Below are 72,089 nucleotides of genomic sequence, written 5' to 3' on the forward strand. Positions count from 1 at the left end.
GTAGGAGTGAGCCTTGCCGGACATCAAAAAAAAATCATCACTAGTATTCAAGAGATGAGAGTCCATATGAACAACACCAACTCTGCTGTAAACATCTGATGGATATGTACAGGCATGCACACACACGCAAATGCACACATATGAACATACACACAATATATGGACCTAGTATTTGACGAAGAGACTTGCTGTTGGACCTAGAGCGGCTTAGCACTTTCTAAGGACAAAGAAGCCCAGTGTATATGGATCTGAACTGGACGATCCACACTTTTGTGGTTCTTGTGTGTGGAGTTTGCTTTTGGTGTCATTGGGGATTTTTTTGTTGACATTGCAGCACTAAAACCAAACTGAACTGAGCTGAGTGGTGCTACATGAAGGAAAGATGATGGCGAGCTAAACTGAACCCAAGTGAAGAGTTTTCATTCTAGTTATTCCATTTGTGTGAATCTTGCGGATTGTGATATCTCTGTGCACTGTTTGGATTCTTTCAGATCAAATGTGAAACACAAGACCACAGATCTGGCTCTGAGAGCAGCCAGCATTTTTTGGCTGTATCACAAATACATGGGATTTCACACAGCGGGCTAAAAATGTAACTTTTTCAGACCGTCTCAGGTGATCTGAACCCGATTGGATCTGAACAGTTTCTATGGCAATTTTCTCTCGAAGTACAGTTCCATCGCGAGTCATTGAACTGAACACCATTCTCAGGCGGGGAAAAAAGTGATAATGGACCAAGAGCAACATGTTTATCAGTTTCAGTCTTTGCTTTGCCATGCTGATGTGCTTTGGATTTTGTTTTCCTGTCGCAGGCACGTCTTCATGCAACAAGACTGCAGTTTTAATCCAGCTGTACAAAACTAATGAAAGGTCCAGACTCATATTCAGCATTATGTACTTCTTTGTCTTCCAAAGCGATGCAAGACAAGACTACATAATGCAACCTTCATCGTTTAAAGAGGCTGAAGTTTAAAATACTACAAAGAAACAAGGAAATTGTCTGGGTCTGGCTTCTTCCAGATGAGTTTGGGTCTTATTGAACCTACAAAAGAAAAGTGTGAAAAGATACAAGGCTTGAAGCATTATGGTACCCTATAACTGCTCTTCTGGCTGAATGTATAAAACTACACAAATCACAACACTTGGTTGCCCCGTCATTCTATTTTGTTTGATATGAAAACGCTGTCAAACAGGGAGAGAATGTGATCAATATGGTCCTTAAATCCAGTTTCTGAATGAAGCAGCAGATCGTAAGCTGGCTATCTGTCATCTTTGCCCTGAAAATCTGTCGGAATCTCCAAACTCAGAACTCATTCAGCAATCAACTTTAGCTTCAGATAACTGGATACTTCACGCATGTTTTAGTGGAACGTTCACTCAGATGCCGGGCAACCTTCGTGTAGGTCCACACAGCTTCACTCAGAGTCTAGAAAAACTGTTTCCTGAGATTCTACTGGAACCTGTGCTGAGACACTAATGGATACTTCACCCAGATTCTGATGAACCTTCACATGCAGGCTTTACGTCGGACTTTGAAATGGAACAGTCACACAGGTTCTAATGGAAATGCCACATGTTCAAAGGCACTTCCGGTAAGATTCAGCTGGAACATTCAATCCAACAGTAATTTAATTTCATGGGAATGCATGGAAAGTTGATCCTGATGGAACATTTGCTCATGTGATAATGGAACCGCCAGTGAGATTCCAGTGGGACCGTTTACTGATATTATAATGGAACCTTTACTCAGATTCTAATGGAATCTCTTCTAGGATTCCAATGCAGCCTTCACTCAAGAGTGCACTCAGTTTTTCATGGAGCCTTCACTTAGAACCAACAACCTTCAGGTACCGCAGAAAACCCTCAACAATTTATTCAGTTCACCATGCCGTAGAGTCTCTCTCCACCACATGTCTGCTACACCACAATAAACCTCACTAACAGGACTGCTGAAAATAAGGAGGCAATATTGATCAACTTGATAATCATATATTTATTTATACTTGTTTTAAAAAAAAAAAAAAAAAAATGATGTAGACAGTTTGTTTCATCATAATACTCTCTATTGGACTACTGAGCAGCTCTGCCTACATGTCTTTCATGTATATAATGTATAATATATTTAAAGCAGGGAGCATTGTTCTTCTGTCTACCATTATGTGGACAAGTTGGTATTGATCAAGCATCTCAGAGTAGTACGCATTAGTAAATTGTGACCGATATTCTAAATCAGCATTCCTGCTACTTAGACCTGGGCCACTGTCTGGTGGGGGCAACCAGCACATCTGTCCCCATATAAGGGTGCCCCAAAGGGTATGCAGAATTATCAGATATTCATGTTATGTTGTTGGTGATTGTATTTCCTTTCAAGTTTTGGTACAAGACCTAGAAATATTTCCAGCGGCCCTAAATGAGACCGTAATAATTACTCTGTTTCTAAAAGCCCGAGGAGTGCGTGCACAGGGATTGGTATCTGAACTTCTGGTATGGTTTAAATGTATTCAATGATGTCAATGATCAAGCCCTTGTTTTACTTCTCTTTGGTCTGATATATTATACATTGCTACTCGGTGCTTTATTGCTTAAACTTGACCCTTTTCACCATTGTGTTCACCTAAGCAGGAACTGAGTTCTGACAGTAAATCTATATATATATTCATCCTCTTTGCAGATGACATGCTAATATTTTCTTGGTTATACACAGTGCGGTGCAGATGCTGTGGCTTAAGAGTCGAAACGAAATGAGATTGTAAAGCTAGTTTTATAAGTAGTTGTATCATTTGACTGTATGAAAAGCATAGAAAAGCACACAAGAAGAATGTATGGTTTTAAAGGGGTATTTCACTTTTTTAGAGGATATGTTTCGCTTTTTAAAACTCAAACCTGACTTCCGGAGGAGTCAAAGAAAAAGGCTTAATGGCCAACTCACTTGTGGCTTATGAAATTTTCCACCTCCTAATCAAGATTATGCTTCTTGACTGGTTTCATAAAAGAATGTGAGTAATTTGAATCATTATTCTATATGGGTATGTGTTTTTAAAAGTCGAAATGTTTTAACAGAGTGAAAGTTAGCTTGAAAGATAAACATCTGCATAGTCTCTTTAGTCTACATATATCATTTTGGAGGTTTGGCTCCTGTTTGTACGTTAATATTAGATATGATACGATATGAACAGGAGCCATTCTGCAACATTAGATCTTTGGTTTTTATACCTTTTTAAATCACAGTGTAATTTTTTTTATTCAAGCAGGTCTTAGTCTTGTCTTCAAAAGTGCGTCCAACTTTTTGGCAGTAAAACATATGTACTGTAAGTAGACTATTGTGGCTATGCAGATCTTTAGGGGGAATGCATCAATAATATGGTGCACCGTTTATATTTGACAATATAAGGCATGTACAGTGGAAGTAATTGTGCTGGGTGGTCTCCTCGGTCATGTGAATACCACAGCATCTGATGACGTTTCACAGTGTTTTGATCCCACCCAAATTTCATGGTATTGGCTTTTTACAACCACCCTTTTCAACTTAATTTTCAACTTAAAACCTATGCCTGGGCCGTGAACAATTGGTGAATAGAACACCCATATAAGTGCCTCTCATCTTTCGAGCACCATTTTTTTTCCTCCCCTGCCAAAATGCTTTTGTGCCCCAACTTTCTATGTATTTACTTTTTGCCAACAATATCTTCAGGCAATAAGAAGAATGTCAGACAATGTGTATGTTGGAACTAATTTAATTTGCACTTTATGATAAATCTTGTGCCCTTTTTGTTTGACTAAAAATGTCTATAGGTGACTGACTTTAATTGTTCTTATTGATTTACTATACAATTACTATGATTACTGAGTTCCCTTATGCTGAGTATATCACTTCATATTGCTTCCCATAGTGTAACATTTGACAGTTCAGCACAAGGCATTGGTAATATTTTTAAAAATATATATATATATATATATATATAAAAACTAAAGCATCATTGATGTAGAGCACCACATTGTGTACGGCACAACGATACACCTTCAGAACGTAAGCACATGGTTTCAGAGAAAGTGAGCGGATGATATGACTTTGTGCAAACGTCAATAGCACTAGCCCTTGATGTCAACAAACTTCAGCCAGACATTTTGTCTTAGTGTTTGTGACATTATAGCATTACCACTGCTAAGTGTTGCAGATATTGATTTGTTGTCTTTGCAAACAACAATACATACACAGTTTAGTTGATGGGTGTTGCTGCGCAAAACACCTTCATTAATTCAAATGATTTATTCACAGCAGTTTTGAAATGGCATGATTTTATCCTTGCCGTCTCTTGTTAAGCAATTTTCATTTAGCAGGAAGAAACTAAGCACAGCAAACCAGCAGAGACTTGTAGAGATTTATTGATGTGTTACTCTACAATGACTGTCAGCTGGAGCTCCATCCACCATGCAGTGAAGTGTTACGCAGGAGCCACATTTCTAACTGTCAAATTCCATTAAGTTACATGTTTGAGTTAGCATCTGAATAAACAACCTTGTTGTTTGAAATTGATTTTCAGAAGAGGGTAATCTAGTTTCAATCAATAGACACATACGTTTCCAGAAGAAGTTCTTGCATTTGTACTCATTAAACTGAATTCTAGCAAATGTAGAAAAGCAATACCTGATATTAATAGCAAAAACAATATATTTGCATAGAACATTACATGGGGATAAAACAACCATAAAAGCTTTCACCTGATATTTGACTGGTTTCAAGACATTTTCTAATTATGAAAAACGTAGTGTTGGTGTCTTTGAAAAAACAAAAAGCAGAGAAGTGGGTGAGGTTAAATAAAAATACTTATTTTACCAGTGGCCCCACCCACTTCACAGCTGTATAGTTAACTTCTCAGGAAGTGAAAAATGGGTACATTTGTTGGGACATAGATATCTTGTCATGTGCAGCTTTCACTCGGAGTACCAACATACAAAAGGAAGTATGCGGTTATTTAGGTTTTCCCCAGGTCAGTGACAACGATCATCTTATCAGTTTCCACACATAAGGTTTTAAAGATCTGAATAACTGTTTTGTGAATCTTTGAAAAGCACAGTAACGATACAATTGATGTGCTATTGGTTTGTCTTTGAGACTGTCATGTATTATGTTTGTGTTGATGTTTTTGTAGTGTGTTATCAAATTCTATATTTTTGCAATAAAACCTTTAAAAAAAAAATCAACTCTTGAGGTAGGTGTCATTACAATGCCTTACTTAATCTAGTGCCACCATCTGGTCAAAATGTCAATTTGTCTTTGGTTTAAGACCAAAAACCCTTAAAACAAACATTCTTTTCAAATGTAGCTGTACTTAATGTGGTGTTAATTAGCAAATGCAAGCACCGCTATGCCTATGTACAGTCTCACAGAGCCTCGAGCATTTCTGTTGATTTGTAGTCCTGTTTGCTGATGTCCTCAGTGACAACCCATGCATGTTTTAAGTTCACCTCATAGAAAGTGGACAATGTCGGAAACAAAGGCGTATCTGTCCATTTGTAGCCTGGATTTCGATTCATACTTATTTAGAACATATTTCAAGTAGCAATGACATGTTTTATGGATGCAGCGATGTGCATTGTAGCTTTTTACAGTCAATGCTGTTCATCTTCACCAGCTAATAGAGCAAACTACAGGCTGTGAACTTTATTGTAATGTACTTTGTTGTTAGGCTTTGTGTTTTGTCTGCATTTATATCCCCTGTTGGTTTATATGTAATGAGCTATTTCAGCCCAACAATGTAATTGCGGAAAGATGTTTCCAGGCTGTGCAATTAGACACGGTTTATTGGTTGAAATACCGATTGTCAGGGTAACAAGGGAGCTAGTTAGCAGTTTTTCTCTTTGTCAAGGTGGAGACTGAGAGGGAATGATACATGAGCCAGATGGATTAATGGACACGGAGGCTGTTTCTGACTGCAATTAAATGAAATACTGCCCGAGTAAAGAAATTCACCCTAAATAGCATGGCCCCCCATTCATGTGCTGAGGTATTTGGTGAAAGTTACTGTCAATGGTGCATCATGGCTACGACAACACAATCCAGTAGACTGCAGTTCATGGCTGGGTTATAGTGCTATGAGCTGTGAGGCTCTGCAAAATGCACAATGTTTTAAAACCTGATGATGCAAGACCAGGCAATGATGTGTCTGTCAGATGCATTAGCTGCTGATGTCAGCGACTCACGTTATTGTGTGTTCGCTCTGGGGTGAGAGCCTTGCTAACAATTAGGGTACTATATGCAAGAATCATACACAGAATGGGGTGAATGGTGATTAGGTATTGACTTTAAATCAATATGACGTTTAAAAAAAAAAAATCGAATTCAAACATCTTTTCATTATTTTTTTTGTTAACCTTGAATCATGTGTGAAGGTGATGCAGTTCTTACATTGCTAAAGTAGTTTATATGTAAATATCGGCACCAAATGGTTGTGTGTGTGTGTGTGTGCATGTGTGTGTGTGTTGTGATATAAAATCAAGGCTAGCTGATCTCTGGGGGAATCCACCGCCTGCGCGGCTCAAGGTGATTATTACACTCGCACACATATAAAGTGTATGAAGGTGAAATTAGCCATCACCATCAGTGTGGCTATTACCAAAACCTCTGTATCAGCGGCTTGAAGAAAAGAGCTGCAGGATATGTCTGTGTGTGTGTGTGTGTGTGTGTGTGTGTGTGTGTGTGTGTGTGTGTGTGTGTGTGTGTGTGTGTGTGTGTGCGCACGCACACGCCTGTGTGCGTTGGGATTGCACTGGGGCCATATTCCCACTGGTGCTGACTGGGATTGTTCTTGGATGGGTGGACTGGTGTCTGGCTTTGGACAAGCCCGGCTGTCCCTCTGCACGTCTTCACATACCCGCCCCTCCTGCTCGTCTGCCTCTCTCCGTTTTGACCGTCACCGTCTGCCCGACTGCTGCACGCCTGTACGTCTTCATATCTGCATGACATTCAGTTTGTGACTCTATTAGGTCTTCATGTCTGGCTTTCTGCTTGCCTTTAAATCTCTGCCCCCAGTCGACTGCTCTTTACGGTATCCCTCTCTATTACACTGTCACTGTGTCAGACTGAAGTCGGTTATCCCAGGGCACGATAAAGTAATTTTCTATTGAAGAAGTGTCAGTGGTCGAGGCGTCCCGAGGGTCATTTGAAAATCATTGCAGAGATGCCTCTTTTAATCATTATGAATGACCTTCAGCAGAACCTTAGCTGTCAGTGTAGGCGTAATGGTCTGGGTGTCTGCGAATCCAGCGTTTTTTTGTGTGAGTGTGTCGAAATGTAAGCGTGTGTGTGTGTGTGTGTGTGTGTGTGTGTGTGTGTGTGTGTGTGTGTGTGTTTGTGCTCATGTGCATCTACATGTGTGCCTGTTTCTGCATCTAATTGATGGATGTGGGTGGGCTTGCTTGTCTAAAGAAAAGGTTTGTTGTCAGAGTCCTGCAAAAACAAAAGGGTTGCAGGAAGTACTTTGAAGTTCAAAGTTGGTGCCGTAGCAGATTTTATAGTGGACCGGGTGTTAAAAAATGGCAGTGCTGTTTTTTAGCAGACTTAATCTGTTTGATTTTCTTCCAGGAAAAAACATCCTCCCCTGAGTTGAAATAGTAACTGCTTGTTTTTGTGTGCATCTATTGCTTGCTTTTTCTGTAGATAGGCCCATACAGCATTTCCCTCTTCTTTTTTTTTTTATAATCTCAATTACAAAAAAATGTCTATGCAATGCAAAGTTTTGTTTTTGTTTTGTTTTTTGTTTTTTTTTTACTTTCAAATCATCAACAGTCCATTTAAAAAGCAATAGAAAGCGTTCTAGTTTGGGCAGGTTTTGGGATCCGTTATTGTCATTGAAAAATAAATAATAATTTCCTCTTATACAATTCTATAGTAAAAACATGATCCTCGTATTCTCCTGGCATCATGCTTTTCTTATGTCCAGGTCCTGACCCCTTAGCCGTCAAAATGCATTGTTTGAAATCACTTCTCATGCAGACGGGAGCTCAAGGTGCATATGGCCAGATATAGCCGCTCGCTTTTTTTTTTTCCTCCGTGTAGCAGCCACCCTCAACACCCATTAAACTGTTACAGGAGGTATGACCCAGACCAAATAAGCTGCTGGTAAATAGCCTTATCCATTCTGCTACTGATCCGAGGAGCCTGCCATGAGGGGTCTGTGTGATGTCAAGTGGCTGGCAAGGACACACGTTCACACACACACACACACACACACACACACACACACACACACACACACACGCTCACACAGAAACCTCAACAGCGGCAGCAGTCTGGCAGGTCTTTGTGTAGCACTGAAGATAACTCACACACACTCTCTCTCTTTCTCTCACTCTCTCTCTCTCTCTCTCTCTCTCTCTCTCTCTTTCTCTCACTCTCTCTCGCTCTCTCTCTCTCTTTCTCTCACTCTCTCTCGCTCTCTCTCTCTCTTTCTCTCACTCTCTCTCGCTCTCTCTCTCGCTCTCTCGCCCACAGTATCTGTCTCCTTCATACAACGGCAGCCAGAGGGACGTATTTGTCACTCGCCCAGATGTTTTTCCAAGGTCTTTTATTCGAAGCAGTCAATCATATGAGCAGAAATGTCCCTAATGTGAAGTCCCTTTGGCGCAAGGGCTCTTTGTGTGTGTCCAAGTCTGTGTATGTGCATCCATGCATGTGTGTGTAGAAGGTCCGTCAAGGTGAGATGAAAGTGCATTTGACCTGAGACACAGGGGGGTAATATATTTATAACAACTACAATAACTCGCACACAAGCATGCAGTTGCTGTTTTTCTGGGTCTAATGAGGTCTGTCACTCTGGCGCGCGCACACACACACACACACACACACACACACACACGTACACACACAGGGTTTTAAGTGACTCGGCACACAGTCTTTGTTCCTATTTCCTCCACGAAACCAAGCATCTTTATCCGGCACAATTTCATTTGTGATTGTCTCGAATGCTCACGAAACCCATTTCCAGGTTAAATCATCTGCAGTGACTTTATGAAAATGCATGTACCTGTGATGCAATTTAAAAAAAAAAAAAAAAAAGTAAAACAGTATCAATATGTAAACTATATGTATATACAGTGCATACAGTATCTTGGCATGCTATAGTCAGACCATAGTTGTGTATTTCATAATCCAAAAGGTGCAACAACAAAAAAAATGGAAAAAGCAGGAAAAGGATTTGAAGAGTTGTACTGTATGGTGTGCGCTGCCTTATCTGGAGGTTGTTAGCCCCCTCAACCTTGCTCCATAATGAAGAAGTGCTGCCTGCCCACTGAGCTGTCTCGTCTGATAATTATTTTGACATTACCCACTGAGGGCTGGGAGGGAATTGTCCTCCACAGCGTCTGCTTGCCATACATTCTCCATAATCAGCCTCACCATGCATGGGTAAATCTGTGCATGCACTGTGGGCGAGTACAAAGCCCGTGTGTATGTGGGGCAGCATTGGGGATAGCGTGCTACGAATGGACCTGCAGTCACTTCACTTTTTAGCGTCGTAAAGGTGCATGATTCAGCTCAATCGCGCAGCGGTTACAGATCAAATTGTGAGACTCAGCCAAACACAAATCTGCACGTTTTACTTGTTTATTAAAAATCTAAAGGAAAGCATTGTCTGTCACTCTTTGACTGCTATTTGCTAGCATCTAAAAGTTAGATTAGGACATGCAAACATAGCGTTAAGACATACAAATAACTGGCCTGGAGGGTTCATTAGAGATTCCTTGATATTTTGCATATCAGATTCACTACAACACTTGCTGCTTCCACATGCAAAGCTACATGACTTTGTTTATTAACCTTGTGATATCCCACACAGTGGTGCTTGCACAATGCACCTACTCATAATTCTGACGGGGTTCAGCATGTTGTGTACAGTAATGCAAAGCAACAGCAACCCCCTGTGAAAGCACCCTGAGGGAGAGCCGAGCCAGATGTTTCTCGCAGTCTGAACGTGTCACAACAATGTTTTATTTGTTTAGTTTCAGATATCTTTATTAATTAACTGTCTTTATTATTAACTATATTACATAGTTAATCTACTGATGTTCATCATTTGGGGGATTCAAATCTGCATAAGTATGTTCAATTAATTCAATTTATGTTAGTTTGGTAATTAGGTCGTATTCTGTTCATTAAAATTCAATCAGTTCCAATCTTTAAATAACAACTCCTTTGATCCCACAAGGTGTCGGTACAGAAGATGATTATAGGCTTGCATGTATTCAATACAATAGAGCACAAAAATGTGAAGCAGCAGTATAGTTTTTACATGAAAATGTGATTTCCTAGTCATATTACGTAAAGAAATGGACACCCACTTTCTATAGAACATGATATGAAAACGTGTGGTTTTTCCTCATGTATAAACTAGAGTTAATAGCTGTGAATGTCTGCGAGAAGCACCCCATTTATCTTAATATCTACTGCGCTCTGCATAGACAAACTAATGACTGCAATGCATCACCTGGATATTGTATTTCAGTGAAAAGTGTGCGTGTGTGTGTGTGTTTGTGTGCATTTGAGGGTGTGACTATGTTCTCTCTCTCAGTCAGTCTCCCTTTATGTCTGTTGCATATTTGCAAGTATCTTGCTCAGCACCGTATATTGTAATTCATCATATTATGTGTTATGAAGTGACCCTCAGTCCAACGCCTTCTCCTTGGAATTCCATGCAATACTGAATTTGAATTGTGACGTATGTTCACTGGCCAATGCACATTAATTATCAATGCACAGAATAGTGTGGTGCAATTACTGTCTACCGAAGAAATAATCGCATTCAAAATTGTTGTCTGTGGATCATCGCGAGAGACTTGCACACCGTCTCTGGTGGGTTTTTTTGTAATTGCAGTTTTTAAATTTGTCAATGCTTTGAGCAGAACAAATGAAACGCCGCTCCCCTCCGTTCTTTTGGGATGGCATGATTAGCTGGAAAGATGGATCATTCTGTAAAAGTATGTAACTAAAGATAAATGTGTGAACTGCTGCTGTAATGTGATCCAAAATGAAAGGGGGGAAGGGAGGGGGGGGGGGGGGGGATTATTTATTTGGCTGGACATCAGCACATTGCTCTCTTATAACATTGCCACTCACTCACAATGAACAGTTAAAAAAAACAAAAATAGATGCTGCAGATCTATAGATCATCTTTTTTTATTACACACATCCTTCTTCCTTGTCAAAGCCTGGCCCCTCTGTGCTCAGTGATACCTAACTTGTGTTGTTCATCCCCAAAAAATGCCGACTCAAGTGGCATTACTTCATAAGACTTTATGCAACTCCTGCTGGAGTCACAAAAGGCTTAATGCAGCTCTTCTTTTCTTTTTTTTTTCTTGTTTTACGCAGTAGAATCTGTAAATAGACTTCAGAAATAAATGGAGTTCCCTTTTATGCTTGGCTGTAACTTTTTCCAAAACTTTATCTAAGTGCTTAATCTCAATTTATCACAATAATTCCAGAGGCCTAAAAGATAATAATAAAAAAAAAAAAAAAAAAGAAAAACACCGTAACTGCCTTCATGCAGGCATTGCAATGAAGAAAACAGGACAATGTTAACAGTTTGCAGGTATCTTCAGTTTTGCTATATTGCTGCTTGGCAATATGTTGTTTAGCTATCACAAACAGTTGCATTGATATATACACTGAGAAATAGCTGCCCCGTCTGACATTTGCTTCAAAAGCAGTGCTCACTACAGTGTGTAATGAGTCATTATTAAGTCATGTTTCTAAAATTACTATTGATTTTTTTTTTTTTTTGCACCGCAGCGGACAACAAAATGCAAAGCTGGAGATACGAGTGAAGCATCTGTGACGACGATCCCAGCAGACGATCAGCTGTCACTCCACAGCTGACGATGAATCACTCTGCTGTGCTTTGATCACTCTGTGCTTTTTCCTCTTCGCGATATTATTCCCCTAGAGGTATTTTCTTCTTATTTTGTACGCACCCTGGCCGAAAAATCAATGAATGTTTGAATTCCTCTGAACGGATGAATTTTGTCTGAATGGATAAAGACTGAATGATTGATGGAGAAGGTTGAGGCGAGCACATTTCAGAGCAGACAATTCAAATGTCTCTCCGCTTTTAACATCTGTAGAGGAAGAAGGAAGTCTCGACTGCTTGACCTCATTTGGCACAGTGGCTTATTCCGTCTCATGTTGTTGCGTTTTACTGGAGTCAAATTTTAAATACGGTTATTAAATACAATCATCTATATGTGTGTGTGGGTGTGTGTGAACCCATTTAGCTCAGTGTCAGACCTACTGAAAGTGTATGCCGTAATACATTCAAGTCCATTAATGCCTGGGAATGAAACAGAATCTGAAAGAGGACACACACACACATATGCATGCCCAAACACACACACACACACACACACACACACACACACACACAGAGAGAGTGCTGTATGTCTCTGATAGCTTCTATTATCTAGGTCTCCCTCCTGGCTGCACATCAAACATGGATGAGCTCCAACCATAAAAGGCTCCATTTTCCTTTGATTTATACAAGGAATAAAAATCGGAAAGGTGAAAAGTCCAAACCATGCATATTTTATCGGCTCGCTGACACCAAAGGCAAGACGGAACAAATTTTAACATCGAGCAAAACTTAAAATAGACCATGATCGGACCAAATACAGGAACTGTAATACCGAACCTCCTGACCTCGGTGGCCAAAAAGCCTTCTGACCTCATCCTGTATCAACACAAACGTGTCTATAATGGCACAAATAAGTACATCTTAGAAAAATATAGTAAAACCCAAAAAGATTCCTTTATCTTGATTAATTATTCAAATAGTGAAACACCACTGCTTCTTTCAAATATAGAACATAGATGGTCTGTTGTGGGCTATTTAACAGGGGGATAAACACATGGAATTAAAGTCTAGACAGCAATGTAAACAGGATATTTCACATAGAGATAACGGGTTTTCTTGACGCCGCAGCGATTGAGTGAACAGATACTGCTTTAGCATCAAATAGCAGTCCTCAGGGCCCAGTTTGTCTTATTCCCTGTTAAAAGACAGTGGTGATTACAGATCAGTACTCTGGCAATGAGAGGCTTTATCTATGTGTCCCCATAGTGTCTCCACTAATAGATCCTATGGCGGTGGGGGTGGGGGCTGGGTGGTGTGTGTGTGTGTGTGTGTGCGTGTGTGTGTGTGTGTGGTCTTATTGTTCTTTTAAGACATTTTCCCCAAATGTGCTGGTGAATAAATGTAGTGACATAACGAGTTGCTACAGCAGCTACAACTTATTACAAAGAGAATCCGACAATGACACACAATTAGAGCAAATGTGTTTTGAAAATGTACTCTAACATCAGTTTATGTCATATCAATATTGCATGAAATACACAAATATTTGCACTGAACCCTTTGAATAGAAACAAAAATCCCATGGTGCACAATTTTTGTATCCAGTGAATAACTGGCTTGATTTTTTTTTTGTACAATAAAAAAAAAAAGATATGAACGAAAGTCTAAATTACACAAAGTAGATTAAGCTTCATGTCATGCTATCCCCTGTGTAATGCATATATTTTTAGGCATATGACCCTTTTTGCTCTACTTAATGCTTTTGAGTAAAGGCCTCCATATCATACAGATATCACCCAAATACATCACCCATTCAGACCCATCCTCCACCTCACCTTTCTCTTTGTTGGTTCCTCCCCAGCCCTCTCCACCTATTCTCCCTCCATTGCAAGCATCCATCTCTACTGTACATCACATCTGCCCTCCCTCCCTCCCTCCCTCGATCCACCGCTCTATTCCCATCCATAAATCGCTCCATACGTAGCCCCACTCACATCCCCTCGCTTTCCCTCCCTCATCTCGTCCTTCCTTCCTATCCCCTCTTGTTCCCACTCCCCGTTTTTTTTTTTCTTCTCCCCTTCCCCTTTTCTCCATCCATCCATCCTGTCTGAATAATGCAGTGGCCGCGCAGCTGCAGAGCCATTGTCCCTGCTTCAATGTTAATGTTGTGTCCTTGTCATAATTATTGGGTCACTATCATCCATCACAGCTAATCATTGTCTTACAGATACACGGACAAGCAAAACACATTGCGGAGAACAAAAGCCACACACGTGTAGAGAACAAAAGGCGCACATGGAGCAGAGAAACGTGTTTATGACGCTCGCGTTAAATTGAATGATGCACTTTGAAAAGGGAAAAACACAGCAGGGCGCTTTACTTTTGGCTCTGTAACAGATCTGTCTATAAATGTAAATACATATCTTTGTAAGACATATCCATAGCATGTACACGACTTTCTGCTAAAAGTCCCACGATGCAATTGCATCACATCCCGTCATAGGCGCAACTCTACACGTCGGTGATAGCGCAATGTGACAATGACGAGTAAGTGTCTGAAACCTCAAGTCTATATCACGTTGAAATGAATGAATGAGTGAACAAAGATGTGATTTTGGACACAACCCAAAACTACTTGCATTAGTAGAAACCCTTAAAAGTTGAAAGTTGAAAAAAAAAATATATATATATATTTTTGTAATTATAGTGGTTAATGTTACCTGATGTTCATTCCTCAGAAAACAACCAACACGATCTCACAGAAATGTGACCTCTTTTAACAGCGCTTTACTGTATAACAACAAAGCTAACATTATGCAACAAAACTACGTGGTTAGGTTTTGAAGGGTTTGGGTTAAAAGAACGTTGGTTTTGTAATTTCTTACAAACTGTAACTTCTGATGCAGCCCACATGATTTGGAATAAGTCAACGCGGGACTCAAACACCTGTCTCCTGGGTCTAAGTCCCGCGTTTGACGCACCCGTTTACCCCGACCTCCTCCATACCCCGAGTTTGATCCAAACATTCTGCCATTCATACCTTAGAATTTGTGTGTCCGCCACAACTAATTGACTTTTCATTGGCACTGTTTCCGGTACAGAACTTCAACACTGTTCGTAATGTGCCGTTGGGAGGTTGTGGTCATTTCTGTGAGATCAGGCTGAAATATGAATAAAGATGTCTCTTCTCAAACTTCTTTCTGAATAAAGGGAAGGGCTCAACATAGCCAGGTGCTATAGCTATATATAAATAATATATATAGCTTCCACCACCACCGTGATGACTGTCAGGTCTGCCACTGGTACTGTATATGTTCCTGGTTTGCTTCATGCAATGAGGAGCTTGGACTGCTCTCAAGTCGTTTCCTCAGAGCCACCGAGAAAAGTTTTTGAATTGCAAAATTCCGCATAGTATTGTCAGCAGCAGTCTTGTTATATGGAGTTGTTGTCGCGGTTTAATTTGCAGTGAACGTCTTGGTATTTTTTATTTTTTTAAGCTCCTCCCTTACAGTCCTGATCACCCCAGTGGTTTGGCTTTGCTTCGGATTCTCGCATCTAAAGACCAGAGAATGATTGTGGTGGCGGATGGGTCTTTTGTGGGATTATTGGTTTGATTTTTCATCAAACAAACACTTTTCAGTGATGGGCTCAGCGTATGGATCTGTACCGCTGCACTGTAGAATTTATGGTGGCGGAGTGGGGTGGGGGGGGATGAAGGATGGGGGCTAATGTGGATTAGGTTAAACAGACCCATTAAAACATGAAAGCTTGTTGATAGCTGATGTGGGAGTATCAGACATCTCCTCTTAGAGACCAGAGGCTTTAGGGTATTGAGCATGTGCGTGCTTGTGTGTGTGTGTGTGTGTGTGTGTGTGTGTGTGTGTGTGTGTGTGTGTGTGTGTGTGTGTGCGCTGCAAATGAATCGATAGTGATGAGAGCCGGCTGGTTTCTATTACCTATTTAATTATCCTCCATCAAACAAACATGATAGCACCTTGAGATCACTTAGACCACGGCCCATCGCAAACACACACGCACGCACGCACACACACACACACACACACGGCGAGTCCTCAATAGTAAGGGGGGGGGGTCACATTTACTTTAACTGTCATGTGAAATAAAGGAGAATCAAGGTCACTGCAGCCCAGAAGAACGCAAATGCTTTCACAAAAGAGCAAAGACAGCAGGTTCTTTAATTAACCCTGTTCTCTGACCTTTTAAGGAAGTCACACCAAAAAAGGTAACAAATGAGGCCAATTAGGGGGAGATGGTATCATTTGATTTATCTCATTAAATTCCATACTAATGGTCATTTTTAATGTCATTGGTAAAGGAACTGCGAGCTTGTGCTGCAGCTCAACAGCCAACAAAGCCTCGTTTCTGTCTGCTCCAAAGCCGCTGAGCTGTCACTGTCTACTGACGCCATCTGACGAGGCATAAAATGATAAAGCCTCTCTGGTTGAAATCAAAATATTTAAACAGATGATTTTTTGTCAGCGCCGAACCACAACAAGCCATTTGGATGCTGCAGCTGGGAAAGAGCAACATGGAGTCAGTGTCTGACTGACAGCTGTGAGGCATGTGTTACTGCCTGGTGTCTGATTAGGCAGAGCTGTCTGTCCTCTGTCTCACTCTCTCTGGCATGATTGCATAACAGGCGATCTGCACTGAAATCTCAGTGTGTGTGTGTGTGTGTGTGTGTGTGTGTGTGTGTACACACATGCATTTGAAAGCGAGTTTGTGCATCGTGTGACTCGGTGCGTACGCGTAACCCAGAAACGTCGAGCAGTCTCTCATGACTTCATTAGAGGATAAACCATAAGTTCAGAATCTATAACCTTTAAATTATCACCCTGCCGGCTTGCGTGTCTTTTTTCGTGTAGCTGCTTTGCTTCACTTTTTCTTATTTTTCTAATATATTATCGCACCGAGCTTCCCGCAGTTTTCTTCACGCTGTCCATAATTCGTTCCGCTATCTGTTTCTCTCCGTCACTCTCCCTGTTGGGGTTTGAGAAGTGTGAGGAGCTGTTGATTCTGAAGGTATCTTCTTTTTTTTTTCCCCCAAACCTCGATCGTTTACGAAACCTACACTGTACGCACGTAAATTGACACATGATGTTGAACGAATTAGGAAAACGCATGAAAAATGAGGAGTAACTGTCATACGAACCGTTGTATGAGGATACTTTGGTAGAAACCAACATTAGCGGTGGGTGGGAAACTGGAGACGGACAGTGGTCTCACGTGTCCATCCACCCTGACTTCCTCCCTTTGTAGACTTTGCGGCTCCAAAATAACACAGCACTACTTCCTCTTTTGCTCCTGACAGACAAGAGTCATCATGTCTCACTTGAACGTAAGCGTGTGTCATTTTTTTTGGGGGGGGGATTTTGCTGAATTTTACTGACTCTTGTCATTTTTCCTTGGGATGACAGTCTTGTCGTACGCCGCCAGTGTGTGTTGCCACTTGGGTCGTCATTACCGCGCAGAGGCAGCTACTCAGGGTTGGGAATCGGAGCGATAACGAATTCAAAATACTTCGTCGTCGCAATTGGAAAACAAAGCACTGCACCGCGGTTTGCCGAATTCATCCAAAAAATTTGAAGCGGAGCATTGGACCCGGCACCAAGTCACCTACTCCCAATGAGGTGCATTGGCAGGAGATTGACAGATCGGAAGTAAAGCGACACTTTATCGCGAGGGTTTGCGAGCGTTCGGCTTTGTTGCCATCATCGTCACGGACTCACTTGCGATGCTGACTCCGTTTTTTTGTACTGAAGATTCAACCAGGAGATGCCTTTCCATAAACTCTGGAGGTGCACCAGTGCCAGTCACCCAACACTGCAGGACAGGAACAGGCTGTTTACCTCTGGAACTCTCCACTAGACGCCTGAAATAACTCCTCCTCTCCTGCAACTCAATAATAGAGATAAGGAAGGCAGTACAGGAGAGTTATCAGTTCTGGGTCCTACACACACACAGAACCACTGCAGCATTTCACTACCTCTCTCTCACTCGCCCTTCACTTTTTTTTTTCCCCCCTCCGTTGCCGAGTCCCGCCTCATCACCTCCCATCCCACTCCTCTGGTGTTCTCTCATCTTTCTCCCCCCCCCCCCCCCCCCCCCCCCTGCTGCATCCTCTCACCCCCACCCACCCCTCTCTACCTCTCTTCCCCTCCTCCCCACATGTCTGTCTGTTCGAAAACTGGAGCAACGTCTTAATCGAGGCTCAGAGACGTGACGGGAATTTCTAAGCCACCCCGGCTCTGCAGTACAGACACAAACACGCACACACACACACACACACACACACACACACACACACACACACACACACACACACACACACATTCTGCTTGGCAGCCAATTAACAGCCTGGGATCCAGCGCCAAAGGAATAACTGCATGCTGATGAGCTGGCGGCTGTACGTGTGTGTGTGTGTGTGTGTGTGTGTGTGTGTGTGTGTGTGTGTGTGTGTGTGTGTGTGTGTGTGTGTGTGTATGTGTGTGTGTGTGTGTGTGTGTGTGTGTGTGTGTGTGTCAGAGAGAGTCTATGTGTGTGTTTGTGATGAGCTGGTGGCCGTCAGAACCACTTACACAGATAGAAGGATATCTCTTTTATGTGTTCGGGGGAGAGAGAGAGGGATTATGGCGCATTAAAAACCATCTTTGTGAGGGACAAACTAAGACAGGAACAAGGAAGTGCAAGTTTGTGCCCGAGATTCTTTGTGTGTGTGTGTGTGTGTGTGTGTGTGTGTGTGTGTGTGTGTGTGTGTGTGTGTGTGTGTGTGTGTGTGTGTGTGTGTGTGTGTGTGTGTGTGTGTGTGTGTTTTGATGCTGTCCCGGCGTCTTCTATATGTGTGTGTGTGTTTGTGCATACAAGCAGCATCAGGAGAACAATGCGGATGATTTACATGGCAGCCTTGCTTTCTCCTCCTAATCCTCCTCCTCCTCCTCATCCTTCCTCTATTTCCGTTATCTTTCATTCTCCTCCTCCTCCTCCTCCTCCTTCTCCTCCAATTCTAGCCTGCCTTCACTTTTGGGAGTTCATCCAAAGGTGAACGCCTGGAAAAAAAAAAAAAAAAAGTATCTCCCCCACCAACCTCAAAAAACTCATATATTCTCTTTTTGTGTCAAAAATACTGACACCAGCCTTGACACGATATCCCCGAGCTGCAAAGCGCTGTGTTTGCCAGTCCAGGTTTGATCCTCTTTTTTTTTTTTTTTTTGGAGATAAAAAATGTGTTGAAGAGAAGACTGTGGGTTGAAACCCTGTCTTCTGTGTTGTTGTTGCCCTACTTTATTGCGCAGTCCTCTGTATCAGTCTTCTCAGTACACCGGATAAATAAATGAAACACTGGCAGGTGAAAGGTGTGAGACTACTATTAGCAAGTGAGAAAAAAACTATATTCAGTTATATCACAATATCACGTTTAGCGAATAACTCATTTAGAACAACTCATCTGTACAGTGTTTTACTCACTTTTCTCATTTATATATTTCTTTAAAGACGAAACAGCTGCTATTTTATTCATGTCATATATAATAAAGTAAATATGTTTGTGTTTGATCAACACTGAAACCAGCATGTGTGGTAGAAATAATGAGGGGAAAGTACAAATTAACAGGTACAGTGTTAATTAGAAGCGGTGTATATTAGATGTACAGGGAAGCTTTTTTTCTCATGTGTTAGTAAATGAATGTGACCTTTTGTTAAACTAGGCTGACAACTAGTGGTGGATCGTGGCTGCGTGGGGTTTGGAGGATAGTGCTGCTGGTAAATGTGTATGTGAGGAAAGGCTGCTATCTAGTGGATACATGTGCAAATGAAAGGGGGAGGATCTGAGGTAATGATGTGCGGAACATGCAAAATAAGTTTGGACAGTCTCATGCTGAGACATGAAACAAACATTGTGACTCAAGAGACCAAAGTGAAGAGGCTGTCTCTCGTGGATTCTGGTATTCCCTCAGAAGTAGCTGTGAGGGTAATGTAGGAGTCGCCCTGTTTCTATTTAAATTAGTAGATGTATGATAGAAAAAATGTCTCTATTAAAAAGATTATTCGCTGATATCTTTGTGTGTTCCCGGAATTCCTTCAACTCTAAGGAACACAACCTTTCATTATCTTCCATCTTTTGACATTTTAAACCAATTTTGAAAGCATGTATTCTTTCTCTATTTTTGGAACGTAACCTTATTGCAAAGAAAACATACAGAGACACGCACACACATACACACACATTTAAAATGGCATAATGGAATGCTGATTTATGAAGATTAGAGAACGGCATTCATCGATTATCTTTATCATTTTACGATCATCTGAAGACACTCTGGAACCAAACAGCATAATGTTATCACAAGTGTAACATTCAGATATTTCATATTTTCTTAACTTGATTCTGTATTGCCGGTCAAATCTTAATTTGTACTAATAACATTGGCACAAGATTATTTCAAACAGCAGCATTCCTGATCGATCTGGAATGATCCAGTGATTTCCACAACTCAGAGAAACAGCTCCCCCAGTGGAGAGCTGTGGTAGTGACAGAAAGTTCCTGAAGACTCTGGACCTCCTCCAGTTAGAATATAAAAGCTGGGGCAGTCCCACTGCTGAGACAGAAAGCAACACAGAAGAAAAGACATTTTAACAAGAGGACTCAAGACCAAAGACACACTGAAGATGCTGTGCTCTCATGGATTCCAGTCTGCCCTCAGTCCATTCATGGACTTCTACTGGCCTGTACGCAGTCTGTGGCCAGAGGTCAAACCTCTGCTCCACCAGCAGGATCGACTGCAGAGAAACCTACAGGAGCTCCACAGCAGTCTGGAGCTGATGGACAAACTTCAACACGAGATCCTGGAGGAGACGGAGCCTTTCCAAACCAGTGTGGCCCTGCAGCCGGTCTCCTGCCAGCCGGAGGGAGAGGGAGGACACTTTGGCCTGACCCTCGACACTCGAGGATTTTCCCCAGAGGAGCTGTCTGTCAGGCAGGTGGGCCGCAAGCTGAGAGTCAGCGGGAAGACAGAGAAGAAGCAGGAGGACGGGGAAGGCTCCTTCTCTTACAGACGCCAGGAGTTCAGACAGGAGTTTGATCTGCCTGAAGGGCCGAACCCTGAGGCCCTCACCTGCTACCTGGATCCAGACGGGAAGCTCCACATCCAGGCAGACAAAGCTCCATGTGAGGAGGAGGCTGAGAGAGAGCTGACTGTGGAGAGGAGCTTGGAGGAGAAGCCGCAGCAGAGTGTGTGTTCACAGACACAAGGCAGCAGCACACAGGACAAACCTGAGCACATGGAGTCATCTGCATGTTGCTGAAGCAATGTATAGTAAATGTGTTGAATGTTGATTATGTTTTCCTATTTGTATGATCAATAAATGTATTGAAACTTAAACCTTGTAATTAGTTTTTTTTGTAGTACAAAATATTGATTTATTTCCACATTTCAGTCTTCATAGGAAAATAATGATGAGGATTTGAATCTCAATGTATTATGATGATTCAAATTAATTCATACATTTTTGGTCTCATGACAAGTATTCTATATCTCTGATCTACTACTACTAATAATAATAATAATACATTCATATCAATATGACATTGACTAGAACATGTTACTCTATATTTCCTGTTTTGCTTTATGTACTTGAGACCATGGGTCATGTCTTCAATTCTGAACCTTTTGCTTTCTCTATTCAAGTTCAATAATAAACAATAATTCAATTTGTCTTCTTGATATCTCATCCACTTTAGAATTTACCGCCTTAATGTGGTTTTAATATTAGTTCAAATGTGTTCACATCATTTTATTGCCTCAGTCAGATAAAGATTATATTTGATTAAATAATTTTCTACCAATGAAACCAATGATGTATAATTTATAAAGAATTAACAAACAATAATTGCAATATATATTTTGATAAGTTACAGGACATGGTTCATCTGACAGTAAAGTACTTAAGTCAGCTTTGTGAATTTTCCCTCCTGCATTCTCTGACTGACTGCTAATACTGGTAATAGATGTTGGAATTATAAAGTTATCAATAATGCCCATTTCCTCTCATTTAAATAAGCATACAAATAAATATAAGTATGCTATAATATATCTAGAGATGAGGTATATGTAGAATCATTATTTTTCCCTAGCAAAATATAAGTGATAATATGCAAAGAAATAACACAATTTATTAAGACAAAAAAATGTAATTTGATTTTATTTATTCATCATACAACAGTTAACACTTCAGCAACATGCAGATGACTCCATGTGCTCAGGTTTGTCCTGTGTGCTGCTGCCTTGTGTCTGTGAACACACACTCTGCTGCTTCTTCTCCTCCAAGCTCCTCTCCACAGTCAGCTCTCTCTCAGCCTCCTCCTCACATGGAGCTTTGTCTGCCTGGATGTGGAGCTTCCCGTCTGGATCCAGGTAGCAGGTGAGGGCCTCAGGGTTCGGCCCTTCAGGCAGATCAAACTCCTGTCTGAACTCCTGGCGTCTGTAAGAGAAGGAGCCTTCCCCGTCCTCCTGCTTCTTCTCTGTCTTCCCGCTGACTCTCAGCTTGCGGCCCACCTGCCTGACAGACAGCTCCTCTGGGGAAAATCCTCGAGTGTCGAGGGTCAGGCCAAAGTGTCCTCCCTCTCCCTCCGGCTGGCAGGAGACCGGCTGCAGGGCCACACTGGTTTGGAAAGGCTCCGTCTCCTCCAGGATCTCGTGTTGAAGTTTGTCCATCAGCTCCAGACTGCTGTGGAGCTCCTGTAGGTTTCTCTGCAGTCGATCCTGCTGGTGGAGCAGAGGTTTGACCTCTGGCCACAGACTGCGTACAGGCCAGTAGAAGTCCATGAATGGACTGAGGGCAGACTGGAATCCATGAGAGCACAGCATCTTCAGTGTGTCTTTGGTCTTGAGTCCTCTTGTTAAAATGTCTTCTCTTCTGTGTTGCTTTCTGTCTCAGCAGTGGGACTGCCCCAGCTTTTATATTCTAACTGGAGGAGGTCCAGAGTCTTCAGGAACTTTCTGTCACTACCACAGCTCTCCACTGGGGGAGCTGTTTCTCTGAGTTGTGGAAATCACTGGATCATTCCAGATTGATCAGGAATGCTGCTGTTTGAAATAATCTTGTGCCAATGTTATTAGTACAAATTAAGATTTGACCGGCAATACAGAATCAAGTTAAGAAAATATGAAATATCTGAAATGTACACTTGTGATAACATTATGCTGTTTGGTTCCAGAGTGTCTTCAGATGATCGTAAAATGATAAAGATAATCGATGAATGCCGTTCTCTAATCTTCATAAATCAGCATTCCATTGTGTCATTTTAAATGTGTGTGTATGTGTGTGCGTGTCTCTGTATGTTTTCTTTGCAATAAGGTTACGTTCCAAAAATAGAGAAAGAATACATGCTTTCAAAATTGGTTTAAAATGTCAAAAGATGGAAGATAATGAAAGGTTGTGTTTCTTAGAGTTGAAGGAATTCCGGGAACACACAAAGATATCAGCGAATAATCTTTTTAATAGAGACATTTTTTCTATCATACATCTACTAATTTAAATAGAAACAGGGCGACTCCTACATTACCCTCACAGCTACTTCTGAGGGAATACCAGAATCCACGAGAGACAGCCTCTTCACTTTGGTCTCTTGAGTCACAATGTTTGTTTCATGTCTCAGCATGAGACTGTCCAAACTTATTTTGCATGTTCCGCACATCATTACCTCAGATCCTCCCCCTTTCATTTGCACATGTATCCACTAGATAGCAGCCTTTCCTCACATACACATTTACCAGCAGCACTATCCTCCAAACCTCACGCAGCCACGATCCACCACTAGTTGTCAGCCTAGTTTAACAAAAGGTCACATTCATTTACTAACACATGAGAAAAAAAGCTTCCCTGTACATCTAATATACACCGCTTCTAATTAACACTACCCAAATTTTAGTGATCATATACTGTCCATATCTCAAATTGTGTCTCACTTTGCTAGATACTAGTTTTGACTTTATTTGTATTTTGTCCCTGTACAATAAATACTCATAGTAGTAATAGTAGGAGCAGTATTTCTTCTAGTAGCATTTGTATTTCAAACGGAGAAGCTTTTCCATGTAGTTTGTAGTTAAATTGAATTGTAATTACATCAAAATGTAGTTCACCTTGCCTCCATGTCCTCATTAGTGTCCAGCAGCTCAGTAGTCTTCCTCCTGTGGCGCTTAGATAGACGCATCTTCCTCTTCAAGCACATTACTCTGAAGCCACTGTCTGCCTATTAGAATCAAAATCAATGCTAGACACCACAGAAGAATCTACTGTAATACAATGAAGAGAAGAGCAGGGAGAATTGTAGCTGACTCAGTGAGAACCCAGTCACTCTCAGTCTCTTATCTCTCTTCTCTTTCTGTTGGTGTTTTTATGCCACACCTTTTCTTTCTCCCTGGAGGAGACTCTTCATCTGGGGTTTCATTTCCCCATCTCCTCCTCTTCCTCTTCCAGCAGAGTAAATGAAGAGGGCTCTTGTAGTTTACTCTTGTTTATTGTACCTTTAAAATGTGCTTAATATATATTTACTTCCTGTGTTTCCTTTATTTCTGGTAAATACAAGGAATATCTGAATGTTTGCCTCGTTAATGGTCACAAAACATTTTGCATAATTTGCATCCAAATATGGTACCAGCCCCTGTGCATCCTGTAGAAATAGCCAAACAAACATGCAAAGCAGTTTACCTCTGCAGTGATCAAGGATGAAGTGGAGCATCAAACACTCAACTATCCGACATCCTTTTTTTAGTGCTACACTCACAACTGTGGATTAGTAAGCATTCAATTCAATTTGATCACTGTGCTGGGTTTGCAATGATGGTGGTTTATAATGTAATTTAATTATAACGTCACAAACAACATCAATAAACAAGGCTATTCAATAAAGTCATGCTTTCAGAGACAAACATTTATTTACATTTTAATATACAGAAAACGATGTACCCCTTTTAAAATCAGCGACACGTTGTGCAGTAAATAAGTGCAGTGAAAAGTATTTTTATTTTATTTTATTATTAACACAATTGTTCTATACATTGTATACTACCTGGCCAAATGATAACCCCTGTAAATATCAAGCATTGTGACAAATCATTACTGCAGTTCCAAAAGAATTACAAAGGATTAGTTGCATTTTTTTTATTATTTGCCGAAGAGGATGTGAGACATTTTAAAATGTGATCTGAGATGGAACTGCTAATTTAAAGCAAACACGAGAAAAACAAGAGAAAACACAAATGAGTTCATGTCAACCAGTGAACACACGACACAGTATTCTCTTCAAATACCATGAAACAACATGTACGGTATTATGTGTTCTTCATTGGGTAGTAAAAAAAAAACTTTTAAGTTGAAAGGGTACAAATACGCACCTGTATTGATTTATTATTTTTTTAAAAAGTAGCATGTACGCGCCAATATTGTGTAATGCCCTGGTAATAAAAGTACACTTTGAGGTAGATCAGTCTCCTCCTCAGTGTGACGTAACTCCTCGGAGGAAACGTACTGTACGTTGCATTTGAACTTCACAGGGTTCCTCCTGCTTGACAGGAAGATGCAGTCACAGTGTGTGCCTGTTTCTAAATGAGTGCGGTGGCATCACTCACCCTGTACTCTAAGGGACCCTATTTGGCAGGCAAATGAGCCTCAGCATCGACCTGGCAGACTCTGGAGCTGCTTCCACAGGGTCAGCATCTCGTTGGGACTCCGTCTGTGCACGAGCAGAACGGACCTGTAAGCGCAGGGATTTCCCCTGTCCGTCTCTGGGAGATCGAATGTTAAAAAGCCCGGGTGATGGCTTGGGGAGAGCCCCAGTTTGTCCATGCACATGCCCAGATACACATCGTCTATCGGGAAGAGGCGCACCCTCTCGGACACGTCTTTCAATCGCAACGCAAGTGAGCCGGAATACACCACCCCTCCTCCGCCGGCGTACGTTGGGTACCCGCCTTTGTAGAAACTTTCTGGTATGTGATATTTAGTGGACGGCTCACGGTTTGGCATCGCGTTATAGATTACTTCTCCCACGAACAGATCCAGGTCCGTTTTATTTGTATAGGCTTTCCACAGGTTGTGGCTGTCCCACTGCTTGTGCAGGTAATCCAGAAGGGCACCTGTTCGAACGAAGACGTCGTCATCCCCTTTGAACACGAAGATGGCCGTGGGACAGTGTTGCTGGAGCCAATGCCAGAACAGCAAGTCCTTCAGGGTCAAGTTGAAGAAGGTGTCTCTGAAATCCCACTGCAGGATGTCCCCGTATTTCTGGTTCTCCAGCTCCAGGAGGTTTTTGAGGTCAGGGTGAGGACCTGTACTTGAGTCCTGCCTTCCGAGGAGAAAGACTGTGCGCACCAATCCGCCCTTCTTGTTCGATTCCCCCTCCACCAGGCCACTGCGTCCCCACGTTTCCCGGATGGCCTGCCTGTTTTCGAAGTTCCCCACTTGGGATTTGACGGCCATGAGGAGCATGGGAGAATCCAAACGAAGGCTACTATTGTTCCTCCTACACATACCAGGTTGATTGATAAGGAGGGGGTACTCCCTGCAGTGCATTGCCATAATAAATGCCCTCATTTGCTCTGGCAAGCTGTTAAAATTCTGCACACGAGGGAGCGAACACTCGCGTGACATGCAGACGGAAGAGCACTCGTCTTCGATTTCCGATAAAAGCTTCGCTTTCGGCTCCCCCGTGATCCCAGTCGTGTTTCCTCGCAGTATTGGGTTGTGCTCACGGTCCCACGCATGCTGCAACTGGTTCCACAGAGCGCTGTCCTCCAGACGAAGGTTCCAGAAAGGGCCAACTGGGTGAGAGGCCAGCGCAGAGGAGTTAGCAGAAACCCCAGAGGCAACGTAGTGGACGATTATCTTTGGAGGCGAGTAGGAGATGGTGACGAATATGGACACCAGGACATAAATCAGAAGGTGGCCGGTCATCATGCAGGGGAGCAGGCACATGCAGAGCAGTCTCCCGTTGCATTTGCAGCATCTGCCCATTGCCTGTCAGCGTTCAAATCAGACACACACCTGCACACACATGTCAAAATAACACAAACAGATTTTTTTAAATACAGTTATATCAGAGAACACATTTTAAATGGCACTCTTCACTGACTAAACCACTGCAGTGGCATGGGTGTACCTGAGAGCTTTTTATAGGTAGCACTGCAGGTAACCCTCTGGAGTTTCTGTCTCCTTGGTGATGGTCCACTGAGGGTTATCTGCTCTTGTCTACACACTCAGAGCATCATCCCGTGGCTACCCTGCTGACAGGCTCACAGCCCCTGAAGACACAGTGTAGAACATGTAATATGAATGGAGTGGATAGACTCCCACTTTATTATTTTGGACTTGGTTTCAGTAGAATATTTAGTACTTGCTGGGGCTTCACATGCCCTATATCTATTTTCCCCCTTTTTTATTTTGAACACTTGAAATTGTCTAAATTATGTAATCCCTCTACATGTTAAACATTGACTGTTGAAGATAGAAAATAGCCTTATAAAAGTCTCCCAACACACTGTTTCTCTATAGCCTTTACCGCATAAACGTGAATTTTCAATATAAGGAGTCTACTGACCATCTCACCACTTTGCCAAAAACCCTTTTTGAAAAAGACAATGATTGAAAGACAAAGCAAAAACAATACTCACAAGTGTGTGAACTGCTTTGGATAGTTAAGCCGACTGAGCGTAAAAGACACGGCGACTTGTGGTGTCCACTTTTTTGTTGTAGAGTTTTCATCCGGCTTGGTTATAGTCTTGTTATAGCGCATCTAGGTCTGTAGCGCATCATTTACGTCCATGAAGGATAACGACAGACATCCTTTAAGTCTCACACAGGCGTCCTCTTTCCGCAGTATAGCCGCAGCTGAGCAACAGGTCCCCAGGTAACTGCGCGCACCGAGCATGCGCATATTTGGCTCTTTATGTATGACAAGGAAAACAAGGAAGATACTCTCAGGATTAACGCAGGCTGCTACCTGTACTGACAAAGACAGAGTTAAACTCGGGAATCAGCTTCATCACAGAGATATGATTTGACTTGATTTGCATGCAGGTGCTCCGTGAGCATTTGTTGGCATATTTGCATGTTGTGGCCATATGACCAAAGGATCACCGATAGGCGCTCCGTCAAGATGCTTCAACATTTCACTATAGGCTACTTATACAAACAAAAACAATAGGCTGCTCTCTAAACCTAATAACATACGCTGCCGGCATCAGTGCTCTATATGTGCGTGAAGTTTTTAAGGGAAATAACTTAAAAAGAAATAACATTTAAAACAGCTTGGGAAAATTTGAATAAAAAAACAAGTCAACATTTAACAGCCCACATTATCTTTAAACTACTCAGTTTATTGACCTTTGGCTCTGCTGTTGCCTTCACATCTACTATACGGAATATAAGGACATCAATAGTGTTGGTGCATTACCTGGTTTGCCATCATTATGATGATTTACGTTATTATTTAATTGCATTATGATTTCATTGTCAAAATGTGGTATAAGTGAGTAAGTGTTGCGGTGCATCGGTGTTAAACCACACGGCAGTTTTGAAAAAGGAAGCATTGCAAAGATAAGCACACATCCTATTTGTTTCTTCTATCAATTAGATTTAATTGACGAGCTACAGTATGATGCAACTGTAAAGAGGACAATCAAGGTACCCGCTGATAAACATCCCCGACATACCTTTGTACGTAAATACATTTGAAGGACGGAAGCCGCAGCCAATAGGACACGCGTCTGGCAACAGGTTATCGGCTGAACTCCGGGAGTCGGCCAATAGGAAGGGAGAAGAGGCGGGGATTGTCGGCCTCGCGTTGCCGTTCATGTTGTAGCGTTTTGAGGCGATACACGTTTGGTTGAGTTTTGAATGAGGGGGCCATCATCCCGGCGGCTCAGAGGTGGAAAATACAGTTTAAAGTCTCTCTGGATGCATTTAAAATGAACAAGCAGGCTTTTCTGACAGGTACCCGAATGACGGTTCACCGCCCTTTCATCTTCTCGTCGGGTAAGTGTGTTCTTCAAACAGTGGAGCGGATTTGAATTGTGAGCGACAAAAACATACAGCGGACCTGTTTTTATTTGTCTGACACAAAGTAGCAAGCTTGCTAGCGGATTTTTTCGTACTCTTTTTGTGTGTGTTTGTGTGTGTGTTTGTGTGTGTGTGTGTGTGTGTGTGTGTGTGTGTGTGTGTGTGTGTGTGTGTGTGTGGAGGCACGGGAAGGAGGAAAGGAGGGGGGGGGGGCTTTCAGTCATTTCGAGACAAAAGAAACCTGAATATTTTTACTGTACGTGTAGCTCACAGCAAATGACACACAGGAGGGAAAACCAACTCGCTTTTCTTTTTTTGGTTGCTTGTCAAAGTCCACACGCGCTGGCAGTTTATGGTGAAATGCTGTTAGTAGCGTTAGCTTATTCTTCTAACCGTGTGTGTGTGTGTGTGTGTGTGTGTGTGTGTGTGTGTGTTATGTGTATGGTTTCGGAGAAGAAGTAGTTAACCCAAACAGACAGTTTCTCACACACACACACACACACACACAAAAATGACGAGCCGATGCAGACAAAATAACGTTGCTTATTTTGCCCACAAGGCCCCCGATAAGCCGCGGTCAGCATCTCGAGTTGACGTATACATTGTGGCCACAACAGCACGTTTTGTCCTTTTTAAAAAAAATAAAAAATAATAATAATCTTAACGTTACGACTTTCTGTTCAGCGTGAACATGGTTTTGTCCCGGGGACACTCCATCACGTGTCTTTTTTTTTTTTTTAGGAGTTTAGTTTCCTCCTTTGTGTAGGCGATGAACATTTAGCAACGTTGAATAACCTCACGTGATCCATTATTTTGCTAAATAATCATCCCCCCCCCCCCCCCCCCAATGACCCCAAATCAAGGTGACAAACCTACAGAGCATTTTATTTAAAACACTCTGTTTCTTTTTTTCCAGACTGCTTTTAAATTCTGCCATCAAAGCTTTTTATGTCTCTATGCTGGGATAGCATGCCTCAATGTTTACTGCAGGTACTGAGGTTCTAGTTCATTGTTTTTCGGGAATGCTCCAACTCTTTCTTAATAAAAGGCATTCGTACTCTTGCACTATTAGCGAGCAGCCGAAGGGTTAAGCCTGTGAAACTCCTTCTTAGAAGGAGCTTGGACTTTCAGAGTAACATGCTGAGGATAGTTATCCCTTCCTGAGAAATCTGCACCACTTAGTGGTTCTATCTGTTTTTATTGTAGTCTAATTGATCAATAATCTGTTGCAACAAACTGACCCTCGTGGACTAATGGTCCATGGAAAAAAAGAGAGACATTTTCAAATTTGATTCAACAACTCAATTAGCGTGTTCTCTGTAGGTCCTCTGTGTGTTTCCTCATTAGACTGGAATCTGGATCTTGGCGTTAAAACGATGGCAGTGATATTGGATGAGGTGACGCTTGCAAATCAGAGCTCGCATCAACGACCGAGATCGAACGGTTAAGTGTGTGTTGTGAGTGACTGTCGAATTCCACATTTCATCAGCCGTTTTTATAGGACCGTTACCTGTCCTATATGTGAGTTTCAAACCGGTGAACCGCTCACCTGCTCTGGACCAGCGTTCAACACAGTGTGACGCTGCTCACCTTTTAGCATTAGAGGGGGAACAATGGTTGGTTTCAATACAAGGATCGGTTTACTGTAGGATCAGCGAAGGATTAGTTCAGATATTGAACTAGAATTGTCACCTCATACTTGGATTTCCTGGAAAAAAAGATGCGTGGACGTATGTTTTATTAAATGTCTTTTTAATCTTTCACAGAATAACAAAAAGAAACCTCATCATGTGACACACTAGCTTCCATTCCTTCTTCACTTGGAACAAAATTGATCATTATTTAAACACTTTCAACGTTTTTGAGTGCTTTGTGCAGAGCGGCGGCTGTATTAAAAACATATGTGAGGCTAAGTAACTGGAGCTGTGACTCAGCAGTCGGGTGTATATATATATATATATATATATATATATATATATATATATATATATATATATATACACAGTTGTGGTCAAAAGTTTACATACACTTGTAAAGAACATAATGTCATGGCTCTCTTGAGTTTCCAGTTATTTCTACAACTCTGATTTTTCTCTGATAGAGTGATTGGAACAGATACTTCTTTGTCACAAAAAACATTCATGAAGTTTGGTTCTTTCATGACTTTATTATGGGTTAACAGAAAAAGTGACAAAATCTGCTGGGTCAAAAATATACATACAGCAACATGAATTTGCAATTTTAGTGACTTAGAAAGTTGTGTCAATGAAATGAGCTTCATAGCATGGCCTCTTAACTTCTTGTGAGTGATTATGAGTGACTACAGCTGGTGACTTCTCTGAGGCCATTTAAATAGGGCTCATTGGATACAAACGCCCACAAACGCTACAATGGGAAAGTCAAAGGAGCTCAGCATGGATCTGAAAAAGCGAATCATTGACTTGAACAAGTCAGGAAAGTCACTTGGAGCCATTTCAAAGCAGCTGCAGGTCCCAAGAGCAACAGTGCAAACAATTGTTTGTAAGTATAAAGTGCATGGCACTGTTTTGTCACTGCCACGATCAGGAAGAAAACGCAAGCTATCACCTGCTGCTGAGAGAAAATTGGTCAGGAGGGTGAAGAGTCAACCGAGAACTACCAAAAAGCAGATCTGCCAAGAATTAGAAGCTGCTGGAACACAGGTGTCAGTGTCCACAGTCAAGCGTGTTTTGCATCTCCATGGACTGAGAGGCTGCCGTGCAAGAAGGAAGCCCTTGCTCCAAAAGCGGCACCTTAAGGCTCGACTGAAGTTTGCTGCTGATCACATGGACAAAGATAAGACCTTCTGGAGGAAAGTTCTGTGGTCAGACGAAACAAAAATCGAGCTGTTTGGCCACAATGCCCAGCAATATGTTTGGAGGAGAAAAGGTGAGGCCTTTAACCCCAAGAACACTATGCCTACCGTCAAGCACGGTGGTGGTAGTATTATGCTGTGGGGCTGTTTTGCTGCCAATGGAACTGGTGCTTTACAGAGAGTAAATGGGATAATGAAGAAGGAGGATTACCTTCAAATTCTTCAAGATAACCTAAAATCATCAGCCCGAAGGTTGGGTCTTGGGCGCAGTTGGGTGTTCCGACAGGACAATGACCCCAAACACATCAAAAGTGGTAATGGAATGGCTAAATCAGGCTAGAATTAGGGTTTTAGAATGGCCTTCCCAAAGTCCTGACTTAAATCCCATTGAGAACATGTGGACAATGCTGAAGAAACAAGTCCATGTCAGAAAGCCATCAAATTTAACTGAACTGCACCAATTCTGTCAAGAGGAGTGGTCAAAGATTCAACGAGAAGCTTGCCAGAAGCTTGTGGATGGCTACCAAAAGCGCCTAATTGAAGTGAAAATGGCCAAGGGACATGTAACCAAATATTAGCACTGCTGTATGTATATTTTTGACCCAGCAGATTTGATCACTTTTTCTGTTAACCCATAATAAAGTCATGAAAGAACCAAACTTCATGAATGTTTTTTTGTGACAAAGAAGTATCTGTTCCAATCACTCTATCAGAGAAAAATCAGAGTTGTAGAAATAACTGGAAACTCAAGAGAGCCATGACATTATGTTCTTTACAAGTGTATGTAAACTTTTGACCACAACTGTATATGGTGAAATGCTGCTTGATCATGTGTGTCACCCTGTCGCCACTTGTAAAAAAACAAGTTGTTGTTGTTGAAAGGCAAGTTTTCTGTAATGTAACTCAATCATTTCAACACTGGTCTATAAATGTCACGTTTAAACAGATTAACCTGCCAACAGGATTATTGAGTTCATCCAAGTCAGTAAACTGTATGTATATATATTTTTATATGTGTTCAAATAACTGTTAAGATATGCACTATGTAAGCAATTATTTCCCCGTCAATAAATGCGACCTTAAAACTAGATCTGTGCGTTAAAGGGATGTGAATGAGTGGTTTTGCAAGGTGACAGATCTGGAAAGAAATAGCTGAACACCGAAAAGAAAGCGGCTTCAAAACTGTACTGTGTGTAGCGCAAAGACCGCCGGTGTGGCTGATACATGCAGTCCTGTGTGGTGGGAGAGTTAGCAGCGGGGGGCTAATGGCTGTAGGCTAAACAAAAACAACAACAACAAATACTGTTCATGAGTCTCATGTGTGGGCGTAATTGACGTTATCGTTTAGAGAAAAAGTTATGTAATGAGTCGATGTGTGCCATCTGTTTCTTATAGGTTTCTTTGGACGCACTCCTCTGGCTCCTGATGTTTTGTGCTTTTGAAATGACATTTCCCCAGACTCCTCAAGACCAATGTCTTAGTTCTGCCTAGGTAGAAAAACATACATGTACTATATATAGTTACAAGCAATCTCCAGAAGGAATTCAGACAACCCATCACCCCGCCTCGCCCTACTTCCCCTCTCCTATTCCATCAGAAAGAGGGACCTCAAAACACGCTTGACACTCACACACGTATACATACACACACACAAGCCACCATGTCCTCCATCCTTCCCTTCACTCCCCCGGTGGTGAAGCGCCTGCTGGGATGGAAGAAGACTTCAACGGGGAGCGGAGGAGCCGGAGGAGGCATTGGGGAGCAGAACGGGGGAGGACAGGAGGACAAGTGGTGCGAAAAGGCCGTGAAGAGCCTGGTGAAGAAGCTGAAGAAGACGGGGCAGCTGGACGAGCTGGAGAAAGCCATCAGCACGCAGAACAGCAACACAAAGTGTGTCACCATACCCAGGTGAGGCGAGGACACACACACACACACACACACACATGCCCTGTCTTTCTGTCTTGTCCATGATCACATACGTGCACAACATGGTCATTGTCACAGAGAATAGTAACCGTGTGTTTCAAGATCTTTAGGTCAAACACCACTCGTGCACACGGTCCTGGTCATGGTACACACACAAACAAAAAGACAGATGTAAAAGCAAAATAATTTCTGCTCTTAACACGCTCTAAGTCGCGCTCACGTTCACACATCCGTGCTCCCTACGCGCCGGTGTGCCGCAATGCCAGCGATAGCAGATCAGCACAGCGAGGTGTGTCAACACACATGAAAGTAAGAGGGTGACGGGCAACCACAGGCTTGCAGAAAGAAAAGTTTGTGTTGTGCAACAACAGGTCCACTTCCTCTGTCCGCTGTGCCATAGGTTAGCAAGGCAACAGAAGTGAAACCTGATTGGAGGAAACAGATGTCCAACATATGATGGCAGCCAAACTTTGTGCACATTGTTAGAATTTATCTATCGTATGCTTAAAAGGTATTCATGCATTGGTTGACAGGTTGGTGGAAGAGTCTAACATTTATAGTTTTGAGTTTATAGAATAACATGTATTCTAGGTTTAGAATAAAAGTGAAATTGTTATATTAAGAGAGCTTTTAAATGGAATATTTCTTAATTTTAAGGTCGTTTTTAAGTTTGGTGTAACATGATTTCAAAGTTTCATCAGGTTTAGAAAAGGTATCCTTGTTGGTGCAACCCAGCCTTGGACGTTGTTTTAATGTAATGAAATAGCACAAATTTTTTTTTGGGTCAGAAATGTTCTTTGGTGCAAGACACAAGAAGGAGAATGCTGAATCCAGCTTGTGGCAGATGCTGGCGTGTCTAACTGATGGCACACATTTGAGTGACGTGGTGAGATCGCCTCCTCTCTGCTTCAAGAAGCACTTTGGTGCCTGAATCAGTTCTGGAGAAAAGCTGTTGGAGCACGTCTACTTCTACCCCCCCCCCCCCCCCCCAATGCCTGCTTGGACTGTAGATACCTGAACGGTGACAGGTCATGTGTCCGTCAGTATAGATGTCTACCGTGTCGCATGACAACGTATGCGAGCCCAGTCACCAGACCAGGGGAAACCTTATCGCGACGAAGGTGGCAAAGTCAAGGGGAGTCCCACGAGGAGCGTGTGATTAACGTCAATCAATCCCCCGAGGATCAGCGGAGACCGGAGATAACTCTGCTCCTTGAAGATTTCATGAGCTTCCCCTCTCAAATTTTCTGTCTACTCCATCCTTTTTTTTTTTTTTTTCCTTCCCTGTGTCTTAGTTCTCTTTTTGATTCTATAGTATCAATAATGGAATTTGTCCCCGCAGAGAAATTGTCTTGTGCCCCATGTCAGTCACAGATCAGCTCACCTGGACCTGATGGGGGTTTAAGAGTCCTGCTCAAAGGCAACGAGGCAGCTTGTAAATCTGGTAGGCGTTGGTTCAGACAACAATCGGATGGTGTATTTGCATTTACAGCTTCGTGTTGACATCATTTCGGAAACGGGTTGAGAGGCTGGAGAGGAAAACAAACACGGCAGGGTTAGCAGAGGTGGTGCCAATGCTGTGTGTGTGTGTGTGTGTGTGTGTGTGTGTGTGTGTGTGTGTGTGTGTGTGTGTGTGTGTGTGTGTGTGTGTGTGTGTGTGTGTGTGTGCGCGTGCGCGTGCGCTTTTCCTTTTTTCGTGAAAGTGGTGGTCCTCCTCCAGTGATATCGGAGCGGGATGTTCCTGGTGGGTGGGTAGTTTCTCAGCAATGCACTCTGCACGGATCACCGGCTGAGATTCGGGGAGAGCGAATCACATTGCAGTAGATTTACACACTTGCGGCGACATGCTACTTTTATACGTCTTAATATCAAAGTTATAGAAAGTCTTCAGTAACGCATGAAGCAGGGCAGTGCTGGAATAACAGGAAAGCTAAAAATGAAGATAATACAGCAATGGATCCAAGATGCCACCTGCAGCATATATAACGAAACGTGTGGTTATGCTAAGTGCTAAGCTATATCGGATACTGGTCTCAAGTGTAGATGTGTGGGGGGGGGGGGTATGAAAGTGCAGAGGCAGAACCATGTGAGGCTAAAGTGTTCCTTCCCTCTGAGGAATGTGGGCTTGATAGGAGCTTCTGAAGTGGTGCTGATAAGGTGATGCTGGTTCCTGTTTGGCATTTCCATGAATACTTGTAGGAGTCTTCAACCTCAGAAGAACACATTCATTTAATTACAACTTGCGTCCTCTCGACTCTCATAAGTCGCCTCACGTGCTTGTTTCGTGCTTTTTATGTTCGGTGAACGAGGCAATTATTGCTACACAAATACAGTAAAGGCACGATAAAGCGCTTTCTCTCACTGTTTGGTTAGGCGATATTGTCACAAGATGGCTTTGTAGATCTCCGTTTGAGTGGTTGCAGGAATAAAAATGCGCCGGAGGAAGTCTGGAGATAGCCGGCATGGGCAGCTCCTTGAGCTTGTGCGGATGACCCGAGCAAGAGATAAAGGTTTCATGTTTTTTTTTTTTTTTTTAAAAGCACACAGGCTCTGGGGGAAAATCATCCTCGTGGTGTTTTGCAAACAACTCGGTTTAACTGATAACCGGACTCCTCTTTAACTTGCACGTCTAGCTTTTTAGGCTTTGGTCCACGGTGACTTGTGGGCGAGCAGGATGAGGATCTTTGCCTTTTTGACAGACACACACACACAATGTGGAGATTGTGCTGGTGACCTTTAGGTGAGAAAGGAAGGAGGCAAGACTTTTATCTGTGTCTGGAGAGAGTCTCCACGGGGCTTATAGCCGCAGACCTCTTTGAGTGGTCTGATAAGTGTCGATAAAGAAGGTCTTGCTCAGACAGGCCTGGCAATACCTCGCTCCGATCGGAGAGCCGGATCTCCTCCACGCTCTCCTTCGTATCAACACGTTGGAGGAAAACTCACGAGAGCTTCGGAGAATCAGTTCAGCGTCAGTCTGGATCTGTGCTTTCTTTAGTCGCACACACGCTTTGTGATTGTATACACACACACACACACACACACACACACACACACACACACACACACACACGTTTGTGTTGCGTCTGGTTTTTCTGTTGTCTCGACGCATCTTGTATGATCTATTAAACATCTTTATTTCCTCATTCACATGTTATTGTTGTTGTTGTGTACACGCATCACATGTTGTCTTAAGAATAATAATCAGCAGACATGTGATGTATTGTGCAAAATCAGGCAATGCGGGGACTTAGTTTTAACTTTTAAAAACAAGTCAAATGTACATAAATGACTTGTTCGTTCACATAATGTGAGCGGGAAAAGAGGAATCGGAAGAGATCAAATTGTTTTAACATGCAGTCTATTCAATCCCGTCTACCCCCTGCATCGCCTGATCGCACCACATCACTGGCTCGCCAATTTCGGGTTAGTCCCATAATCACCTGTCATCCAGTGAGTGTCTCTTTTTAGAAAAAAAGAAACACGAGGGCTGGATCTTTTTTTGTGTCCTTCCTTCGTGCCAATAAGAGACCGACTGTACGTGTTTGTGATTTCATCCTACTGATTTGGAATGAAACGCCTCATGTTTACCATCTGTTTTCTTTTATTTTTACCCTTTTTGCACTTGTCCTGTGTGTGTGTGTGTGTGTGTGTGTGTGTGTGTGTGTGTGTGTGTGTGTGTGTGTGTGTGTTCATGTGTATGCATATCCTTTTTGTGTGTGTGTGTGTGTGTGTGTATGTGTGTCTGTAGCAATTGCTCAGATCTATGGGGTCTAGGCTCAGGCCACACGATAGAGCAGTGGGACTCCACAGGCATGTACGGATACCATGACCACAGCAGGTGAATATACACACACACACACACACACACACACACACACACACACACACACACACACACACACACACACACACACACACACACACACACACACGATGAGTCAACAATCGCCATGCATCCTGTCATTCATTCATTGACTGTTCATCTGTAATCTGCACTATCACTACACACTGGGTTGTGTGTGTGTGTGTGTGTGTGTGTGTGTGGCCTTTTCTGTTTATTAAGATCACCCAAAGACTTTGAGACTTTGTCATGTGATTGCCACTCATGATACAACCTTATCATAGCCTTCGCTTGAACTGCCATATGTGTGATTATGCTTTGTACATGCAGGCGGTAAGGAAATAATTGAGCTTTTTATTTGAGTTGCAACAGTCAAAGTCTATTCCATTAAGTCAATCATAGGCTCAATTTACAAATCTTGCTTTTGCAAGGCACTAGTGTCAAAATTCAATGTTCAATGGCTCTTTCCAACGGTGCTGATGAGTCTCACAAAAACAAAGTTTAGCTGTAAGAACATAAAAAGCCTCCTGATCTCCACTGGTTTTGAGAGTCAGTGGGATTTCTTGTTTCCCGAACCAGAAACTAAAGAAAGCACAAACCTATTACGGTCTCCTGCAAAGACTTTCAGCTGTCCTCTCTCCCGAACCCCCTCAGGTCCCTGGACGGGCGTCTTCAGGTGTCCCATCGCAAGGGCCTGCCCCACGTCATCTACTGCCGCCTGTGGAGATGGCCCGACCTCCACAGCCACCACGAGCTGAGGGCCATCGACTCCTGCCAGTTCGCCTTCAACCTCAAAAAGGATGAAGTGTGCGTCAATCCTTACCATTACCAGAGGGTGGAGACGCCTGGTAATGATCCTTGAGACTTGTGTGTGTGTGTGTGTGTGTGTGTGTGTGTGTGTGTGTGTGTGTGTGTGTGTGTGTGTGTGTGTGTGTGTGTGTGTGTGTGTGTGTTTCGGTGACATAATGGGAGAGTTTGGCGAGTTTGCATAGAGAAACCCAATCTAGATGGGTTTGTTTGTTTGTTTGCCTGTGTTTTGGTGTTACATAAGGAGCAAATGTTGTCAATTTTAATCATGCAGTTTTGGTCTCTATAGCGATTCATGTTTGCCTCCATCAGTGACACTTCCTTCTCTCGCCAGTGCTGCCTCCGGTGTTGGTGCCACGACACACGGAGATCCTCACCGAGCTTCCTCCTCTCGACGACTTCACCAACTCCATCCCCGAAAACACCAACTTCCCCGTCGGCATAGACCCTCCTAATAACTATATACCAGGTCTGTATGCAGGGCAGGAAGCAAAAAAACCTTCATTGTTTTATTCTGGCCTACTAGATTTGTATTCAATAGATGTTTCATCATACACGCATTAATCTTCATGTTGACTTACAAGAACTTCCAGAAATCTCAGTCTTTCTGCTTGTGTGCATCAGTTTGAAATGTGTTCTCATTGTTTGTTTTGTTGTGTTTTTTGTACAGAGACTCCTCCACCTGGCTACATCAGTGAAGATGGAGAAAACAGCGACCAACAGATGAATCAGAGTATGGAATCAGGTAGACTAGTTGAGTTTTCTTCTAGTGTACAAGCTGCCGTTTATCTCAATGGTTGGGGGGAAAAAAAAATCCCACTAATTTGGTCACAAGGTCAGTTTGACGGCCTAAAATCGTACTTGAAGCACTTTATTTTGTTGTGCTGACAAACGTACATTGTTGCAGCCGTGAACATGAACGCTACAAATGGTATACGTACAAAATGGGGTTATGTAATGTGTAAATATGTAACTTTTTTTTCTTTTTCTTCCAGGCTCACCTGCAGAAATGTCACCCGGCGCCTTGTCGCCTGTCAGTCACAGCCTGGGTAAGACTGCTCTTTATCTCTTGAAAGAGAAGTAATGTGTGATAAATTGTTCCATTTATTGTAGAGCCAATGTACATTATCATTTGTCATTTTGAAAAAAATTAACCAAAATCTCAGAATTGTGTCCACCAATGAAGGCCTGGAAAAGCTTTCAAACGTTGGAGATAGAAAAACAGAATCATTTGTCGTTTTTACTTTCAGACCTTCAGCCGGTTACCTACAGCGAACCAGCTTTCTGGTGCTCGATAGCCTACTACGAGCTGAACCAGCGGGTGGGGGAGACGTTCCACGCCTCACAGCCATCTCTGACGGTCGACGGCTTCACCGACCCCTCCAACTCTGAGCGCTTCTGTCTCGGGCTTCTCAGCAATGTCAACAGGAACGCAACCGTTGAAATGACGAGGAGACATATAGGTAAACGCGCGTATCTTTACAGAGACGGATACTTTTGGGAGGAAACACAGTAGTTAAGAGATTTTAAGAGATGCTGCTGAATAAACATGCTGTTTTCTGTAGCACAGAATTCATGATTTCATGATTTAAGTTTCTTTTCATCCCTTATCTTTTGCGTTCTTCCTGGCTCACACCCTGCAGGTCGCGGTGTACGGTTGTATTACATTGGAGGCGAGGTGTTTGCCGAGTGCCTCAGCGACAGCGCCATCTTTGTCCAGAGCCCCAACTGCAACCAGCGATACGGCTGGCACCCTGCCACAGTCTGCAAGATACCGCCAGGTCCATGTGCATTTCTAGTGTTTTCTCCCTTTTCCAATTATTGTCAAATTTATCTGGCGACTTGCCAGGAACAAGTGTTGCTGTCTACTATGGCTACGCTTCATGGTGGCAATTGTCTGGATTGAGGAACGTGACTTTTTCTCTCACCTGATATCGATAGAAGCTTGAGACAATGTGACCAGTTTTTTTCCTCAGACTCTCACCCACACGCACTGACTCATCTTTGCTCGTGCAACTTTGAACATTTCGTTCCTGGCCAAATGAGCAGTGTGAACAGTATCATTACCGAGGCCCAGAATTGAGGACGTTCAGGGGCGGGACTGGTGGAGAGTAATCACCAACATGCAGCGCACCCACACCTCGCAGAGCATCTGCTCGCTGCTTTTTAAGTAAAATCACCTAGTTTAGAAAACACGCATTGTCTAATTTGTAATAAACTTCTAAACTAAATTCAAACTAATTTCATCAGGGAAATAACAAAACGTCCTGGAAGTATTTCCGTTGGTGTCCCCAGTGTTTTCTCACCCCTCCTGTATTTTTCTTTTTCGTTTTTTTTTTTTTCAGGCTGTAATCTGAAGATTTTTAACAACCAGGAGTTTGCTGCACTGCTGGCCCAGTCAGTCAATCAGGGATTTGAGGCCGTCTACCAACTAACCAGGATGTGCACCATCAGAATGAGCTTCGTCAAGGGCTGGGGAGCAGAGTACAGGTGTGTTACTCTCTCAAGCACATCTCTCTCTCTCTCTCTCTCTCTCTCTCTCTCTCTCTCTCTCTCTCTCTCTCTCTCTCTCTCTCTCTCTCTCTCTCTCTCTCTCTCTCTCTCTCTCTCTCTCTCTCTCTCTCTCTCTCTCTCTCTCTCATCCTCTGTGAATGGAGGGTTGCAGGGGTCTAGTCGGACCAGAATCGCAGTGAAAATGATTTGTGTGTCTCTTATTATGAAAGAGGCCATGCTGGAAGCTTGTGTACATAAAGACTACTTGCAGGCTAAGCAGTGGCTACTGCTGGTTGTTGTTATGTTATACTTGCTGTTATAATTGCTGGTTTGACTGAAGCTTAACTTCTGGGTGCTGTGGCTCTTAGGTCTACCCATGTCTTCGTGAGGGTGTAACGTCGCTGTTATTGGAATAAAAGGTTATTTAAGTTAAGTTTTTTGTATTCACTTTATTATACATAGGCGGGGGTCAATAGCTTTATTGCAATCAGTTTTGAAAAAAGTGAGAAAAGACTCAACAAACCAAATCCAGCCTAACCCTCAGACCTCGGCATGGCCCCGAACCGTCACGCACGCTTTCAAAAAAGCAGTTTAGATTTTACCCTCAGGTCGGTAAAACACAGCGCGATAAAACCTGACACCTTTTCATTTAATAAATGGGGGACTTTTGTCTCCCCCACCCCCCCCCCCCCCAACCCCCACGATGTCTTTCAGGTAAATGAAAGCAGGCCTGTATTTCCATATAAAGATAGGGCGTGACAATGTTCAACCGTCCAAACAAAGGTTTGTTTGAGCTTGTGCATGCTATCCTCTGCACTGCAGGTGTATAATCGTCTCTATTATAGTCTACCTTTTGTTGTAAAATCACAGCGATCACTGAGCATGTTGTCCTCTGTGGCCCTCCAAACATCCACCCAGCAAACATCTGCTCTGCTCCTGGCTCTGCTGACCCTCCCAGGAGCCAGACGTGTGTGTGTGTGTGTGTGTGTGTGTGTGTGTGTGTGTGTGTGTGTGTGTGTGTGTGTGTGTGTGTGTGTGTGTGTGTGTGTGTGTGTGTGTGTGTGTGTGTGTGTGTGTGTGTGTGTGTGTGTGTGTGTGTGTGTGTGTGGGGGGGGGGGAGTCGGCTGTGTTTGATCATCTGCTGAGACCTGGGCAGTGCAAGGTCCCATTCACTTCTTAATATTTACTGTAAATCGCTTCAGGAAAGGTGCTGCTGCTACTGTTTGTATTCTACCTTTAGCAAGATGTTTTTTTTTAACCTTTTTATGCTTTTTTTTGTGTATCCCTACAGACGTCAGACGGTAACCAGCACTCCCTGTTGGATTGAGCTGCACCTCAACGGCCCCCTCCAGTGGCTGGACAAGGTGCTGACCCAGATGGGTTCACCGTCGGTGCGCTGCTCCAGCATGTCCTAAACGGGTTTCTGCTGCTGCTGCTGCTGCCGACGCAAAGCCGATCTGACATTTCACAACATCTGACCGGTATGTCCTGAGGGAAGACCACCGTGCGGGCTTGATCTGACGCACCAACAACATTATCATGACGAGGGGGGGGGGAGGAAAAGAAGGATTACGCAATGGACCTGGAGGATGGGAGGATGACATCGTCCGATGGACAACGGTGGAACGTGGACATCGATATGTCACAGTGGGCCCCATCACCTTTTTGGCTCTGTTGGATTAAAGTAACGATGACATTCCAGTAATCACGGACCTAATAATTGAACTCGCCCTGCAATATCAAACGGACCAGACCGCATTCATGTTTTTTTTTTGGTATTTGACTGAGGCTCTGATCCAGTAACGCAAAGCAGGGCGGAGCTTAACTGTCCCGCTCAGTGACGTGACACTGGCTGTTCCCCCCCCCCCCCCCCCCCTCCTAACTGCTTCAGTACCTATCTACTACAGCACAACTTTGATTCAGCGTCAGGCTCTCTGTTTACACACGGTCGACCAACAGCAGTACTGCCGCTCCAGGCTCATGTTTTCGATCAAAGTCGGCTCCACGTCGGGACGATTTTTTTTTTTTTTTTTCTTTGGTTTTGGTGACCAAAACTTCCATTCCATTGCTACCTGAGATTCCCACTTTTTCCCCTCGCATTTCTCCCAATCGGTCCCTTGACGTCGTGCTCACAGACCTGACTACGCTGGGCCGACGGTCTCCAGCTCTGGAGAGCATGTTGTCTATAGTTAACATCACATGTACGTACGCAACACACCGCGACACAGACGGACCAGGTCATTCTCCTCGGTCGGTTGGTACCCTTCGACCGCGAGTGTGCAGTGGGGTTGATGTTTTGAGTGTGGATCAGAGCGGGAACGGCTGCTAGCCAGCACAGATAACTGGAATAAGTCATTCTCATAGCAAAGGCGTGGGACGCGTCCCTCCTCTGGAACTTCGTACAATCATTCTACTTTACGACTGTAATAAAGGCGCACAGAGTTAGTCACAGTTAACTGCTTTTTGAGGCCGAAAAATTTGCTCTGACTCCCCCCCCCCCCCGCCCGCTCTTACACTCTCTCTCTCTCTCTCTCTTACATTCTCTCTTACATTCTCTTCTCTTCATTAACTTTTTACTATTACATCATCTTGCTTATGAATGAGAGGTGTATGATGGATTTGGAGATGTAGGTCGAGGACTTGGCCAAAATGCAGTTCATGAATCTCAATGTCGCCCCCTGCTGTCTAAAAAGATATAAACTCCTGTCAAGGTTTCACTGGTGTAGACATGGTCTCTCTTGATTATATGCTTGGAATGATGCACGGTTTCCCCCATTATTGGAAGACGAGTCCTGCAGGGACTTAAAATAGCTTCTGCTCTGTACTTGCACTGCCCCAAATTATGCACACTTATTGCTCCAAGAAAGTTGCCTTTGAAAATACAGCGAGATATGCTTCGAAATGTACAGATAGGAATGTGATGAAAGCCCAATTGAAATCGAGACAATTACAAAAAGATATCTTCCGTATTTTTTAAAGAATGTTCACTATAAAGAGTTTTTTTTTCTTCCGTATATTGTCTGAATTGGCTTATTAAAGAGCATTCATTTGATTTTAATAAAATGTCTTGCCCCGATCTAAAAGCCAGCTGGTACCTTGGTCGGTATTTTAGAGTCCAAATCGTTAGTATTCAAGCTTTAAGTATTTGACGAGCTAGTTATGCTACACGCATATTATTTTCTTTACACATTGTTTAAGCTACATTTTTGTATTTTCATGTATTTTTTTATATACGGATATATTTAAGATCTTCAAACCTTTCTTCCCTTTTATTAGAATTCAGTATTTTTTTAGAATACGCCCCTTCGTTCGAAACGACCACAGCTTGATGATGATTTATGAAGTATGCACCATAAGATTGAACACTTTCGCTGACTTGACCCAATGTCCAAATGCTGAGACCGAGAGACCGAGTGATCATAAACACCACACTCATTTCTTCAAAACCCGATTTGAGCTACTAAAACGGCAAAAGTGGCCGGTGGACTTTTGAAATCTTTCAGCTATTCTAGCTGGTGAAAAATGTATTTTCTATGGGTGTGACCCAAATGGTGACAGTGCTGTCCCAAAGACTGAATGCATGTAGTTACAGTTTGTCCTTTACACTGCAGATCCGATGCGTCAAATTGAATCTCACCAATTTCCTTTTTTGGGGTTTGGTTAGTTCCAAATTGTTAGGTTACAAATCAAGATACCTGTTTTAAAAACATACAAACTAAACTATAATTAAGACTTTTTTTCCCCCCGAGGCATTAGGATTTAATCCAGCAGCTGGGCTGCAGTTATGTTTTCCATTATCAAAGCAGTTGGCATTCATTTTAAAAGGTGAATTTGAGGAGTTCTGTCTTACCTGAGCAACACGTCCCGTAAGTGACGCTTACTTTTCCCGTAAGTGTAAAAGCTGCTGCCAATTGAATCTCTGCACACGTTTCATTCTGGTGACTCCTAAGGTACGGCTGAACACCTTTAACTACAGCAGGCGTGCTGATGTGCACACGTGATGTTGGTCTTAACCTGGTGCTCAGTAAATCGGTGTGCATGTAAACACATTGACATTTTCTCCAAATGACACTTTTTCAGTTGATTCATAGAACGGCTGAAATGATGAGGTGTTTATTCACACGTGTTGTCCGCATCCTGCAGAAACCTAACGATCCAAGATCAGTGTTTGGAACACGCTTGATGGACGACCACGGCAAATCATGAAGTAGTACTGCTTTTTAGGAAAACCCTTTTCTTCATTCATCGAGCATCTGCCCGGGTCAAATGTGCGTCACTTGTAATTAGACTTGAGAGCAGCCCAGCGCAGCGGCGTTTGTCTCTCTGTATGTGTATCTACCCGTCTGTCCTGTCTTTACGCTGGTCTGTCTTTTCGTCTTTTTTTTTTTCCGTTTATTAGGGAAACGGTTGACTTGACTCTGCCAAGGTCGGTGCACATGCAATGAAAATACAGTGTTACCTTCAAGGTTGTCGTATCACCGCTTACCCACATCTGTGTTCTATGCAGTGGCATCAAATCGTTTGGACTATGTATTCCAACCTGTTTTCTGATGGTTGGATATGCTGTTTTATGCATATTGCCAGGGTCCAACAAAAGCCTTTGTATCAACTTTTTTTTTTTGTTCTTTTTGTTCTTTTTTTTTTTTTTTTAAACGAGTGCCACCCAGCATTGCAAATCGGACAATTCTGTTTTTGGGGGTGGACGATGAGACCAAATTAGGTTTCATGTAGGCCACATCCACACATTTCGAGGGTCCCCCCATCCCTATTTACAGATTCCATATTTTATTTTTGTTCTTATTGTGATGACAATTGTGTATCTCCAAACAAGCCTCTTTCTGATGAGTTCTTGAGAAGGCTGCTTGTTGGAGAAAGTGAAGTTTCTACATGTCACTGGTGATGTTATTGTATAGATGTACTTTTTATTTTACCGTACATGCTGTTCCTTTCTCTTGCTATCACTGGAGCGTATTCCATTAGACGACAAGCTGTTAGGGTTTCGGTCTTCTTCGAACATTGATGACGATCTTCATAACTAGTCTACATATACAAACAACTTCTTACAGTGTACACTAATAAAGCTGTTTTAATTCAACTGAGTGTGTCCTGTGTTGTGAGTCTGAAGTGGTTTGTGGGGTTAATAACTCCAAACAGCTCATGGGCAAACTAGGCACAGTTTGAATATACTAATTATAATAAATCAGCAGAAATAAATGTAATAAATGATTTACTATATATTATTAAATGGTATTTATTTATTAGATCATACAATTGTTATGAATTACATTTTTTTTTTTTTATTGTTTTAAGAGTTCACTGTTCTGTTTGAGTCATAATACATTTTTTTGATTCACATAAAAATCAAGTGAAACTGGGGGTAAGTTTTGCATTTATGTATGTAAAATTTGCCATATATAATCAATATGTTTACATAAATTCAGTATTATATTTATTATCTTTAAAATTTATACTCAATTTTGATATCATGAAAGGTTTAACACGATGTATAATCTTTCATTTGAGTCCTAAAAGTAACTGAATGTATACAATGGTAAAATATGTGTTAAATATCCTGATTCATGATTGCAAACAAATGCATTTGTTTTATATCTAAGGATTGGGAGTCCTGATTTAAACACGTCTTTGTCTTGTGTTCACTTTTCTCACACATACTGTATACTAATGGCGTACAGGTAGGGGGCGTGGCTTATCAATTAATTGGGTCAGCAGGAGCCAGGTGTGGTGAGAAGAAGGCGACGGCAGCTCGCGGGAGTTTTGAACTGGCATTTGGATGAAGCTAGCTGCCAACCTTCGATAGAACCGTCTAAGAATACAGTGAAGAACACCTTGACGTTTCGTTGCATTCGCCTTCGGACTGTAGAACTTGAAGGAGCTCACCGTTTGTGCTAGCGTAGCTGCCTCTTCTGGTTCTGGTGACCTGCTAACGTTACATTTGAGGTAAGCCCAAAACAGCCCAGTGTTTGTCCTCTTTTTTTTTCTCATTCTAGCACCGTCCATAACGCCTTTAATCCTCATAAAACCGATGTAGATAAAGTCTATATTTAGACTTAGTTTATATACATACAGGAACGGGCTGCCTTTCTGCTATAGGCCTATTAAAGAATTACACAGAAAAGTTGCACTACTTTACTAGATAATGTATTATACTCCTAATATCTTGATATGTGAAGTTTTATTCACTTAATTCAGCCCACGTTTGTGCCTCATGTAGGCTCACTAGCATTTGTTTGCTATTAAGTTAGCATAAATGAAAGGCACAAAGGCGAGGACCCTAGAAGTCTTCATTAACTGTTTTCACACAGCAACAACTTATCAGTGTTAATTTTACAGTTCTATTTCAAACAGGCAATTTGATTACCAGTCTTATAGATTAGTTTAGGCTTACCGTATGTTTAGTGTAGAGGTGCACACTAAACATGTTTGAGCCTTGCTCTCTTTAATTGCATGAAGACATTCACAATTTATGAATTATTATTTATTTCATTTTACACTAAAAAAAAAGGGGAAGAACCAAGACATACAATTGAATGCAATTTATACATCCATGTAACAACAGAATAAGCCTAAATTGCAGTTGTAGCAACATGGTTCTAGATTGTAATAGTAGTGTTATATGCAGTTCACTTTGACAGCCAGTAGAGGGCGGTCGAAGCACATAAATGAATGACATTCGCGCGTTCATCAAGTTGAATCTGTCTCTATTGTTGTTCGTTTTGTAATCTCTCTACAAAAACTGTGATTCTGTTCTATTATTGTATGTCATATCCATCTTTTTTGTTGCATGTTGCACCTTTTTTAATAGATTCATATCTCTTTTTGCGTCAAGAAGATTGAGTTTGACACGTTTGAGTCATAAGATTTAAAAGTGGTCTGTTCATGAGGTTTTGTTCAGTCAACCTGCAAATTTGTATTTTAAAGTTGCTTTTTTTTTTTTCTTGGTAAGAAGTTGCATTTCAAAGCAGATTCAGCAAAGACAATAGGGGTCTGAAAAAAAAATCCAATCTTGCTTTAGTTCCACCTCTAAGACTAGCAATTATGTTTCCATTCTTCTTCTTCACACACACACACACACACACACACACACACACACACACACACACACACACACACACACATACATCGGATCAAAACCCTGAAACGGTAATTGATGAATAACAAATAAATAAAATGCTAATTTCTCCCTCTGAATAATTTAGATTTGTTTACTGTCAGCGAGTGAACCCCCCCCCCCCCCCCCCCTTCTTGTGCGCAGTGCAGCAGGCTACTTAGCACAGTTAAACATCTCGGAGACATTAAAACACATTAAAAACCATCGCAGTTAAGAGCTTTGCTGGACTGAGAGTGAACCGTCTTTGAGAGAGAAGAGACTGTGTGTGTGTGTGTGTGTGTGTGTGTGTGTGTGTGTGTGTGTGTGTGTGTGTGTGCGCGCGCGGATATATGTACGGCCGTTGTTCATTTACTTTATGTCAGGAACAAGCCCCTTAGTTGACTTCATTAACATTTAAATCTACCAAATTTTTTGCAAAATGGCTCATTTTCCTCTGAAACCTCTGGATCGATTGATTTCCTGTTCCTCTGCTCGTCCCTCTGGATGTGCTCATGCGTTTATTTAAGGCATATCACTTTTGTTTGCATGTCCACGCCCAAGTGCTTGGCATCCACACACTGGGTCTTTTCCACGTGTGTGCAAAGAATGTTTCTGCCTGCCAGGGCGAGTGCTCCCTCTAAGTGACCCCGTTTGTGCTCCATTACCAGAGCGTCGTTAAGCTGTTGTTGTCGAGACTCGCCTCTCCTTCCTTATGGTTCTGGCCTTGGATCTCATCCCTTCCCCTGAGCCCCATTGCAGCGCGGAGCAGTAAGCATTTCCCAAACAAATTAATACTACATCCTGAGTGTACCTAAACTTTCTGGAAGTGTATTGTAGCCTGGTAATGGTGGCCGTCGTTTGCATATCTCTCGTGGTTGCAGAACGGAGTTCAGTTCATGTTTATGCTTCGGGAATGGTTTATGGACACAAGCAGGGTTAATTCCTGTGACTGTGGCGTCCGCTTTATGGGGCCGGATATCGATCGGACGGGCTGTAACCGTGCTGTCTCGTGCAGCGGGCCGCAAATGCAAAATGCTTTCCAATAACTATGAGAGTAATTCAGGTTGGTAAATTACAGTCGGCAGCATACTGTACATATTGCGAGAGTGAGCTTACAGCAGCCTGTTAGTCTGCAGCGGGTTATGGATTTCGTATGAACATGAGGTTGGCTGGTCCGGGAGAGTGATGGCCGTTTCAAATTTCTTTGCTGGTAAGCATCTGCTGCTGAAGAAGAGAATATTCTGTCGATATGGCATCGCGTTAAGAGTAGAGTGTAATTATGGGCTTTCATTTGGTCTCTGTGTTAAAGAAATGACACGGCAATTTGCCGTTTGTTTTTTAACAGTACAGTTACATTAAACATTCAAACCACGCATTTCAGTGAAGACAGATTTAAATTCTGCATCTGACTTTATGTCTATATATCGAAGGTAGAAATCCGACCGGTCACTCTCGGGGGGGGGGGGGGGGGGGGGGGGAGGATTTTAAAAACACATTTGACTCTCGCCGTCTGCCGTCTGATTCCCGGTGACACGGAAACGTAGGTCCCCGACATACGACCCGAGCGCTGACCCCAGACTGTCATCCATCATTAATATGACTTTTGTGTTCTGACGTTGTTTTTGTGCCGTCTGACGTCCCGGGGTAAGGTTCCTCACATTTCACCTACCTGACCTACAGCTTAGACGTGACGCGTGTGTGTGTACACTCTTCTCTGGCGGTGCGTTTCTTTTGCAGAACAAACTCTCTGTACTTCTTGGCCACAGGTTCGTAGGAAGGCACTGTGTGTGCGAGCGTGTGTTTGGGGGGGCCACAGGACCCGACGAGGGGTAATCATGTATAAGTTATGTCAACTAATTAAGACTGGGCCCTAACCTATGGCTGACCCTGAGGAAATAACAATGCACCATCTAAAAGGCTTTGTACCTGTGGCCTCTTGGCCACACCAGAGTGTTGGATGTCCTGTGTGTGTGTGTGTGTGTGTGTGTGTGTGTGTGTGTGTGTGTGTGTGTGTGTGTGTGTGTGTGTGTGTGTGTGTGTGTGTGTGTGTGTGTGTGTGTGTGTGCGCGCGTGTGCGTGTGCTCTGGCTGGTAGTGCAGGGCTACCTTGATCTGGTAACTGGAGCACAAGGAGAGAAGAAACGAGAGAGCAAAGAGAAAAGGACAGCGGGGGAGAGTGAAGGAGAAAAGAAAGAAAGTGCCTCTTCAGTGAAAGAAAGTAAGAGAATCAGAAGCCTAGCCCATGTAATTAGGCCTAAATGAGTTTTCCACTGACTCAGTGGGTCGTGGCGACGCAGCGCTGGGACAAAGATGGACCGGAGGTCATGGAGTCGTGGAGTCAGGGAGACGGGGAGACGGGGCCGTGCTGTAGTCGAATGAAGAGAGGGGGCGCAGTGAGCGCTGCTTGAACTGTAGGTCTTCTCTGGTCAAGGGGTTTTTAGAGGAGCTGCACCAGTCTCATTACTGTTGTTGCTTTAGAGCTTTACATAGAGAGACTTTGTGGCTGAAACACCCATCTCACCAGTTTCACTATGTGGCGTTCCTGTCAGTTTCCTGGTATTGTGCATGCTGGTTCACTGTTCCACTTCCATTTGCTTACTGGAAGACTTCATAGAATCGAGCCATCGTTGATGTTATTAGTAAGACCGTAATTTATCCTACAGTAACGCATCTGAACATCTGCTGTGGAAAAAAACAAAAACGCAGTTTGAACAGGAGAAACGGGCAAGATTGCAAACAATAAACTGTGGAAGCTAGCAGGCTAACGATAGCGTTGCACAAGTTGAAAGTATAGTTATGTACAAAAAAAGCCTCCACTCTTCCACATAGTCTTTCCATAAGATTTTGGATTCTGGCTGAAATACCAAAGTTGTGATTTTATTGATTCTTACCATGTACTACTACTATCTGTGGGTCGGTTCATGTGCCTATCGATAACAGTGTTTATCAATGCTATTGGGTTACACCTGTCAGTGTTACATTTGCCGTCATTCCATCATGAGTCACCTTCAGCCAAATTTATTCTTACACTGACATATATTAATGGCAAAATTAAGCCCGAAAAAAAAAGGCCAAAGAAATGAGTTAAATGGTAAAACACGCCTCTCTCTTTTTCTCACTAGCAGCACATTTGAAAGGCTTTTGTACTTTGCTCAAGATCACTCAAAATGCCCATCTGTCACGCTAAAATCAAGCCTGTTTGTCTCCACTTGCGTATCAAGCTCCTGAGACTCATCCTAACGTGTCATAAAAAGTGTGAATGCTCGATGGCTTAGGCCTCCAGGTGTTACTGTTAAAGCCATTAAGTAAACCACAACTAGTCCACTTCAGCTGTTCTTTGGTCCCAAATGAATGGATCAAAAACAGTCGGGCTCCTCATTTTCAAGCAATCAATTTGCCACAAAATCAATTCGGGAAGTGGAGTTCAAATTTGTGTCCTTATTGGTCAGCTGTGAGTTCCACATTAACAACCAATCACGGGCCATTATGAACAACCAGCAGGAAGTGTTTGTGGTCGACATGACATCACCGCGACCCGTTTCGTGACCTGCACTCAGGTTGGGTTCAAAAGGTCACTGGATAACAGCAGGGGATGGTGGGGAGGTGGGCCACAGCGGAGGCCGTAAAGTAGTAAGCTTGTCATTTATGTCCATAGGAAATATCAGGCTCAGCTGGAAATTCTTTACAAAATCTTAATATACCTATTTTTGTCAGTTCTTTTCCGGTGCTTTTCCTTACTATGAAATGTCAACATGTCCAATGTGAAAAGGTTGTTAAGCTCTTCCTAATTAAGTCTAATTAATGCATTTCGTGGTCATGCTATTCTCTGCATTACCGGTGTGTTGTAGTCTTTTTCTAAAGGCCGTAAGCCATAGATCGGCAAAGTGGCACGGTAGAACCCGCTCCATTATTATTGCTTAATGATACACAGATTATGAATCTGTTTTTCTTTTAGCCATGCTGGTGTGTTGCTCAAGGGAGGCAATGCTGCTCTGTGTTGCAAATTCATGTATGCACCAACTTTCTGGGACTAATAACAGTTATATTCCTACATAACTGAAATGTTTTCCTTTTAGATTTTGACGCACTATTTAAGACCGATTACATAACCAGTTATAACACATTCAGCATGACTTCCTGCAATGTGTGTGTGTGTGTGTGTGTGTGTGTGTGTGTGTGTGTGTGTGTGTGTGTGTGTGTGTGTGTGTGTGTGTGTGTGTGTGTGTGTGTGTGTGTGTGTGTCACTTGTATGTTCTCATCCATATGTTTGTGCTTTATGCTGTTTTTCATTGTGTAAAAACTACAGTATGTTTTCACGTCTTATCTTATTGCTGTCCTTAGCGATGAGAGACTGTAGCGCGCAGACACACACACACACACACACACACGTATATTCACACCTTTCCTTTCTTATCATCGCACACACCTCCACCCCCCCTATTATCCCTCCCCTCCTCCCCCCTACATGTGCTACATGGCGGGGTGTGTGTGGGGTTATGAAAACAGTTAGGCTTAATAATTGATGTTCTGCATTTCAATCAATTTTACCACAGTGTTAGGCTAATTAAGGTTAGCTCCATCCTCCCAGGGGGTGTTCGTGTGTGTGTGTGTGTGTGTGTGTGTGTGTGTGTGTGTGTGTGTGTGTGTGTGTGTGTGTGTGTGTGTGTGTGTGTGTGTGTGTGTGTGTGAGAGTGAGAAAAAGAGGCGGTATGTGTGTGTTTTCCTGTTCCTGGGGGCTTCAAGCTCCATTTTCTATCTGAGAATACATGGGAATTCTCTATTTCAGGAACAAGAGATGAGAGATAGGCGCTCTCTCTCTCTTTCTCTCTCTCTGTTTCTCTCTTCCTCTCTTCCTCTCTCACTCTGCTCTTCCCCTCCCTCTCTCCCCAGGCAGGATCCTAAATGCAATTAACACAGCCGCTTTACTGCCTGCTAATTATTAACATGCACACACCCACCACACATACAGTACACACACACACACACACACACACACACACACACACACACACACACAGCGGAAATGATTATTTTATGCTGGACTAATTTAAAGTTCATTGACGATTGTTTTAATTAATTAAATAAGAAAAGTACACACTTTAAAAAAAACGTCAGGCTGCCAGACGGGCACTGCAGGCGTTTGCATAGGAAGGTAATAATTATCCCTTGTGTGTGTAGGGGTGTGTGTGTGTGTGGGGGGTAGCTCACCTACATCATTTGTGTGTGTGTGTGTGCGTCTCTGTGCATAGTTTGCCCAGCCATACCACCTTAAGGTGTGTGTGTGTGTGTGTGTGTGTGTGTGTGTGTGTGTGTGTGTGTGTGTGTGTGTGTGTGTGTGTGTGTGTGTGTGTGTGTGTGTTAATGAGTCTTTAAACCCTCTCTGCCAGTATTTAACATTAACAGGAATAACTAAAGAGTCCAATTAAGAAGCAGGGACTGCTTTATGTGCCGCAAATTTGTTTCCACGATTAAATATTCATGGGTGGGCCATGCTTACCAGAGAAGGTTGGACCTCTCCTCCTGTAGATCAGTGTAATTTGTTTCAGTACCGGTGATCCATCTGGTGAATGCCAAAACGGTCACATGCTGTTTAGAAGTGCCGGGTCAACCTCCGCATTGACGGACCGCTTCTACACTCGGCTGCTTTACACCGGTTCTGATATACTCATCACATCTCATCGTTTTCACAATCACATTTTCACATGAAATGTTTCTGTTATTCCAGACCTTCTGATAGAGACACACTTTGTCCTCTAGGGGAGTATCAGATAGTGTTGTAATAATCACTGCTCTCATGGGACTTTTAGATATTTTGACACAAATCACGTGGAAAAGAACAGGCATGAATAATAAAATATATGATAATAATACAATATATGATGGCTCGATGGCATTTAGTAGTTCAAATATTAGATCTTTTGGGAGCTTTCAGTTTTAAATTAAATCTCAGATGTTGGAGACCACGATGGCCACTAAGTGTTTATTAGTCCAAAAGTGAAATAAGCAGCATTCATCACAAACATGAGCAAGTAAAGCAACCTTTTTTTTAAGGGCTTGGTTTAGGCTTGGTCAACCAAGTCACCTGTAGTGTGGCTTTAGAGCCCTAAAAGGTAAAGTCAGGCAGCTGGATTTATCGCTAACTATATAACCCTAACCTACTGTATATGTGCACTTAATAAAATGATTTCCTCCCATTGACTGTCATTGATTTGCGTACTATGCCTACGGCATTGTCTGCTTGCACAGTGAGGAGTTGAACCTCATCCCTCTCGATTCTCGTCCTTTTCCTAGACCCCCTTATGCTGCACACCACTATGGACAACAGTGGTAACTACAATGTAAGCGAAGAAGACCTGGAGGAAGACTGAACAAAGAGACGCCCGCCGAGGTAAGACGACGGGACATGTGCGCTGATTGGATGTGTGCGGTGAAGAATTGATCTAGTGCTCTTATTGTGTTTTTGAAGAGCGCACGTGACCCGTGTGTGGCCTCAAGTCACATGTACACCAGCTGCGTTTGTTTAATAATGTCAAAGGAATAGGAAGAAAGAAGGAGACGCAAACAAAAGAGACAGAAAGACTATAATATAACTAAAAGATGAAAGAGAGCGAATGAACAGTGGAAAGCCTCATGTGAACATGTGTGTGTGTGTGTGTGTGTGTGCGCTTGCATGTGGTGGACTCAGGTGTTAAAGTACACTCCCATTACACTCCACACACGAGGCTCCAGGTACAGAGCCACCGTCCTCCCACCTCCTGACCTCCCTATGCCGTCTCATTTCAGGCTCCTCCATTAACTCCTCTTGTCTTTTTTTTTTTTCTTTTTTTTTTAATCCCCTTTCAGCTCTTACGTACCCATGTCCCCTTCTGCAGTCCACCTCTTCTATTCTACATATTCACTCTAAGTTATTAAGATTCTGCAGTAATGCACTAGTTCAGCTCAATTTACTCACAAGTTTGGCTACTTTTTAATCAATGTGAGATGGAATTTATAGGGGAAACAAATCTCTATCTTGTAGATAGATGGAGTTTAGTGGCAGAAAAAAATGCAGACCTTTAAATCTCACAAACTCACTTTTCACAATTTCTCTGCTAATTGCTACAGTATATGGATACTTTTAAAGGATACATTTGATTTGACACCTGCCTCCCAACAAACAGTTCATGATACTTGAATCCATTTAAAAATTATGCATTTTTTATTATTGGCCACTCTCACTGCCACACCCCCTTTTTTGCAAATTGACCCTTCGCCAAGGCCCCCCCCCCCGCTGTTACTCCATCAAGCTTTCAGAGCTGTCACTAACTGCACTCTTTGGATAAATATGATTTTTGAAAGAAGAAAAAGGGATTTATACACCTATATATCTATACACATCCTAATGTGCTAACAAACTTTGCTAATGTTAGCTCCACAAGTTTTAACATAGAAACCTAACATCTTAGAAACATGCAACAACCTACTCTAAATGGTGACTTAATCCACTAAAGCAGCCTGAAAAGAAATTCTGAAACGAGTCTATGGAGCACAGCTGGACAGTTGGCTATGCTATGATTGGCCAGCCTGCGTTCCATGGCGGGACTCGGCAAAGGGTCAACGGGCATAAATACAAACACGAACCTCCACACCGACACAGTTGACCTTTCAGCCTCAATAGGGCGAAACTGTGGCGGCCAAAGGGCCGAAGACTGAAGAAAGAATAACTTATGGTTCCTAAGTTAAAACTAATCAACAGTAATCACTTGAAGAGATTCATGAATATTGTTTTGTGTATTGTTTTCTTAAGTAAATGCATAACCTGATTTACATTTTTTTCTTAACATTTGAGAAATGTGCTCAACATTTTGCATGTGCATACACTGCAACCTGCTGTGTTTCTTACACTCTACACTGTTTCTTGTTCCTCCATCGGTTTGCACCATTCCCTTCTCATTGTCTCTCCATTTCACCTTGCCCTTTATAGAAACAACTATATTTCCTATTAATTCACCTCTTATTTCCTCATGTTGGCTGTCACTAAACACAGAGGCGCTGCAGCAGGAGGACATGGGGTCCAGGGGTGGGGGTGAGGCCTGAGGGCACAGAGCCATAATGTGGGGTTAGTGTGTGTGTGTGTGTGTGTGTGTGTGTGTGTGTGTGTGTGTGTGTCCATCGTGTTCCTCTGTTACTCTCCTCTAGCCTGACCACCTTTTGTGGATGCGCATGTGTTTGACTGAACGCATGAATATGTGAAAGAAACTTGTGTGTGTGTGTGTGTGTGTGTGTGTGTGTGTGTGTGTGTGTGAGTGTGTGAGAACGGAGGCCCCTGGCCAGGCCATACGTTATTGATGCTCCCGCCTCGGGGTATGTCGGGGGGAAATGGATGTGTGTGTGTGGGAGTGTGCTTGTGTACGTCTGTGTGTGTGGGTACGGGGGTCACGTTGTGTCGTCAGACGGCGGCTGGTGAAAGATGGCCAGCGCTGATATGATCAGTCATCTGTTGATCAAGATGTACTGCTGCCGCCTCGTCACACTTTCTCCTGAAAATTCACTGTTAACTCGTTCCTCTATCACTTCTCTCTCTCTCTCTCTCTCTCTCTCTCTCTCTCTCTCTCTCTCTCTCTCTCGCTCTCTCTCTCTCTCTCTCTCACTCTATCTCTTCCTCTGTCTTTGTCTCCCTCCCTGTGTCTCTTGTCTCTGCATTTCTCTCTTTCTTGTTTTCCTCTTCTTTTTTTCATTTTCAATGGACGTTAATGTAAGTACATTCTTTTTCAAAGCTGTGATAAAGAACAAAATAATGTTTGAAATAGAGTAGAAAAATCAAAAGCAAGAATCTAATGAAACACTGTAATAATATGAAAGATGCTGAGAAAAAGAGGGAGAAAAGCATGAAAGCAAAATAAAAAATAACTGTCTGTTTTTTCTCACAGTCAACTCTCCTTTTCTCATGTCTTTTCGTTCTCTTAAGTTTCTTTTTCTGTGTGTTCTTTGTTTCTTTCTCATATCTTAACATGTCAGTATTTCATCTCTATGTCTCACTCTCGCCTGTTGTTCTTTTTTGATCCCACTGTCACTCACTGGAACCCAGTCTGGGTATTGTCTCCTGTGTCTGATGTGACTTTCTGGTTTGACAGTATTGATGTCCACGTGTCTCTGTGTGTCTTTTTACTCCAAACCTTTTTTTTTTCCTCCCTCTTACGTCGCTCAATATTGTTCTCCTCTGTCGTCTCTCTCTCTCTTACTTCTGTCTCTTTCACCCTAGTCTCTCTCTCTTCCTTTCATTAAAGTGTCATGTTACATGTGTGTACACACACACACACACACACACACACACACACACACACACACACACACACACACACACACACGGAGAGCCAGGAAACGGTAACACACAGTCACTTACATACTCACACAGATGTTGAAATGCACATACACATTGTCAAACATTGAGTCACAGACGCATACTGTGCAAGAGACACACACACACACACGTATAGGAGTACACACCCTGCGGTAAGTAGGTAATGCGCTTTAGAAACGGTGGTTAACTGTAAAACACCAGTCTAAAGTGCTCTGCTCTGCGGTGAATAGCTAATGGGCTTCAGAGAGTTTGGTTTTTTAACGTTAAGGCGCTGTTGTTTTCTGTGGTTAAGAGATATATACGGTTTCACTGTGTGGTTAGCAGCTCCGTTTGTGTGCGCATGCATGTGAATACGTTTGGTACTGGCTAAGAGAGTAGCACCAGCAGCAGCAATTTAATTTAAAATCCAGAAATTAAGAAATGTAGACGCACATACAGAGCTGCAAATACATACATTCATACACTGTGTTTGTACGACATTCTATGAAATTAAATACGGTGGGTTGATTGTTATGGAATAAAGCTTTTTACAAAAAGTCTGGTGTTTTGCAGGATGTTACGTAATGCCATCCATTGTATGTATTTTGATCATAGCTCATCATTTACATTTCATCCTTCAGATGCAGTATATGGAGATGTATGGATTAGCGTGCTCTCCGGCCCTCGCTTCTAACTCTTCTGTATACGATGCTCGTAAAGTCCTGCCCAGGGTGTTTCCTTGCCTCTCTCCCCCAGTGCATGATGGGATATGCTCCAGCCCCCCTGAACAAGTGCTGTGTCCACCTCTATCCCTATATACGTGACACTCACTAGTGAGTAAGTGAATTCAGATCATCTGTAAAATGGGGAGCTTTTCCTTTTGGAATTATTGAAAGCACTACGTAGTGTTTTAGAATATGAAATCCATCCTGCTTATTTCAGGGCCCTATATATAAGTATTGTATACAAGATGGAGCGTTAAATGTTTTCCCAAAGCACACTAGCTGTTGTCGGTAGGCCTGTGTTGATAATTACGTTATGGACTTATCGTACAATATGTGGACATAACCGTGATCCGTATTGCTCGCCGTGTTTGTTACCATTGTCTTCAACATTTTAGCCTACTTGATGCCTGAATAAACAGCAGGGTTTACCTAACCACCACTATGATGCTTAGCCATTGATCATACTACTACTTCTTAACAGAGCCTGAGAGTTTACATGTTTATTATTTATGGTTTATTTTGGGATCGGTTGGTGAAATGGTTATAAAATGACAGTATCGTAATCACAATTATTTCTGGGACACTATATCATAGCTCATAGAGCCCAATCTCAAGTGCTACAAGTTTAAAGACTCACCTTGTCTAATTATAATGCATTGCATTCATGTTAAAACATTTTCTTAAATAAGTATAATTCTGACATTCTTTAAGTGTTGTTGTACTTTTGTAACATCGTTGGTGTATAGGGTATACTGTATATTAAATGTATGGACATACTGCGGCTATTAATGCTGAATTCAGCATATTTACTCTTTACATCAGTGTGTGTGTGTGTGTGTGTGTGTGTGTGTGTGTGTGTGTGTGTGTACAGAGTATATACTGGCACATCGATGAATACGTCTTCTTAAATCACTCACCGTTGCGTTGGTGTTGTTTTCTGTGGGAAATGGATAATGTCTTTACAATGTGTGGTTAGACTCGAGACCAGTACAGTTCATTTTACGCTGACCCCAACCGATGCATAATGTAACAGCACTGACCACACTGATGTATTAGTGGACTAAATGACTGTATTAATGCTGCTCAATGCTGGCAGGAAGGGAGGCACTAAGAGGCCTGAAAAGTGCTTTAAACGAAGGTGTGGAGCAGTGAGTGTGTGTGTGTGTGTGTGTGTGTACGCCTGAAAGAGTATTTGAATTTCTGTACTTGTAAGGACCAAATGTCTGGAAAGATCAGGGAATCCATCACAAGTGAGGACACTTAAAGGATTCCTCTGTTAGGAAAGAACTGAAACATCAAGGAGGCTTTGATTCCACTAATTGTTGCATCAAATTTGTGTGTGTGTGTGTGTGTGTGTGTGTGTGTGTGTGTGTGTGCGTGTGCGTGTGACGTCTGATGTTTTTAAAAGCATCATCCGTTACTCGGCATGGTGTCGGAGTCGGATGACGGAGGGAGAAGCGAGTGTTGAATGGAGTGGTGAAAGTAGTTCACGTAAAAGCTGTAGTGGGTTTGACTGTGTGAGTGATAACACTGCTGCTCTTGAACGTCCCAGCATCTGATTTGAAGCTGTTAACGTAGAAATCTATCAGAGCTCAACCAACCATCTACCTTACAGTACAGGTCAACTTTCTCCAACTGTATAGAAGTCTATGAGAAAACCACTCTACTTGATTTATTACCTCAGTAAACATTGTAAACATGAGCTTATGGTCTCAATCTCCAATTTCAAATCCTATTCAGTGCATGCTCATTAAGTAAATGATGGTCCATTTAGAGTCAAATAGACAAAGAAGCAGGGTATGCTTTGGGGCGTGGCTACCTTGTCGCTCCGGTCATGGACTCCATGTTGCTTCTTGCATCTTTAACCCTTTCACAGCGTGTTTTCAGTTCATGACAGTAATTGTACCTATTTTGGTCTCCTAAAAATGTATCGTTCAGCGTTCGGTTGTACTTAGCTGCTGGTTGCGGGAAAAACAAGATGGCGTCAAAATTCCAAACTCAAGGCTTCAAAACGGCAGTCGACAAACCAATGTGTGACGTCGTGGTGACCATGTCCACTTTGTAATATACATCTCATTATACTATACTTAACAAACTCTTACAACTTACAAATCAGTTTCTTCCATGGTGCGTGGGTATGTGCGCTGCATTAATCTTAGGTGTGTGTGTGTGTGTGTGTGTGTGTACCTGCTATATCCTGACATGTTCGTCTGCTTCATGTCATTGTATTTGTCCCCTAGACGAGTAACCCTATCTACAACTCTCATTCTCCCCCTTTTCCCTCCCTTCCTTTTCCTCTTTCCTTGCTTCCTTTCCCTCTCCCTCACTCCCCCCCCCCCCCCCCCCCCCCCCCCTCCAATTTTCTAGCATTCATCCGTCCTTCATCCCCATCTCTCTTTAGCCCTCCCTTCCTCCTTTAGTTCTTCAGTGTCTGGCCCGAGTTGTAAACAACTGTCATATCTTGCCTTCTTAAATAGCCTTCACAGTTGGGCCAGCACACACACACACACACACACACACACACACACACACACACACACACACACACACACACACACACACACACACACACACAAGTATATCTCATCAATGTTTCAGAGGGAGGGCTGAATATGAGCTAGCTATACCCATACCTAGTCCTCACTTATTTACATCCGGCTGCCCCCGCGCCACTGAAACCTCAACAGCAACATCAATGATTCATCAGCCAATGTTTTAGCAAAATGCATGCCTCGTCTGTCGATACGGAGGAGGGAAGGAGGAGGAGGGAAAGGATTGGAGGAAGGAACGAAGGTGAGGAGACATGACAGCGGAAGAAGAGAAGGGGACAGAGGGGAGAAAAGAGAAAGATGAGAGTTGCAAGGATGCGAAAGTAAGGAGTAAGATATAGAGAGAGGGATGAGGGGGGAGAAGAAAAATAAATGAGGAAAAACTGGAAAGGAATGGAAAAAGAGGAGAATGAAGGATCATGGAGAGGAGAGATAAAAAAAGAGGGAGGGAAGCCAGTAAAGCATGAGAGGAGAGAAACGAAGGAGAAGGAAGGGATCGAGGAAAAGTTAGGAAAGGGAAAAGGACGATGTAGAGGAAAACAAGCATGAATAGAATAGGAACAAGAGAGATAAGAGGAAGGAGAGAGAATCAGGAGTGATGATAGGATAGACTGGGAATCTGGACAAACTGAGAAAAAAAGGTTAGAAAACAAGAGGAAAGACAGGAATGAGGATGAAAGTAGGGAGACGACAAGGGAGAAGAGGAATAGGAGTGCCGATGTATCCTTCTCTTCCCCCCCCCCCCCCCCCCCCCCTGCTATTCTTTTCTTTTCAGCGTCCAACACTTGATCCCTCTTTTACGGATGAAACACGGTCCTTTTTTTTCATCTTATTTTTGTCAGAAATCAATGACATTCTGCAGACACAGGAGTCCGATATGTCTTTTACTCTTTAGATTTCAGGAGAACATGACCCCGCTCTCCTCCCGGGGCTTTAAAGGAGTTCACGGACATTCACACATTGATTTCAAAGATGTACCTGGGTTTTGAGATTGCGGTATGTGTGGTTTTTGTGGTGTGCGGTTACATAAGACACAAAGACAGAAAGCGTCTGAAGCCAAATGGGCAGGAAAGATTTTTTTGTTTTCATTCAAAAACAAGTGGTTGTCGTTTGTACATGATCTAATTTGGTTGTTCCCATATGAAATACATTCAATAAATGTTAGATCTTAGCATAATGCATGTTAGATATTAAATCAAGGATGCACAATCACTGAACTGCAATTGATTAAGTTTAACACAATACATTTGTTAGTCATTTTAAGACATTTCATATGTAGTCATAGCAAGACATTTGTTAAAAAAAGACTCTTTCCTGAAAGGTATTAGAGCAATGTAGTTTAAAAACCTTAATATTATCATTACATTATGTTTTCCATTGAGTCATACTGTAATCATGTGATCATATGTTTTTGTTTTACAAAACGCTTTTGTCCAAATTAGGTTTTAATTACAATTTGCTTTGGAATCACTAACAAGATGAGCAGTGGAAGTTTTTGTTTTACACATCTGAGGAGGGTTTTTTTCCGATGCATGAAAGTCAAACGCTTTATTACAAATCCTTTATTTTATGTGAATTATTTTGTGATCTATTGAAATCGAGATATTGATTTTGACATCCCTCCTATGTCTATAATACCCCCCAATATATTGTTCTTTATTTTCAAATGCCTAAACATTTCCAATACACACATGAAAGATTAAAAGACAGACAACCAGAGGGGGTTCAGAGAGAGACGTAAGAAACGGAGAAAGACAGAGGAGGAGTTGGCCTTGACTTTGAGGAAGAGTTGTTCCAGGGTAACAAGGACGAGACACGGCTGCTGTGTTTCTCTCCCTCTCTCTCCTCCCTCTCTTTTTCTGTCATTTGGCGCCCAGGGTGAAATTATGATAATAAGAGAAAGGAAAAGCTATTACTGTGTCTGCTCTCTCATTATGTAAATGATATTAAACAGGCCCTCTGTGTGTGCTATGTGTGCGTTTCTGGTGTGTACGCAAGCCTGGGCAGCTGAGCAGCCAGGTGCATGCCTGCATGTTCTTTTTTTATGTTTGTGCCTCTGTGTGTGTGTGTGTGTGTGTGTGTATGTGTGTGTGTGTGTGTGTTTGTGCATGTGTGGGCAAAAATGTCTTTCTTCTAGTGTGTGTGTGTGTGTGTGTGTGTGTGTGTGTGTGTGTGTGTGTGTGTGTGTGTGTGTGTGTGTGTGTGTGTGTGTGTGTGTGTGTCCTGGGGCTATGGGTGCTTATCTCCACACAGTGATTACAAGGTGTCAAACTCCCCCACATTGATTATGTCATGTTAATTACACGCCGTGTTTCCTTCTGCTCTGATGACACAACACACCCATTAAAAGGTGCGCTGTGCACATTTGACAGAGACACTGTGCTCCTGGCATGAGTATGGGATGTTTTAACTCCGCTGTGTGTCGTGTGTCGTGTGTGTGTGTGTGTGTGTGTGTGTGTGTGTGTGTGTGTGTGTGTGTGTATGTGTGTTTTAATCTTGACAAAGCTGCAGACAACTGAGCACTCGCTCAGATGTCTGAGACGTCGCAGTAATTGCGGTGGATAGTCGGGTTTAACCGCACCGTTGTAACCGCATGTTTACCTGCAGGCGGCTGACATCTTTGACATATGATACACAGACGCGCCACAGGAAACTACACTTTCATATTCATTTGTATTACTCATAATTTTGCATGTTTAAGAGACTGTATGCTATTTAAAATCTATTTGAATCATGTTCTATTCACATTTAACCCAGTCTGTGCGTACACAATCATAATCGCCATTTACAGTAAGAAAGAAACACATTGTAAAGCTTCAACAGCCTCTGAAGGCTGACGTTCTATTTCCACCCCACAAACGAGCTCAGTGCTGCTTCTTTATTGAGCGTTGAACCGACAACCGTAGCTCGTCCTGGACAGACCAAATGTTTAGTCAAATAAAATGCTTTGCCCTCTTGTGAGTTTAACCGTGCTTTAACGTTAACGTTATATACGTGTGACCGTGTTATAAGTGTGTGTGTGTGTGTGTGTATGTGACCGCCTGCATTACGTAATCCACCCACGCTTTGTCACGACATACTTAAAACCATGAAAGATTATTGATCGGTAAACACGTACACATGCCCAATCAAAGAAATAGTTCCACGTTGACGAGACACAAATGACTTTAGTGTTCCTCCGTTAGAATGAATGATTCAGTAATTGTAGCCAAAATTATTTTGTTTACATTTTTTGAAAAAAAAGTAAAAGAGGTAAAACAGTGTAACTTCATAATGGCAACCCTTCTGCCAGTCAGGTGAATTGTTAGTAAGCAAAGAGGAATTGTAAAAAAAAACTAATAAACATCAAAAAAGATTGCAAAAGACAAATAAACACAGGTAATCATGTGCAAGCAGCTCTTGAAACGTATTGTACATTTGACAACCGCTATCGCATCATCGAGCCAGTAATAAAATGCAGAATTGCGATGATAATCAATAGTCGTCGTTTCACCTGATTTCACACACAGTAAATTGCCTTTAAGCAAATCACAAAGGGAGTTATTCTGAGAAACTAATTACAATATTCTTTATGTGATTATGAAAATTTCTGACAGATATTGACAATTTGCTGAGCCGCTACAGTTTCTGTCTCTTTGTCTTTTCTCTATTTGTGCTTTATTGCAGAGGCAATTTACTAGCTGCTCTTCTAGTTAATTAATTAATTAACTAGAAGATTATTCTTTCTTGATTATTAATATATTTTACTTCATCTTTCTTTTAGATATTATTTATATGTTAACGTCTCCATAATTTGTCACCTGTTTGTTGAACAAAAAAACTTAAAATGCTGAAATAAAGTATAAATGATGATGATAATAACGCTGCTGCTCTTATTTGTGACTGTGTGCTGGCGGTTGGTGGTCTGTCCTACTCTGCTCCAGTGCTTGTTTATATGCTTCATACCACACGTCCTCGGGGGTTTATAAATATTGATTGTTACAAAGGGTGGATAGATGCTTGATAGCCTGTCCAGGCCCTGGGAATACACACACACACACACACACACACACACACACACACACACACACACACACACACACACACACTTCTAAATTCCTCTTGCAGAGTAGCCACAGCCCAATACAATCTCTCTCTAATGTTTTACTTTCATTCGGAAAACAAAGGCAGTATTTTCAAATGAAAATGTGTGCAATACTTCTCTACCTATCTGTCTGTATTGCTTTATGTTAGATCTTACTGTACAGTATCTGAAATCTGCAAACAGACTTTACAAGGCTCCTGTAGAGCTTTAACCTGTGATCTGCATTTTACGTGTGTGTGTGTGTGTGTGTGTGTGTGTGTGTGTGTGTGTTTGAGTTTGAGAGAGGGAAGTTTCTGTAAGTTATTAATAAGCTAATGAGAACGCTGCTTTGTCACTTTTTGACACGCCTGCCCAGCGTTAGAGGTGCAAAGTCTTGTAGATATTAATTCTCAATAATTAAATGATCAACTTCAAGCAGAGCCGTTTTGTGTTCGGGTGTCTCTGTGACCTCAGGGTTAAGGGGTCAACCTCGAGTTTGATCAAGAACCATTGTTAAATCTCCTTCTCAGTCTGTTCATCCCTTCTTTTCCTGTCATCTCTTTAATATATGCACACTATTCCCCAATATATATTCAAATACCCCAAACGAATCATGTTGTTATAGCATTACTTATTGTATTAGAAATGAACAAACTGTAAAAGACTCTATACTTGTGAGAGCAGGGCTGTATGAGTATATGAAGTCTGTTACATCTATGGACCTGCTTCAAGTTTGTATTTGTGTAAGCCAGGAAGTGTATTGTGATTGGCTCCCATTCACATGCTGTATTTGAGCACTTAAACATATATATATATATATATATATATATATATATATATATATATATATATATATATATATATATATATATATATATATATATATATATATATATATATATTAATCAAAGAGTGGTTTGATGTATGTACGTGATCATATACGTCAACACTACTTTTACAAAGTGAGTGAGCCCAAAATAAAAGTGATCGTTAAGAGAAGCTGATCAGTGATCCTGCATCTCTGAATGATGAATTCCTAATCCTATAAAGGTCCATGAAGCACTCGTGCACTACCGGAGCACTGTGTGCTTTATGAATCCATTAATACACAGGCTGCTCTGCACTTCTTCCAAACCTGCATTTCAAAGTCTGAGGAAGTGAAGTAGGAGCACTTGATGATTAACGTTTTATATTTCTGTCAGGAAAGTTGCATTCATGTGTCGGTGAGAGAATACGAGAGCCGAGTTTCCAAACCCCATGAACTATATTCAAAAATAAAAAATAAAACCCGACATGCACAGTTCATACAGCTGCTGTTTTGCAAATCTGAAGAGACCCTCCAGCTCAGAATAAATCTGAAGATGAAAGCTTTGAAACTATGGTTTCTTTTTTTTATTTCATCAAGAAATATCCACCAAGTAGAAGGTTACACAACACCATTGATTAAAAGGCAACACGAGTCCCTTTAGTGTTCGACATGCTGGACCACTTTTACTCGCTTTCTGTAATCTCATTTTTTTTTTTTTCATATATTCAATATTCTTAAAACTCTTCAGTTTGCCATTCTTACACGACGGCGGGGTCCAGAGCACGCTTGCGGAGACTTCTGTCGATGTTGTTTTATATCGTCCGTCGTCGTCGTCGTCGAGATGCATGTGAACGGTGCGGCGCATGTTCAAAGCCTCGGAGAGAGTGACAGGACGGCTCCTCAGAGCGCACAATGGATGGACATGATTGGATTGAGGCTTGAGGCTACAAATGCAGCAAGACCACTTGAGGAGGGCCGAGTGTCTGAGCAGGAATAATGAGACGGCGAGATCAGACGCTGCATTACCTCGATCCCATCTGCCAGATACTTCTGAACACTCCATAAACCATCTTTCTTACGCACTTTCTTTTTTAAAAAAAGGTCCCCTGTGTGAGTGAGGGAAGGAAAGAGAGGGAATAATGAGATGAAAAGACGGGACAAGCTGTACTTCCTGGTACACGACTGGGTTACAAGACACTTGCAAACACTCAGTTCTAACACATTCTCCCTCACACACATTAGACGTGTGTGTGTGTGTGTGTGTGTGTGTGTGTGTGTGTGTGTGTGTGTGTGTGTGTGTGTGTGTGTGTGTGTGTGTGTGTGTGTGTGTGTGTGTTCTGTATCGAGGTGGAATATTTAGGGCAGCATGTAGACCATTTCACCAGTACACACACCATGACTCTGCGATGGCTTGGCGCTGTCTGTGATTCAGCTAAGTGTGTGTCAAAATTATTTCCTATTCAATTTATTTTGTATAGCCCAAAAATAAAAAATTTGCCTCAGAAGGCTTTACAATCTGTACAACATACGACACCCTCTGTCCCAGGACCCTCACAAAAAACGACCCCCCCCCCCCCCCAAAAAAAATAAAATAAAAATAAATAAACAAGTAAGAAACCTTAGAGAGAGACACAGAGGAAGGATCCCTCTATCAGGATGAACAGAGGTGTTCAGAATGATCAACATCACAGAGTTACAACATTCAATGTGTATGATATAAATGACTCTTATAATGAGAGTAGTAAGCAGAATGATGCGTTCATCAGGTAGAAATAAAACGTCATTTTGCTGAGCTTTCACTGCTAATTTCTTGGACTAACCAAAGCCGTTTTCTCGAATGAACTCGAGACGATGTCCTGTGAATCGGGGCCGGACGTTGTCCTGATGGCGCTTAACAGAAGATCGTTCTTGTCGGACACTTTCTCACCATACTGGAAATACTCCCATTGGTGTGGAGGGGTGTGGCGTCTGGATGGAGCGTGCAAGAGGCGGGACTTGTAGAAAAAAAAAACACCGCAGTCACGTACCCGGTTTGTAATTCGGTCATAAACGACAGTCTCTTGCCGTCTCTTGAATTTGTTAAGAGAAATCTCAGTACTACAACATACAATTACATTTGAGACAGAAGTGTGATTCCAGCTTAGGCAAGAGTTTGGGGAAGTCAATTTCCACCATGAAACGCTCCCGTGCACAAAGCAAGGTCCAAAAAGAAATGTTTTTCTCCGTTTCCTAACCCTAACCCTTATCGCCCAGCATCACTGAGGCTGAATGGATTCATAAAGCCAGGTTCATGAAATATTGTCAAAATCGTCCAAAGAAGGGTTGAGCGTTATAGCAGCATATTCAGTCCCATGCTTTTGTAAAGAGAGGTTCAACTATTAAGTATTGGTGCAGTGTTTTGGGTGCCCATGTGGTCACAACATCTTTGTTTGTGCACATAAGGAAGAGAGTGAGAGAAACGCAGGTGTGTGTGTGTGTGTGTGTGTGTGTGTGTGTGTGTGTGTGTGTGTGTGTGTGTGTGTGTGTGTGTGTGTGTGTGTGTGTGTGTGTGTGTGTGTGTGTGTGTGTGCGTGCCCCAGCTCATCTCTCAGGTTGTGTGTTAGTGTCTAATTCCCAGTGACAGATAACTGGTCGGAGCAGCACTGTGTCAGCTCTGTTTAGCCGGGACAGGCCTCCTGGAAATTAGACCTAACTCATAACCACAGACGCCAATTGTCCTCGGACACATACACACTCACAGACACTCACGGACACATCCGTACGGAGACAATTCTCTACATAAATGGTAATGCGTCGACAGTGGTACCCAAACAAATGTGGACATACACGTGTGTTACACATGCAGATATTATACAGAAACACACATAGGGACTCACAGAAACAAACTCATAAACATTCCTAGACAAACACACACACACACACACACACACACACACACACACACACACACACACACACACACACACACACACACACACACACACACTGTTCCAGAAAACAACTTATTCAGTACCTGTCACCTCTGCTTAATAAATAAGAATCTGGTTTTGTCTCTGTGTGTGGGAGGAGAAGTTTTAGGTGTGTGTTCATTTGTGTGCGTTTGAGAGAGATGGTGAAATGGAGATTTGGGGGGGGGGGGGGCGAGCGGAGGAGCGGAGCTGTCTACATTAAGCATGTAGTCGGTGTGGTCAGGCCCCTTAATGAAAACCAATAGAGATTCACTCTGCTTTAATGAACAACACACACACCTCGCAGCCTCAATTTACACCTGCAATAAGGCCCTGTCACTCACCCTGCATCTGTGTGTGTGTGTGTGTGTGTGTGTGTGTGTGTGTGTGTGTGTGTGTGTGTGAGAGACTGAGAGAGGGAGGAACAGAGTGGGCAGTGTGGCCTTTTCTCTTTATTTTTGTCTTCCTTTCTTCTATTTTTTTTTAATCTCTCTATATATCACTATGCTTCCTTCTGTCCGTCTCCCCTTCTCTCTCTCTCTACATTTTTTTTTAAGTCACGTCTCTGTCAGAGTTTGTTCTTTTTGTGTGTGTGTGTGTGTGTGTGTGTGTGTGTGTGTGTGTGTGTGTGTGTGTGTGTGTGTGTGTGTGTGTGTGTACGTGTACGTGAACCTTGCAGAGTCAATCTGGTAGGTGACACCCCTGATCTAGCTTCTACAACCAGTAAGCAACTCTGGCAATCACAAGCCCCCAAATTAATTACCCCGTGTGTGTGTGTGTGTGTGTGTGTGTGTGTGTGTGTGTGTGTGTGTGTGACTGTTTGTCATCGAGCTTGATAGGTTAGACACACACACACACACACACACTCTTTTATGCTTGAATGTACCACATCAAGTGTAAACTGAGGGACAACTGACTTGGTCTCTTTGTTTTTTTGACAAGCCAAATTGTCCAAATTGTCCTTTGTTAAACATTAAAATACGTTATAGTGAGAAACGACATCTACCGGGCACCTGGCCTAATGCGTCTGTCACTACATCTCTTATTTCCACTTTTGAATTTGTTCATACTCTTTAACAGCAGTAAATGTTGCCAGAGATATAAAATGATTGTTCAACAAGAACACATTTCCATGTCCGATGTGCCGACTTAATGACTCCGAGTGAAACTAATCGGTGAAGCATACTGCATCCTCTTTGTCATTTTGTTAAAGTATAATATGAGACATAAAGCCTCTTTACCAAGAAAACAATTACTCAAACATTCATCCAGACTCACTGACTGTACAGCTTTTTTGTTTTTTTTTGGAGTTAAACTCAGATTTGAGCTCTGGTTATAATGCAAAACATCAGATTCTGAGATCATGTCAATGATCAAAAATGTTCTTGGAGCTATGTGTCTTTGTCTTTTTTGATACACATTGAGGTGTGTGTGTGTGTGTGTGTGTGTGTGTGTGTGTGTGTGTGTGTGTGTGTGTGTGTGTGTGTGTGTGTGTGTGTGTGTGTGAGAGAATGCTATATTCTGTGATTGAATGAGTTTTCTGTGTTTTGGCTATACTGAGTCAAAATAAATCTTGAGAGGCAAAAGCCTCTTTGAACTGTCGGTCAGGACCTCACCAGATGTTACTTATTAGATGATCAGATTGATGCCAGACAGCAATGCAATCATGTATTTGTAGCAGGATCATACAAATCGGATTGCAATGCACTTGTTTTTTTGTTTTTATTTTCTTGTTGGAGGGGGGTGGGTTCAATTAACTGAAATGGCTTAATTATAAAATATTAAACAAATACTTAAGTGTCTTACACTTATAAAGAAAACTGAAGAGAAATTGGTTAATCAAGAGAGGTTTAAAGACAATATCATTATTTAAAAGACATAAAAGAAGGTGCACAAGGGAAATCACTTAAGTCAGATCACTGCAGCACAAACAAAGAATACACACACACACACACACACACACACACACACACACACACACACACACACACACACACGCATGGAAAGGAGAGAAATTGGCGGCATGCATCATGCTCCTTTTTTTTCCTGCGAAAGAAAGCAACTAGATTTGTGGGCGACGTGTTCTTTATTTCGAGGAACACCAAGAGCATGAGATCAAGGCTCAATTCAACCGTCTCATTCGTTCGGGCGCACAATTAAAAGCAGCTCCGGAGTGTGATATCTGTAACGCAACCTTTTCGGTGCAGTTAATGCAGTCCTTGTCGCGGACACGAGAAGGTACTCCGATCCAGCGGGTATAGCGAGAGGTGAGTGTTACCTTTTGTCGGTAAGCTGAGGTAAAGGAACGGTAACAGGTCACAGCGTGTTACCTGAACAGGTATTTGACCTGTCTGACCTGACTGTGTTACCACCACACTGGCAACACGATCTCAGCCCGACCGGGGCTGAGTGCTGTGACTAACTAATTCAGGAGCCAGACACACACGGGGTAGATGGGATGCTTCCTCTCTGTGTGTGTGTGTGTGTGTGTGTGTGTGTGTCTAGTAAGGGATGTAAAGTTAGATGGGCACATGACACTTTACTTTTTTTCCATCGGGGGTTTGGTGTGCTCTCATATCCGAGTGTGGGAAAACATGGATGGAGAGGGAGAGGAGGGGGGGGGGGGGATTCGCTGGACATCATTTGGAGAAACAGAGTAACTAAGGATACAGGGGAGAGTTTGACTGACACTGATGAGTCTGAACCAACGCAACACCATCTCTACCTCCGGATCACTTTTATAGAATCACATAACACACAAACACCTTCGACTGTAGCTCTGCTACAACATTACTCGAGTGCTTTCTCTAATGCTACCTTGAATTCTGCTACTATGACTGCTGCACAACTACTGCTAGTCTAAATACTACTATTACCACTGCTTATACTCATACTATTACCACTATATGTGCTGCTAAAACTACTACTACTGTGACTGAATCCCACTTGTTCACTTGTTGTCGTTACAACTTAAGACTGAACGTGTTTCTAGAGTTTTCTTGAACTCAGTATCTTAAAGTCAGCTAACCAGTGTTAGTCAGTGACCGTGGTCTCAGCGGCTGAACCACTATTGTACCGCTTTTGGTTTTCACTGAAATGACTCTCACTCATTTTTTATCAAGGCTGTATTTTGTTCTTTCCCAGCTCTTAATTGGATTAATCTTCTATTAGATGTCATCTTAGTGTGGGTTACGACACGAACGACAAAACACACACGCGCGTCTGACTTTCACTTCGCTTCTCGGCTGCGCGGCCAGACGGGTGAAACGCACACCAGAAAAGCCATCACCTGAGCCGCCTCAGGTACACGCTATTACTTTCCACTCTGTTACCTTACCTTCACACGGTGTAACCTTTCTCAATAATTACCTCAGCTCACACAGACACATTGGGAGCTCCGGTGGCGATTACCTGTGCGGCGGTGAATTCAAGCCTCTCCCCGGGTCAAATTTCTACAAGGCGAGGTGAGCCGACATAGACGTACAATAATATCCATTAGTGATTTGCCTAAAAGACATTGTTCACTCTCTGTACCGATCATTCGCGGCTCTAACGAGCCTTTTGCGTCACTTCACTAAAGACTTTAAGCCCGTGCCGCGACGGTCGCCTGCGGACTTCGAAACAACCGACACACGTTGAAAACGTCAAGGTGTCCCTTTTTAACAACTCCGCCGCATTTGTTGTGACATACCCACCAGGAAATGCAACTAATGCCATCGAGGTCTAATTAGAGCCAGCTCCGACTGCGCTCCGGGCG

The 72,089-nt window shown here is 42.4% G+C and overlaps 5 protein-coding genes across 6 annotated transcripts in view; 3 read left to right on the plus strand and 2 right to left on the minus strand.

The window, feature by feature from the left end:
• The window catches only part of LOC137869479 (ephrin type-A receptor 5-like), an 8,919-nt gene extending 3,750 nt beyond the window's left edge, over window positions 1-5,169 (plus strand). The window contains exon 4 of the mRNA XM_068706887.1: window positions 1-5,169. This exon is cut by the window's left edge and continues 13 nt beyond it. Coding sequence (XP_068562988.1) covers window positions 1-99 — 99 coding nt within the window. The 3' untranslated portion in view covers window positions 100-5,169.
• A 15,313-nt stretch (window positions 5,170-20,482) lies between these two features.
• On the plus strand, window positions 20,483-21,173 carry LOC137869480 (heat shock protein 30-like). Its single transcript, XM_068706888.1, is given in 1 exon segment — window positions 20,483-21,173. A coding segment is annotated over 1 exon segment (648 nt). The 5' UTR covers window positions 20,483-20,525.
• Window positions 21,174-22,045: 872 nt separating this feature from the next.
• Window positions 22,046-22,775, minus strand: LOC137869473 (heat shock protein 30-like). Its single transcript, XM_068706878.1, has one exon. The coding sequence runs from the start codon at window positions 22,721-22,723 to the stop codon at window positions 22,088-22,090; it is 636 nt and encodes a 211-aa protein (XP_068562979.1). The 5' UTR covers window positions 22,724-22,775; the 3' UTR covers window positions 22,046-22,087.
• A 2,498-nt stretch (window positions 22,776-25,273) lies between these two features.
• On the minus strand, window positions 25,274-26,870 carry si:dkey-175m17.6 (N-acetyllactosaminide beta-1,3-N-acetylglucosaminyltransferase 2). The gene has a single exon (XM_068706879.1). It carries the CDS (start codon window positions 26,868-26,870, stop codon window positions 25,527-25,529), a length of 1,344 nt encoding a protein of 447 aa, XP_068562980.1. The 3' UTR covers window positions 25,274-25,526.
• A 1,861-nt stretch (window positions 26,871-28,731) lies between these two features.
• LOC137869478 (mothers against decapentaplegic homolog 2-like) lies at window positions 28,732-45,908 on the plus strand. 2 transcript variants are annotated; one of them, XM_068706885.1, is made up of 11 exons: window positions 28,732-28,889; window positions 33,142-33,654; window positions 37,421-37,510; window positions 38,168-38,361; window positions 38,655-38,789; window positions 38,991-39,065; window positions 39,316-39,369; window positions 39,571-39,783; window positions 39,964-40,101; window positions 40,666-40,810; window positions 42,105-45,908. In XM_068706885.1, the coding sequence occupies exons 2-11, from the start codon at window positions 33,407-33,409 to the stop codon at window positions 42,226-42,228; spliced, it is 1,416 nt and encodes a 471-aa protein (XP_068562986.1). In that variant the 5' UTR covers window positions 28,732-28,889; window positions 33,142-33,406; the 3' UTR covers window positions 42,229-45,908. The 2 variants fall into 2 exon arrangements, with proteins under 2 accessions (XP_068562986.1, XP_068562987.1); XM_068706886.1 differs by lacking the exon at window positions 37,421-37,510.
• The last annotated feature ends 26,181 nt before the right edge of the window (window positions 45,909-72,089 follow it).

The sequence above is a fragment of the Cebidichthys violaceus genome, unplaced genomic scaffold (assembly GCF_023349555.1).
Source record: "Cebidichthys violaceus isolate CVI_PGR_0920_01 unplaced genomic scaffold, fCebVio1.0.p SCAF_122, whole genome shotgun sequence".
Taxonomy (NCBI): domain Eukaryota; kingdom Metazoa; phylum Chordata; class Actinopteri; order Perciformes; family Stichaeidae; genus Cebidichthys; species Cebidichthys violaceus.

Coding starts and splice junctions, on each gene's coding strand:
- LOC137869473 (XM_068706878.1), bottom strand. CDS start 22,723: ATGCTGTGCTCTCATGGATTCCAGTCTGCCCTCAGTCCATTCATGGAC.
- si:dkey-175m17.6 (XM_068706879.1), bottom strand. CDS start 26,870: ATGGGCAGATGCTGCAAATGCAACGGGAGACTGCTCTGCATGTGCCTG.
- LOC137869478 (XM_068706885.1), top strand. CDS start 33,407: ATGTCCTCCATCCTTCCCTTCACTCCCCCGGTGGTGAAGCGCCTGCTG. Junction 37,511..38,167: donor GGATACCATGACCACAGCAG/GTGAATATACAC, acceptor GAACCCCCTCAG/GTCCCTGGACGGGCGTCTTC. Junction 40,102..40,665: donor AGTCTGCAAGATACCGCCAG/GTCCATGTGCAT, acceptor TTTTTTTTTCAG/GCTGTAATCTGAAGATTTTT.